At 36.7% G+C, this 72,089-nt stretch overlaps 1 protein-coding gene across 2 annotated transcripts; it reads right to left on the bottom strand.

Moving 5' to 3' along the window:
• Positions 1-37,076: 37,076 nt before the first annotated feature.
• Positions 37,077-71,855, bottom strand: LOC123564367 (phosphatidylinositol N-acetylglucosaminyltransferase subunit Q-like). Of its 2 annotated transcripts, none has more exons than XM_045357889.2 (10): positions 71,802-71,855; positions 64,101-64,686; positions 61,097-61,231; positions 58,936-59,056; positions 58,117-58,243; positions 57,400-57,553; positions 48,752-48,944; positions 47,162-47,276; positions 46,159-46,229; positions 37,077-37,637 (listed from the first exon to the last, which is right to left on the bottom strand). In XM_045357889.2, exons 2-10 carry the CDS (start codon positions 64,679-64,681, stop codon positions 37,491-37,493), a joined length of 1,644 nt encoding a protein of 547 aa, XP_045213824.2. In that variant the 5' UTR covers positions 64,682-64,686; positions 71,802-71,855; the 3' UTR covers positions 37,077-37,490. The 2 variants fall into 2 exon arrangements, with proteins under 2 accessions (XP_045213824.2, XP_045213822.2); XM_045357887.2 differs by having other exon boundaries at positions 71,806-71,852.
• Positions 71,856-72,089: the final 234 nt, after the last annotated feature.

Genomic DNA, 72,089 nt, shown 5'->3' with positions numbered 1-72,089 from the left:
AGTGACCCCAAAAATTAATAGGGGTCATCTCCTTTGCATGACCAATCATCCTATGAAGTTTCAACATTCTGGGTCAAGTGGTTCTCAAGTTACTGACCAGAAACGGTTTTCCATGTTCAGGCCCCTGTGACCTTGACCTTTAACAGAGTGACCCCAAAATTGATAGGGGTCATCTCCTCTGCATGTCCAATCATCCTATGAAGTTTCAACATTCTGGGTCAAGTGGTTCTCAAGCTACTGAATGGAAATTGTTTTCCATGTTCAGGCCCATGTGACCTCGACCTTTGATCAAGTGACCCCAAAATCTAGAGGGGTCTAGTCTGCATGTCCAATCATCCTATGAAGTTTCAACATTCTGGGTCAAGTGGTTCTCAAGTTATTGATCGGAAATGGTTTTCCATGTTCAGGCCCCTGTGACCTTGACCTTTAATAGAGTGACCCTTAAATCGATAGGGGTCATCTCCTCTGCATGACTAATTATCCTATGAAGTTTCAACATTCTGGGTCAGGTGGTTCTCAAGTTACTGACTGGAAACGGTTTTCCATGTTCAGGCCCCTGTGACCTTGACCTTAAACCGAGTGACCCCAAAATCGATAGGGGTCATCTCCTCTGCATGACCAATCATCTTATGAAGTTTCAACATTCTGGGTCAAGTGGTTCTCAAGTTACTGATCGGAAATGGTTTTCCATGTTCAGGCCCCTGTGACCTTGACCTTTAATAGAGTGACCCTTAAATCGATAGGGGTCATCTCCTCTGCATGACTAATTATCCTATGAAGTTTCAACATTCTGGGTCAGGTGGTTCTCAAGTTACTGACTGGAAACGGTTTTCCATGTTCAGGCCCCTGTGACCTTGACCTTAAACGGAGTGACCCCAAAATTGATTAGGGGTCATCTCCTCTGCATGACCAATCATCTTATGAAGTTTCAACATTCTGGGTCAAGTGGTTCTCAAGTTACTGACTGGAAATTTTTTCATTGTTCAGGCCCCTGTGACCTTGACCTTTAATGCAGTGACCCCAAAATCAATAGGGGTCATCTACTCTGCATGATCAATCATCCTATGAAGTTTCAACATTCTAGGTCAAGTGGTTCTCAAGTTACTGACCGGAAATTTTTTCATTGTTCAGGCCCCTGTGACTTTGACCTTTAATGCAGTGACCCCAAAATCAATAGGGGTCATCTACTCTGCATGATCAATCATCCTATGAAGTTTCAACATTCTGGGTCAAGTAGTTCTCAAGTTATTGATCGGAAATGGTTTTCCATGTGCAGGCTCCTGTGACCTTGACCTTTGATGGAGTGACCCAAAAGGCAATAGGGGTTGTCTACTCCATAAGCCCTGTCACCCTATGAAGATTCCTGGTCAAGTGGTTCTCCAGTTATTGATCTGAAATGAAGTGTGATGTACAGACTGATGGACAGGGCAAAAACCATAGTTGGGGGAGACATAATTAGCTCTAGCAGACCCATAATGGCGCCAAATGCTTCCATTTGAACAAACTTTGGAGAAGACCTTTTAATGATGCTACAGACCAAGTTTGATGAAGATCCATCAAGTAATTCATGAAAAGTTGTTTAAAGGTATTTTCATGTTTAGCTCTTGCGTGGGAATTTAGTGCCCCTGTAATGAAGTATTTCGACCCCCATAGAATAACAACCCCCCGGTCATTATTCTATAGAAAATGTGACTCCTTTCCTGTAAAATATTGACACCCCTTATAAAAAACTGACTCCCTTTGAAAACTCTATAGAATAACGACCCCCCGGTCATTATTCTATAGAAAAACTGACCCCTCCAAGTAAAATACTGACTCCCTAAAGATGACTCCCTTCGAATCTCATAGAATAACGACCCCGGTTATTATTCTATAGAAAAAGTGACTCCTTCCATGTAAAATACTCACTGCCGAAATTACTACATTCGAACTCTCATACAATATCGATTCCCGGACATTATTCTATTTAAAAATGTTACTCTTTCCGTGTAAAACACCAGCTCCTAAAAAGACTTTCGACAATAATATCTATTAAAAAGTGATCCCCACCAAACCTAACGGACAATTTTACTAGATCTACAACTCTAATACCCTCCATTGCCAATAGTTAACATTTTGATTGTACTACTTCTACTGGTGCCGCAACTTCTATTGCTATTACTACATGTACTTCTTCTTCTTCTACTACTACTACTACTACTACAACTGATACTACTATACCTGCTTCCACTAATACGTCTTATACATCTACTTCTTCTTCTCCTGCTGCTGTTGTTGCTGTCACTTATTCCCCTGCTGCTGCTGCTGCTGCTGCTGCTGCTGCTGCTGCTACTGCAACTGCCACTACCACTGCCACTACTACTACTACTACTACTACTACTACTTTCTATTGTTGCCGCTACCGTACTTTACTGCCACTGCTAAGTATTGTAACTTCTATTAATACTAAGTTCTATGCTAGCAGTTTCTTGTGCAGTTTTCTTCTGAAGAATTACTTCATACCGAAGTTTGCAGGGATTATTGACACTGGTGTGTTTTATGAACGTATTGTGAATTGTTATTTTCCTGAAAAAAATGTATACACCAAGATACAGCATCTAGAAATAGAATCCCTTTTCCCGTTGCGGAATGCTCTGATTTCTGTGTCAAGTGACGGTATCTGGGGCTAATGGTCAAATGGAAGGACGGACGGACGGAAGGACAAGGGCAAATCTATATGCCCCCCTCCCCCGAGTGGGGGCATAAAATGCAGCAATTAGGCCTTAGATACATGAGTTATCACTAAATTTGACCAAATGACCAGGGGTCGTTTTTTTTATGGGAGTCAATATTCTTCGTGAGGTTCAGTTTACTTCACGTCGGGGAGTCATAGTACTATGATCTGGAGGTCATAATACTATGACCGGGGGGTCACTTCTTCTATAGAATAATGACCGGGGGGTCATTACTCTATGGGGGTCGAAATACTTCATTACACCCCCATTTGATAATAAAAGGGTCATTGACCCTAAAGCTCTTGCCAGTGTAAAAGCTAGGCTTCAAGTGTGTTTGTAAACATAATGGTACAAGTACAGACTTAGGTTTGTATAAATATCAAGGCTCTAGCTGTTATGGATTCAGAGAAGAAGATATTCAATTTTTCTTTTATATAAGCCCATATTATATACATGTCACACACATGGGCATGGCTATTTTTGAAATCTGGACAATAATTTGAACAATTACAGTAGACAGTCAAACCCTGATGCAACAACATGTAGCTAGTATGGATTCAGAGAAAAAGCTTTTCAAACTTTCTTACATATGGGCCTATAGTAAGAACATGTCACACACAGGGGCATGGCCATTTTTGACCCAAGGGCAATAATCTGAACAAATAAGGTAGAGTCAAACCCTTATATCACATCTCTAGCTATTATGGCATAAGGGAAGAAGGTTTTCAAACTTTCTTATATATAAGCATACAGTACATACATGTCACACTCGAGGGCGTGGACTTTCTTGTCCCTAGGGGAATAATTTTGACATCAATGTAGAAAGTCAAAGCCTGATATCACCACATGCTATTAAGGCTCTAGCTATTATGGATTCAGAGATGAAAATTATTAAAGTTTGACAACAGAACAATTTGAACAATCTTGTGTGAAATCATTTTAAAATCGAGCAAGCAGTTTCACACAAAATGATTTATATACATATAGAGAAAAGTGACCATGTCCCCTGGTGATCATGTTTTTTGACAAATCAAAATAATTTGAACAATCTTGGTAGAAGGTCACACAAGGACCATTTGTGTGAAATTTTTTCAGAATTGGACCTGCTGTTTAGGTTGTTTGAAGAAAATTGTTGACGGCGAATGGATGCATGCACAATGTACACAGTGTGATCATAAAAACTTCAAGCTCAGTATAGCTAAAAATTGGAAGAGGACCTTATAACAATGCTACAGACCAAATTTGATGAAGATCTATCTAGCCGTTTATGAGAAGAAGTTGTTTAGTTTAAAGGTTTTTTCTTCTTCTATTTTTAGCTCTGGGCCCACAGTAAATAACTCATAGTTTTATTATGACTATGTGGCATAAATTAAAACAAACATGTTTTTCATTTTCTATTTATTTTAGTTTTATTCAGACATATCTAAATTTATGATGATAACAACTGTTCCTTTAACAAATACAGTCCGAATGATGTAGGCAGTGGAACTAAAACTACCTGTTTTTAAACAAGAGCTGTCCGTAAGACAGCCAAGCTCGACTATTCGAAATATTGTCACAGAAGCAGGAAATTATTACCCAAAATGTTAAATATCAAAAGAGTTTTAAGTTCGAAAGGGGGACATAATTTGAACAAAATAGATATCAGAGTTATGGGACTTGATGTTATCAACTAGTTTTATAACCCCGAAGAAACATGTTAAGTTTCAATTCAATATCTGCATTAGTTTTGGGGATAGTAACTTGCATGTAAAACTTTAACCAGAATTTTCTAAGTCCAAAAGGGGACATAATTTGCTCAAAATACATGTTAAGAGCTATGGAACTTGACCAAGTGAGGCTGGTAATTGACCTAGAAAAAGAATAAATAAGTTTCAAAGCTATATGCCTTTTGGTAATAGCTGTATGTACTTGCACGCAAAACTTTAACCAGGATTTTCTAAGTCCATAAGGGGGCATAATTTGCCCAAAATACATGTCAGAGTTATGGGACTTGGTGCTATCAACTAGTTCTATAACCCCGAAGACACATGTGAAGTTTCAATTTAATATCTGTAGTAGTTTTGAGATAGTTACTTGCATGTAAAACTTTAACCAGGATTTTCTAAGTCCAAAAGGGGGCATAATTTGCCAAAAATACATGTCAGAGTTATGGGACTTGACCCAGTGAGGTAGGTAATTGATCTAGAAAAAGAAAAAATAAGTTTCAAATCTATATGCCTTCTAGTAATAGCTGTATGTACTTGCACGCAAAACTTTAACCAGAATTTTCTAAGTCCAAAAGGGGGCATAATTTGGCCAAAATACATGTCAGAGTTATGGGACTTGACCCAGTGAGGTAGGTAATTGATCTAGAAAAAGAAAAAATAAGTTTCAAATCTATATGCCTTTTAGTAATAGCTGTATGTACTTGCACGCAAAACTTTAACCAGAATTATCTAAGTCCAAAAGGGGGCATAATTTGCCCAAAATGAAGGTCAGAGTTATGGGACTTGGTGCTATCAACTAGTTTTATAACCCCGAAGACACATGTGAAGTTTCAATTCAATATCTGCATTAGTTTTGGAGATAGTAACTTGCATGTAAAACTTTAACCAGAATTTTCTAAGTCCAAAAGGGGGCATAATTTGCTCAAAATACATGTTAGAGTTATGGAACTTGACCCAGTGAGGTTGGTAATTGACCTAGAAAAAGAATAAATAAGTTTCAAAGCTATATGCCTTTAAATGATAGCTGTATGTACTTGCATGCAAAAACTTAACCAAAGTGTGACGCCGACGCCGACGCCGACGCCGACGCCAGGGTGAGTAGAATAGCTAGACTATTCTTCGAATAGTCGAGCTAATAAATGTGTAGTTAACTGAATTCAAGAACAAAGTCTGAAAAAAATCTGAAAAGTTCTTTGAGCTGAATTTATTTATTTATTTATTTATTTGGGTTTAACGGCGCACCAACACAGTATAGGTTATATGGCGCCAAACAGGACTACAAACTTTGGTTCCACATCTCATTTACATCGAAATAAAAACATGAGGTATGGAATCAAAATTTGCATACCTGCTGGCATCACAGAGTTACTGCAAAACCCAAGTGTTAAGACCCTATTAGTTGCCTCTTATGATCATGCAAGGGTAAGGCAGTGGTTCCAATTCTTTTCATACATAGATCGTCCCAGAACCACATGGGGCTCTTTGAGCTGAAAAAATAATCTGAGGTAAAATATTCTTAATAAATGGACATAACTCCTCTAAGACTTTATTGTCGGCTTAGATGACTATTTACCTTGTATCTCATGCAAACCATGCATTTTTTACCTCTAGGTATGAAAAAGCATGCATAATTACTACAACATTAGCAGTTTAAAAAAAAAATATGTAAAGATCAAATCAGTTAGTGACATGTGGATTGTTTTGGTGAAATTGTCAATAAACAGGTGATTTTTATGCAAAAAGTAAAACACAACAGAATTTCACAAGGTAGAATCTGTTCCTGAAAATGAACTACCTATATATATATGCATCAAAGTTCCAGAAATACAATAAAATTAAACAACTTCAGGACTGTTAGATGCATGACTGAGTTATACTGTAAAGCAGGTAACATATAGATAGACAACTCTGAATTGCACAGATATAACATGTACAGGATTAGGATTGACAAACAATGGTCACTCAGCAATTTCACTTTATAAACAGATTATTTCCCATGTGTAAAGAGGGCTTAGGGTAAGTATCTATATGATGGCTTGTCAGAGGCAACTATGTTTCCCCCCCCCATTTGTAATAAAAGGGTCAAAACCTAAAGTCTTCCATGAAAAGTAGGCTTCAAGTGTGTTTGTAAAAAAAGGTACAAGTACAGATTATTTTGTAAAAAATCAAGCTTAGATGTTTATGGATCAAGAAGAAGAATTCAATTTTTCTTTTATTGCCCATATTTTACGTCACACACATGGGAAAATGGCTTTTTTAAATTGGACAAAAATTTTGAACTTTTCAGAGACGTAAAACCCCGATAAACATTGAAATTAAAGGCGCTAGCTATATGGTTCAGAAAAAAAGCTTTTAAAATTTTCTTAATGGGGGCCCTATAGAAAGAAATTCACACACAGGGGCAGGGCCCATTTTTGCCCTTTTGGGGCAATAATTTGAACAAATAAGGTAGATAAAAAACCCTTTACCATCTCTTGCATTGGGCGTCAGGAAGGTTTTAAAATTTTCTTATACTAATCCCCAATGAAAAGTGATTCCCCAAATGGAGGACGATCTAATTTTGATAATGATGAAAAACCTTTCATAATGCTTGCACATTATTTGACAAGCAAATTTTAGTTTTTCTTTCTTTTCAAATATCCAAAAATATATGGCAACATACTCAGTTGGGAAAAAAGCAGACAAAAATGGATATTAAAAATTTTTTTGTGGGCGAATCCTCATGCGTTTTTTTTTCAAGACTTTTTTTTTGTTTTCCTATTCGTTTCATTTTTTTGCTTCTGTTTTTTGTTTGTTTCTTTGAGGGTTTTTTGTCGGCCTCTTGTGGTGGTCGATAAGCCCCCCTTTTTTGGTGATTGCGTGCGTCCGCTTTTTTTGTCTGGCCCATAATTTTTGACGCATAGACCAACTTGTTAAGTTTGGTCGGGGGGGCTCGTTTTTCTGCCCGTGGGATACTGTATTTGTATATATTCTTTATATAACACAATAGTATGTTTCATTTTTTTGCAGCCTAAGTGCATGCATTTAATAAATAAAATTTTGTTTTAAAATAAACTTTCTGTTTGCCAACTGCATTCAGATACCTCTCTGCGTGTTTATAGACTCTAAAGGGATTTTAATTTTTTATGCAAAAGTGAAAAAAAAATTTAAATGTCATGCCAGTTTAAAACCCCCGGGAAAAAGATCTTTGAAAGCAGTAGCTTTCCCCAGACTAATTGTACCTAGTACAAAACTTAAAAAATTTTAGATTGTAAAATTTAGAAAAATTTGAATACCCTAGTCCATTTTAATTTTTGTTTGTAAACATCAATTATCGGGGGAAATAGTTAAGCATACGTACATACATGCCCAAACTCAAGGCGGGACTTTTTTTCCCCTTGGAGAAATATTTTGACAAAATGTAGAAAGAAACCCATATCACCACATGATTAAGGCTCTAGCTATTATGGTTCAGAGAAAAAATTAAAAATTTTGAAACGGGACAATTAAACAATCTTTATTTGATGGTCCACAAAAAATTTTGTGTGAAATCATTTTAAAAATCAGAAGCAGTTTCACACAAAATGATTTATATACATTTTTGGGAAAAGGGGACCATGCCCCCTGGTGATCTTTTTTTTTGACAATTCAAAATTTTTGAATAATTTTGGGTAAAGGTACCAAAAGGACCTTTTTGTGTAAATTTTTTTTCAAAAATGGCCCTCTTTTTGGGAGTTTTGTTTGAAGAAAATTGTTGTGGCGAGGTGCTGCCAGTCACAGTGGATCTAAAATTTCAGCTATTAACTAAAAATTGGAAGAGGCCTTAAACAATGCTCGACCAAATTTGAGAAGATCTATCTAGCCTTATGAGAAAAGTTGTTTATTTTAAAAAGTTTTTTCTCTTCTATTTTTACTCTGGGCCCACAGAAAAATAATCAATTTTATTTTGACTATGGGGCCCATAAATTAAAACAAACAGTTTTTCATTTTTTATTTATTTTGTTTTTTCAAACAACTAAATTTATGATGATAACAACTTTTCCCTTTTAACAAATCACCCCAAAATGAGTGGGCAGTGGAACTAAAAACCTTTTTTTAAATTTTGGTTAACTAATTCAAGAACAAAGGGGTCTGAAAAAAAATTGAAAGGGAAATTTGAATTTATTTATTTATTTATTTTTTTGGGTTTTAAAAGGCGCCCCAACACAGTATAGGTTATATGGCCCAAACGACTAAAAATTTTTGGGTTTCCACATCTCATTTCTTAAAATAAAAACATAGGTAGGGAATAAAAATTTTTGAATCCCTGCTGGAAACACAGAGTTACTGCAAAACAAGTGTTAAGCCCCTATTATCCCTTTTTCGTCATGCAAGAGAAAGGCAGGGTTTCCAATTCTTTTCATACTAGATGTCCCAAACCCACACGGGGTCTTTGACTGAAAAAAAAATTTGAGGAAAAATTTTCTTAAAAAAGGGGACATAACTCCTCTAAGTTTTTATTGTGGGCTTAGATGATTTTTTACCTTGTATTCATGCAAACCTTTGCATTTTTTCCCTCTGGGTATGAAAAGCATGCATAATTATACAACTTTAGCATTTTAAAAAAAAAAATGTAAAGATCAAATAGTTATGCAGTGTTTGTTTTGGTGAAATTGTAAATAAACATGATTTTTATGCAAAAAGAAAAAACCAACAGAATTCAAAAGGTAAAATATGTTCCTGAAAAGAACTACCTATATATTATAGCATCAAAGTTCCAAAAATTTAAAATAAAATTAAACAACTTCAGGATGTTTGATGCATGCAGTTTACTGTAAAGCGGGAAAATAATAAAAATTTGTTTTTCGCTTTAAAAAACATGACGGTTAGGATTGACAAACAAGGTCCCAGAAAATTCACTTTAAAACAATTATTTCCCAGTGTAAGGGGGTTTAGGTAATATCTATATATGGTTGTCAAGGCAACTATTTTTGAAAGTTCATTTACTGTTACCATGATCTTTGATCAAATAATCTCAAAAAGCAACAGCGGCTTTCTGACTGCAGATCATCAAAAGAATTTAAAGGGCTATGGCCCATGTTTCCCCCGGTAACATACAAATATTTAAATTTCCAGGTCAAATGACTGTTAGTAACTTCCCCCTGGGTAAAATTACTGACCATAAAAACAATAGAGTATCCTGCCCAACGGGAATCTTCTATAAAAATTTTGACAGCCTAAGCCTTAAAAGGCTCCATATAGTTCAAAAAAGCTGTCAGGCCAGCAACGTCGATTTTTAACAGCCTTTCGCTTGAATAAATAAGAAAGTCAAAAAAGGGCAAAATTTTAGAAAAAAAAGTAAAATGGGTTATGGACCTGCTAGTGCTTATAGCTCTGACTTGAACTGTGGTGAAGTTTCAATCCTTCCCTTAGTGGATACTGGATCCCACTTACATACAAAATTTAACCCAAAAAAATTTCTATTTGAAAAAGGGGCAAAATTTTGAAAAAAAAGAAAATAAAGTTATGGACCTTTTTTGGGCAGGTCAGATCATGACAGTGAACAAGTGTGTGAAGTTTCAACCTTTCCCCTTTATGAGTATGAATCCCAGCTTACATAAAAAACCCCTTAAACCCAAAAAAATTCTAAGTCGAAAAGGGGGGCATAATTTTGTAAAAAAGCAAATAGATTTAGGGAAAACCTGGAAATGTAAGTCATTTATCACGTAAATAAGTGTGTGAATTTTCAATCCTTTCCCCCAAAAGGGGTTATGAATACCATTTACATAAAAAAATTTAACCAAAAATTTCTAAGTCAAAAAGGGGCAAAATTTTTTGTAAAAAAAGAAAAACAGATTTTGGGAAACCTGTGAAATGTAAGTCATTTATCACAGTGAATAAGTGTGTGAAGTTTCAACCCTTTTTCCCAAAAGTGGTTGTGAGATCCAGCTTACATACAAAAATTTTACCAAATCGGGACGCGGCGCGGACGCATGGGGAGCCCAAAGCCCTCATTCTATGTTTTCAGTAAAAACATTTTCATTTTTAATGGTCCCTTTGAACTTGACCTTTGACCTACTGACTCGAAAATAGGCAATTATTCTATGACTTTAAAAGCAGTCTTTAATTATTGAGAGGAGGAAATATTTTAGCCCCAAAGGGAAAATTTGACCTACGACCCTTTAAAAACTTTTGGTTTCATCAAATACCTACTAAGTTTGTTGGAAGAATGCTTTTTTTAGCAAAAAATTTTCCAGCTAAAGATCCTTGACCTTGCCCTTTTTAATTTACTAACCCAAAATTTACGGATTATCAACTGTTACAGAAATAACCTAATAAATCTGATGACTGTAGACCAAAGCAGTCTTTGGTTTTTGAGTGGTTATTGAGTGGGAACCACTTTTAGTTTTTGGGGCACTGCCCCCAAAAACCCTTTGGGGTCATGAAAATACCCAGTAATCATCCTAGAAGTTTAATCCTATTGCCCCGGGGGATTCTTAGTTATCACGGGAATAAAAATTGTTACTGACCTATAGCCAACATAACAACAAGTTAACTTTTTTTAACAAACCAAAATGAATACACGAATTTCAGAGACATCTCCTAAATGTTAAATGTCTAGTATCTGTAGTTGACATGGGTTTATTAATTTTTCTTGCCAGGGAAATAATAAAAAATGTTTTGAATATGCCTTAAAGGGAAAATGAAGCGGGAAAATCCCTCTTTCTTAGCTGCAACATTTTGACGGGAAAATAAAGATACAATTAATATTACCTACACATAATTTTTGACATTTCAAGGGAAATGTGATTAATTTAAAATTAAACTTATTTTAAAAGGGGGCGACAAATTTACCAATCAAAAATTTAAAGCTATGATATAATATATCTCAAACAAGTAAAAGTAACAATAAAATCTACTGAAACAAATGTAAAATTTCCACTATCATTTTATGATAATGGTTTAAATGAGCAAATCTATAGAATATGTGTTGTTGGATGTAACGGTAGGGGAAGGGTTTTCACTTTACACGATTGTTACCCCCTTTTGAAAAATTTTGACGCCTTTTGAACGTTGAAAAACGTAACTTTGATCCTGCTAAAAAATTTGAAAGATTTAGCGAAAATTTTTTGATTTTTTGGGGGAAAAAGGGGGCACAGGTAATTATTTATTTTCCTAATGGTAATCATTGATTTAGGGTATATTTATTTGAAAACGTTTTGAAGTTTTTTAATGAAAAGTAACATAATCGCAAAAATAAAATTTATTACAGTGATTGCAGTTTCCATAGTAAAGGTTTTATTGAACATTTAAGGTCAAAGTTTGATCTTGATAAAATTTGGGTTCATTTTAATTTTTTTTTCAGATTTTCGGAGATAAGGGAGAATTATACGGAAAAAAAACGGATCAAATTAAAAAAGGTCTCCTGTTGAAATCCCTGCTTTTATTTACGGATCCCCATTGAACAGTGGCAATAAAATAATGGATGCCATTTATACAACATTCTGGGTCAAGTGGTTCTCAAGTTACTGACCAGAAATGGTTTTCAATGTTCAGGCCCCTGTGACCTTGCCTTTTTAAAAAGGATTGACCCCAAAATTATGGGGGTCATCTACTGTGCAGTCAAAAACCTTTAAGTTTCAACATTCTGGTCAAGTGGTTCTCATTTTTGAAGGAAATTTTTTTCAATGTTTAAGGCCCCTGTGCCCTTGACCTTTGACGGGGGGACCCAAATCGTTTGGGGCATCTACTTTGCATGTAAAATCATCCTTTGAAGTTTCAACTTCGGGGTCAAGTGGTTTCTAGTTTTTGACGGAAAGGTTTTCAATGTTTGGGCCCCCTGTGACCTTGCCCTTTGAGGGAGTACCCTAAAATCACTTTTCGTGATCAATATCATGAATTTCAACTTTTCGGGGTCAAGTGGTTCTCTAGTTATTGATGGGAAATGGTTTTCAATTTTTAGACCCCTGTGACCTTGCCTTTGACGGAGTGCCCCAAAATAAATAGGGGTCATCTACTTTCTGCCCAAATATCTTCGGGTCAAGTGTTCTCAGTTATTGAAAAAAGGGTTTTCAAGTTGGGGCCCCTGTGCCCTTGCCTTTGACGGAGTGACCCTAAAATACTCTTCGGATCAATATCCTAGAAGTTTTCCTTTCGGGGTCAAGTGGTTCTTGTTTTGACGAAAGGGTTTTCAATTTTGACCCCTGTGCCCTTGGATTTTTGACGGAGGCCCCCCAAAATCGAAGGGGTCATCACTTTGCATGTACAATCACCCTATGAATTTCAAAATTGGTTCAAGGGTTCTCTAGTTATTGATCGGAAATGGTTTTAAATGTTCGGCCCCTGGACCTTGATTTGACGGAGTGACCCTAAAATCACTTTAAGATAAATTCCTATGAAGTTTCAACATTCGGGGTCAAGTGGTTCTCTAGTTATTGTCGGAAAATGTTTTTAAATTTTCACCCCTTGACCTTAAACCTTTGAGGGAATGACCCCCAAAAAACAATAGGGTCGTCTCTTCCCAGCACCCTACAACCCCTATGAAGTCTAGGTCAAATGGTTTCTCCAGTTATTGCTTCGGAAATAAAGGGGCATACGGACAACAGGCAAAAAAATATGTGAATTGTCCTCCAGAGGGGGGGGGGGGGGGGGGGAAGTATAATAAAAAGAATAGATTTTGGGTAATCAAAAGGACAGTGCCATCAGCCGGTGGAGAAATCCTTGGAGGCTATGCTCCTGTACAGCGGTATTTAGGGGCTTTTAATCATATTGGGCATGCTGGTTTTGAGTTGACATGCAGTTAAAACGGGACACAAAAACGCTTCAACTAAACGATTTCAATGGAATGTTTCCCAAAAAAAAAAAAAATTCCATTAAGCCTGTAAAATGAAATCAGTACCGAAAAAAAAGGCCCTACAAAAACAAGAGGACCATATGGCCTGAAATCGGCCCCCCTGTCCCCACGACCCGTTTTGAACTGAGTATGACGTCGTTTTTTTCTATTGTTTGAAAAAATGACCTATTTTTGAGCTCTGGACCCATTTTGAATTTCCCGATACACAAAATAAAAATTTTTGACCAATTTATGAAGACCATTTAAAAAAATGGCCTCTAGGAGGTCAAAGGTTTTTCTATTATTTGACCTAAGACCTACTTTTTTTTAAGCACATGAACCCTTTCTGACTTGACCAGATTCACCAAGGTGAAAAGTCCTCACCAATTTTTTTATGAAGTTTCCTGAAAAAAGGCCCAAGGTTTTTTTTATCATTTGTCCTAAAGACCTAGTTTTTGACTGACTGACCGTTTCGAAATTTTCCTAGATATAAAAAGGTAACAATTTTGACCTATTTTCATGAAAGATCCATTGAAAAATATGGGCCCAAAAAGGGCAAAAGGTTTTTTTTTTTATTTCTAGATTACTGACCTATTTTTTTGACCCATTGACCCGTTTTGACCTAGAATACAAGATGAACTTTTGACCAACTTTTATACAGATCCCATGAAAAATATGGCCTCAAAAAAAGTCACAAGGTTTTTTTAAAATTTTTGACCTACGACCCAAATTTTTTTAAAAGGGATGGACCCAGTTTCGAAATTGACCCAGATATCTCAAGTTGAAACTTCTGACCCAATTTTTTGAAGATCCACAAAGTATGGCCTTTGAGGGTCAAAAAGTTTTTTTATTTTTTAAACCTACTGACCTAGTTTTCGACTGCACATGACCCAGTTTCGAACCTGACCTAGATATCACAAGATGGACATTTTGACCAACTTTCATACAAATCCCCTGTAAAATTTGGCCCCAAAAAAGGGGCACAAAGGGTTTTTTTATCATTTGACCTTCTACCCCATTTTGAAGGATTACCCATTTCAAACTTTCCTAGATATCCCAAGAAAAACATTTTACTAACTTTTCATAAATCCTTTAAAATTTTGGCCTCTATAAGGCCAAGGGTTTTCTATTTTTTTAAAAACCTCCCGACCCAGTTTTTTACCCCGTGACCCGTTTCGAACTTTACCTTGAATCAGCAAGATGAAATTCAGCCAACTTTCATACAGATCCCCCTAAAAAATGGGGTCTAGGAGGTCACAAGGTTTTTTTTATTATTTGACCTACTGACCGTTTTTGATGGCACGTGACCCAGTTTCGAATTTTTACTTAATACATCAAGTTTAACATTTTTACTAACTTTTTGAAAATCCCTTGAAAAAAATTTTGGGCCCCTAGAGAGGACACAAGGTTTTTTATTTAATTTTTTACCTACTTCCAGTTTTTTGACGCACCGATCCGATTTTACACTTGACCTAGATTTCATCAAGGGGAACACTCTGACAAATTTCAGAAGTTTCATTAAAAATATGGCCCCCAGAGGGTCACAAAAGGGTTTTTTTATTTTTAGACCTATGACCTAGTTTTTGACCGCAATGCCCAGTTTTTAAACCTACCTAGTACATTAAGATAAACATTTGGGCAAAAAATTTTTTAAAGATCCCGAAAAATGTGACCTCCCAATGGGCACAACAAAAATTTACGCAGCACGGACGAAAAAAAAAATCTAACACCGAAGAATGCATTTTAAAAACCGCTTTGAAAACATAAATAATAAGGAAAAACCGGATGTATGGGGGGGAACGACTATTTAACCCGTGAAAATGAATGCCCAAAATTTTGCGCGTACTATTTCAGGAAAAGCGACGATTTCTTTCCCTAAGCTAGACATTCCCCCCCTTTACTGAAGAGGGAATGCTGAAGCTGCAAAAAGACCTGTTTAAGTGATGAAACGAAATGAAAGAAACATTTTTAGGGAAATCAGCTAACGCTGAAAAGTGCACAAATGTCATAATGCCCCCAAAGGGAAAATCATCTTTCCCCAAAAATGGATTTTCGCAAAGAAAAGGGAGGATAACCCAAGTATTTTCCCAAAAAGGGTTCACCTGAAAAAGACCAAAGCTACCCGACTTCTCTGTAAAGACGTTATGGCCAGAAGATGTTAATTGACAAGGCCATGAAACATTGTCTTTAAAACCCAATGCGAAACATCATACACCCAACAAATGAAAAAAACGCTAAAAGTAAAAGGCTAGGGGACTCTGGACTTTACAAACGGGAACAACAATCCTTTTATTGGCGCAATGCTGATTTGGAGGTAGAGTGCCGTGTTGTGGGAAAAAGGGCTATGTGAAAAACAAGTGCCCCAAAACATAAAGACACTAATTTCCCCCTGACCAAAATCGCCCTCCTATCAAAGAAAAACAATGAAATTTATTTAAAAAAGAACATCCATACTATTTTCAATTTAAGGGGCAAATGGGAAAATTTGGTAGGAAAACTGTGATTTTATTTTTTTTTACATTTCATGGACCTATTATGAAATCATTTTTTTCAGCATTTTGGGAGCACTGAAAAAAAAACTTGTGTGGTTCGCGAAAAAAAAGTGTTGAAAGAACTTTGAAAAAAACATCAAAAAAGAGCAGCTTCATGATTGTCGCCCCCCAAAACCCGAAAACCCAAAAAAGTTGCCAGCGGGGCCCCGTTTTCCCGAGGGGGCAATGTCAAAACCTGGACCCCATTTTGCAAAAACCCCTTTCCAAAAAAAGCCCCCAAACCCCCCCAAAAAAAAAAAAGCCAAATTTTTTTATGCGATCTTTGGTATCGAGTGCAGTGAAACCCTCAAAACGAAGGCGAACAGTCGGTTTCCCTTGTGACATGTCAGTGTCTGGGTACTTTTCTTTGCCAGGTCAATGTTAACATTGTTGAAAATGAAGGAATGGGTTTGTGCAAATGTTGTTTATTGAATAGAAAACATTAGGTTGAAAAAAATTTGGGTCAGAGTAAAAACAGTATTAAAGAGCAAATGAATTTAAGCTAAATTTCCAGTGATTTTAAACAAATTTTTTACCTAGGAAAAACCCATTTGTAGGTCTTTCAATAACAATTAAATTTAAAATTAATTTCCAAAACTTTTTTTGCATGTGCCCAAAACAGTAAGGGCATTTTTTCTTTAGAAAAAAATGTTTTTTAGAGAATGGTAGGGGTGTTTGTTGCCCAAAATTTTTTGTCAATGGGTTTAGTGTGCATCTAAATTTCAGCTAATTTTCACATATTTTTACTGAGTGACCAACACAGTAAATGTATTATCTATAACTTTAACCAAGACAATGTATTACTTAAATTCGTCGGTCAGTATTACGGTCAGTTCTTTCATAGGTTAGCTACATTATAATTTTTTTTTTAAAATGGGAAAATTTTTTAAATGCTTGCTAACACAGAGGTACTCTCCAGTAAATTGTTGAAATGATGAAAAATGAGTTTTTCTGTCATTATTTAAAGGGCAGTAGTATTCGTAAAAACCATTTTTGTATTTTTGCAAATTTTCACTGCGTGACCAACACAGTAGATGTTTTATCTGTAACTTTAAACAAGGCAATGTATTTCTTAAATTCATCAGTCAATATTATGGTCAGTACTTTCATAGGTTAGCTACATTATAATTTTTTTCGTTGTTCAAAAATTTTATGCGCAGCCAACACGTGGGACTCTCCCGTAAATTTTTTTAATGATAAAGTACATTTGCGTCTTATTTTTGTCATAGTATTCAGACACACTTTTTTTGCTACTTCCTTTTAAAAAAAAAAAAACTGTGTGACCCAAAACCCGTAAAAGGGTATTTTGCTTGTAAATATTTAGTGTATTCTAAAAAATTTTAGTTAATGGAATCATTGTATTAAAGTCCAAGAAGTGAACAAAGCAAAGAAAAACTTTAATTTTGTATTGTAGATAAAAACATTTTTTTAGTCCCCACTTGGAAAAAACCCGTTTCTGCTATAGGAAGCGCTTTTTCCGTCATTCCGTCCTTTTTCCGCTTTCGTGTCCTTTCCCCTAACTCTTTTATCCCGAAGGGTTTTTATTTTACTTGGGGACAAATGTTCCCCATGAGAACACATGTCATGTGCAAAACCCAGACCCTACTTAAAGGTCCAGGCACAATTGGGGGACAAAAGGGCAACAGGGCTTTTTTCCCCCGTCCGGGGTCCTTTAAATCCCCATCCAGAAGGGTTACAATTACTTCAAAAATTGTACCTCATAATAAGATGGTCATGCAACTTTTTAGACCCCTAGCCAAAGGGCAAAGGGCCCAAATTAGCATCAAAAGTTAAATGGCATGAAAAGGTAAGGTCACAATTGGGGGCAAAGGGAAAAGGGCTTTTTTCCTTTCGGGGCCAAACTCTTTCATCATAAAAGGTTTTTAAAATTTTCTTTACCAAATGTTCCCCTGGTGGGGAAAGAAGTGTCTCCCCAAAAAAACCGCACCCTAACTCAAAGGGGAAATCCAATTGGGGCAAAAAGCACTATGTTGGTTTCTTTTTCGGCTCTTTTTTTAAACTTTTTTCATATTGAAATTTCTTTTTTCAGCACAGTCTTTCACACAAACACCCCTTGTTGTACACCTTTTAAAATTGATGAAAGATCCAAGAGAGTTTTGCCATTCAAAATACAGTCTTTATTTGGTCCCTGAAAGCAAGAGGGAAAAGGGGTTTTATTATTTTTTTTGCAATTTTTAAAAAACAAGTAATTTTTTTTGTTATCACGTACCCCCTTTTAAAATTTTGTGAAGTGTAGACAAAATAGAAAATTTTTGGCTTTAAAACCCAACACAACAATTAATTTTAACAATGTTTTAAAAAATAATCATTTCCGGGTCTCTTTCGGAGTTGGGGTTTTAAATTTTTTTAAAAAAAAAATATAAACCCTTCTTTCTTTTAAAAAACCTTTTGGTTTCTATCATTTTGACCACCAAAACCCTACAGCTCCATGGTTTAGGAACCCTTCTGGGATTCAACGCGGGTATTTTGTTGGGTTGTGATGACACATTGCTTTCGAAGGAAAATTCTGATTGTCATCAATGTTTTGAAATTTTAACAACAACTTTCTTTTTAAATCATCTATTTTCATTCTTAAATTACATAAATTTTTCAGCAAAAACCCAAAAACTGATTACAAAATTTAATTTCCCAAATTTTTTGCTGGAAAGGAAAAATTTGGAAATTTTTTTTTTTTTTTAGTAAACCCAAATTTAAATTTCAACATTTTTTTTTTTTTTTTTTTTTTTTTTGATTTAATGTGCATCTCACATATAGTTTTATGGGACTTTCCAGCTTTTTAAAGGGGAGGAGGGGCCCCCCGTTCCCTCGTGATTTTTTCATCCACAGCGGCACCTGGGTAGAACCACCCGACCTTCCTTAAGCCAGTATGGCTTTTTCACCAAAAAAATTCAACGCCCCCGAGTAGGCCGAACCCACATCAATAGGGGCAAGTGATTTTTAATCACGACCTTAATCCTCGGCCACGAGGCCCCAGGGAACGTTTAGTCCTAAAAACCTCATGCCATGTAAATGAAATTGTAACATTCCCTAAGCCTCCCGAAGAAATCAAAATATTTTTATTTTTACAATATTCGTGCATGCTTACTTTAAATACCAAAATTTTTATTAGGGGGGAGGCGTTCCACCAGACTTCAGGGGAAATTGCGTCTATAGAAGGGTTTTTGGAAAGCCCCACGATGCACTAACACCACATGAAATCAAAAGGGGACAAGAGACTCCCCGAAAATTTCCCTTTTCTTGCGGGACGCTGTCCACTGCCATCTGCCCGACGGTAACAAAGTACATTTTTGAAAACAGATTTCCTTAATTTTCTTAATTTAATGGGTTTAGAGTCTTAAAAATTCCAATCTATTTCGATTAAAATTTACATTTTTGTTTGGGTTAAAGATTATAAAATTTTTTGGCTTGAAAATGGCACAAAAAATTTTTACAAGGACAATATATGTTAATATAAAATATTAGAATTGAAGCATACGACAAACACTATATTTTTTCTAGATGAAAATTACATCAATATTATTTTTTGACCTAACATTTTCTGTCCGCAACCGTGCTCAAAGGATTTCGAGCTGATTGGGGTGGTTGCGACCAATTCAGGCAAACAACAGCAGACGGCCCAAAACAATAATCTTCGCAGTTTTTATTATTCAAAATTGTTTTCCATGTCGTCCTGTTTGGTATATACCATTCCAAAATTCTAGTTCCTTTTTACATTTACATTACCTTATAATTTCTAATATCAACTTCAGGTCATTACAAATACACATATGCTAAAAAATTTAATTTTTTTTAAATGCACATGCCTAAAGTTTTTTTGTTTCAAAAGTTTTCTGATTAAATTTTTATCAAATTTCAATTTCCACCTCTAAATTTTTGGGTTTTTTTGTATGAAATATTGGGAAAACCTACAGTCCGTGGAAAGTTTTCCCTAGAGTGTCCTAGTAACCCGATAAGATTTAAGGAAAAATTTCTCGGGGCCAAATCGACCAACCACGGTTTTGGTACTAGTCGCGACAGTCTTTCGGGATGGCGTGTCCTTTCCCCACTCCCCCTATTATTCACTGGGGACGGGCAAAAATTCTCTGTACTGGCAGGGGTGGGTAGGATGGAGGGTGGAAACCCTTCCATTTTAAAATGTAAGCCTACCCAAGAAGTTTGGGGGAATCCTTTAACAGATAGTAAAGAATTAATTTCTGTACCCGAAAACTGCTGAGGGGAGTGTTCTTTAAATTGCGTAGGATGCAATGAAGGGGAAGAAATGTGATTAGGGGAAACCGTTTGTCATTTTTGTAAGGGGGCCCGATTTTTTTAATAGGGTTTCGGGAGCCCGGGGCCTAATTTTTTCCCAAAAAACCCCAAAAAAAAATAAAATCAAATTGCATTTTTTTTTTTTTTCCCCGACGCTTTACTACTTTCCGTATGGAAAAATAAAACAGTGTCTTTAAACCCACAATAAATTCCCGCGTTTTTAATTTTAACGGTGGGGGGAAGTGGATGGTGCAAGTTTTTTTCGTTTTTTATAGTCCGGTAGGCTTTAGTTTTGTAAAGGAAACCCCTTCAGGGTTTCGCAGACAACAACAAGAAAATGGCGCAATCGGGCTTTTTTTTTAAAGTATCGGAAAAGTTTTAAGTGTGATTTGAAAAAAAAATTTTTCCCCTGAAAACAAGCATACAATTGGGGAGGATTTCATTCTTCCCCCGAAGAAGGGATGCGGGGATGATTGTTAGTCAGCTTTATTGAAGCAGGAGGGATCGGGGTTTTGATGTGATTTGGACACCCGGCCAGGTTTTAAAAGAGTTGGGGGTTTGCTTAATCATTTTTTTCATACCTATAAAAAGTTTTTGCATGGGAAAAAAGACCCTCTGGAGAAAATTTTGCGCCTAGACTCATGGACCGTACTCGAAACCCCGCAAAACCCCTGAGCTACCGGGAAAATCGACAAATGCACTTTTCTCCCCTTATAGTTTTAAATTTTGTTTTAACTATACTTCAAATACTGTTGACCTGGTACTCAAATTTTATTTGGAATAATAGTTTTGACAGCAAGTGACACATGTTTTCAGAGCACACTATTACATACTTTTTAAAATATAACAAGAGCCATGTTAGACATGGCCAATCCCCCCGCCGGGCATATTATAACTGAAGGCTAAAGTTCCTGGCAAGTTAGTGTCTGAAAGTATTAATTTTGGGGAAAGCTTTGAAGAACCATTTAGTTGTGGTCCGCATCAGGGGTTTTAAAGATGTGGAAGAAAGAATAAGTCAGTGGTGAGGTGGTTTACTGCTAAATTTTATTAATTTTCATGAACAGTATAGCTATGATGTTTTTCTATATGGCTACTGTAAAAAGAAGGAATGGAAAGCTAACAGGGAACACAAGTGCCAGAATGTCACAATATATGCCCGTCACAGCAAATTTCTTTACTCTTGCAGCTGTATTTGCAAAAGGAATTTTAATTTTGTGGTTGTTTAGTAATCATTGTAAGTCTTTTGTTTTTCTAAGTCCACAAAAAACTCCTTACCAGGTAGAGATATCTTAAAATACACGTAAAATTGGAAAGTAACATCCATGTTGTACCACAGAAAAGTGGTCTTGTTTTTTCCCTATGGTCAATTATAAAAATGTTACAATATAAGTTATTTATAGTAACAACTAAAGGAAGTTAATCTTAAAAAAAAAAAAAAAAAAAAAATTGCAAGTCCACAAAAGAATCTTTACCAGGCAGAGATTGGTCAAAATACACCTCAACATTGGATGTAGCATGCATGCTGTACTACAGAAAAGTGGTCTTGATTTTTCCCTAGGACTAGTAATGAAAAAGTTACATTAAAAACTGTTTAAAGTAACAACAAAGGGAAGTAATTCTAAAGAAGGGAACTGCGCATGACACTTCGTCTCATGATGGTGTGTAATTGTGCCAAGTTACATCAAAATCCCTCCATGCATGAAGAAGAAATGCTTCGGACAATGTCATTCTTGTATCTGACCTTTGGCCTCTAAGTGTGACCTTGACCTTAGACCTAGGGACCTGGATCTTGCGCATGACATTCTGTCTCGTGGTGGTGAACATTTGTGCCAAGTTATATCAAAATCCCTCTATGCATGAAGATGAAATGCTCCGGACAATTTTTTTAAGAAAATATGAGAAATGGGAATAACTCAAAAAAATAGGCAAGGCAGAGTTATTGTTCTTGCACACTGCACTTCCTCCCAATGTGTTCTATCAGTGTATGACGTTTGAAGAAAATCCCTCCAGTACTTTTGGAGTTATGCTCCGGACAAAATTTTTTAAGAAAATAAGATAAAGGGGAATAACTCAAAAAATAGGCAAGGTAGAGTTATTGTTCTTGCACACTGCACTTCCTCCCAATGTGTTCTATCAGTGTATGAAGTCTGAAGAAAATCCCTCCAGTACTTTTGGAGTTATGCTCTGGACAAAATTTTTTAAGAAAATAAGATAAAGGGGAATAACTCAAAAAATAGGCAAGGTAGAGTTATTGTTCTTGCACACTGCACTTCCTATCAATGTGTTCTATCAGTGTATGAAGTTTGAAGAAAATCCCTCCAGTACTTCTGGAGTTATGCTCCGGACAAAGATCGTTGCGGACGCACGCACGCACGGAGAGCATTTCTAATATCCCCTTCGCCTTTGGCGGGGGGATAAACAAGGTGAGAAAAATGTGCAATGACAATAGATATCGAACCTACGTCCTGTTGCGGACAGCCATATCCGGCTTAGAAGCCTGATTTAGCTTGAATTTAACAATTTTAAGAAGTTTTAAAGAGATCCTTGCATTACCTGAATGTTCTATTCTCGATTCCCTTTGGGCCTGCTCTTCCAGATCGCAATAAAAACTGTGTTCTTTTGGTTTTAAGGACAAAAAAATGTATGTCCATTGTGGGGAAGTAAAACTCCTACTACTTTGATTATTTTATATTGTCGGTATTTTACATAGTATTATTAAAAAGATTATTTTAAGGTCCAGATAAGGATTCGAACCTGTACTGTAGGGCGACATGAGTATGAACGCCTTAGACTACTCTGCCACCGTAACAACCCGAAAATGGTTTTGCAATTTGCCAAATAACCGATATCTATTAATAATCTACCCCAAGACGACTATATGCATTTGGAGACTTTCAACAGTCGTTACATTGCACCTTCGAATGATAAATGGTATTGCCCAAATTGAATGATGGACCTGTCAATTTTAGAAACTTAGCGTGCTAAGGGTTAAAAGGTCAGAAACACAATGTGCATAGGATGTGACAACAATACTACACTACACTATATATAATCACACCACCACCAGAAACAGAATACAATGCCAGGCGTGTTTAGTCTCTATTTATTAGCAAGCTATATATATGTTTAAAGCCTGCAAGCAACATGCAAAAAATTTCAAGTATTTAATAGTTTCTACAACATAATATTATAACATACAACATGGAGGCTTTAATAAAGAAAGTGGGAATAAAATGCTTCAAATTGGGAAAATAACTTGTCTGATTTATCTAGACTGTGTTGTGAATCTACATTTGCCTGAAACAACAATTTTTTTTAACCCAGTGGTACTTTTTACAAAATAAAATTTTTTGTGTTTTTTTTTTTCATTTTTTTTTTTCCCCCCCGATGCTAAGATTTTCCTACTTTATTTTTATTCTCTCCTCCTAATGCTCATTTTTGGAAAATCTCCCGTAACCCAAGTTATTAAAAAACTCTGGCCTAAATGCAGCGCTTGCATTTGTTGTAATGTATGTTGGGATATTTGTCAGTGTGGGGGGAAAAGTGGATGTGAAGATTAGAATTTTGGAACTGTAAAACACTCTTGAAACTTTAACTGTGTATCGGCATCCACTGTGTCTACATTCTCTCTCTCTTTTTTTTTAATGTATATATCTTTTCTATATACATAATATTATGTATTAATAAAGAACGCTATACACATCATATTTTATGTTCATTTCTTTTAAGTTCATATCGTAAGAAGAGGGCCTGTGTCGCTCACCTGAGTACTATTGCTCAAAATGATATGATCGTTTCAAACCAATTTCATTAGAAGCTGCTAAGGTGTATTCATTTAGATAAATAATAAAGGAGGTAATCTTCAATAAATTCAGTCAATATGTATCTTCACTGATTGTCCAAGTTCATCTGTTGACATAAACGAAATTTCAGATCAGTATCTTCATTAGTTATGGAGATATACCTCTTTTAATTTGAAATAAAGGGAGGTAATTTGACATAAAATCAGTCCATAGTTATCAGCACTGATTGTCTTAGTCCAACTAATGACAATAATGAAATTTCAAATAAGTCCTCTAAGTACTTACTGATATCAATCCATTTTGATTACAATCAGGGGAGGTAATAAGATATAAAATAACTCTGAAACCTACTATTGGATCTGACAGGTTTGTCATGGAATCCAAGATTTATTGCTGTTGAAGATATTTTGGAAGTTTGTATCAAATCAAACCGTAAATGAAGTCTCTATATGGCTGCAAAAGCCAAAATAGCCAATTTTGGACATTTAAGGGGCTGTAACTCTGGAACCCATGTTGGAATCTGGCCAGTTCAGAAAAGGAACAAAGATCTTCTGGTGATAAAAGTTGTGTGCAAGTCTGGTTAAAATCAACTCATAAATAAAGCTGCTATTATGCAGACACGGTCAAAATAGCTAATTTTGGCCCTTTCAGGGGCCATAACTCTGGAACCCATAATGGGATCTGGCCAGTTCAAGAAAGGAACCAAGATCTTATGGTGACACAAGTTTTGTGCAAGTTTGATTAAATTCAAATCATAAATGAAGCTGCTATTGTGCAGACAAGGTCAAAATAGCTCATTCTGGCCCTTTCAGGGGCCATAACTCTGGAACCCATGATGGAATCTGGCCAGTTCAAGAAAGGAACCAAGATCTTACAGTGATACAAGTTGTGTGCAAGTTTGGTTAAAATCAAATCATAAATAAAGCTGCTATTGTGCAGACAATGTCAAAATAGCTAATTTTGGCCCTTTCAGGGGCCTTAACTCTGGAATAATAGGATCTGGCCAGTTCAAGAAAGGAACCGAGATCTTATGGTGATACAAGTTGTGTGCAAGTTTGGTTAAAATAAAATCATAAATGAAACCACTATCAAGCAGACAAGAAATTGTTGACGGACACACGCACGGACGCACGCACAGACGACGGACGAAGGATGATCACAAAAGCTCACCTTGTCACTATGTGACAGGTGAGCTAAACAAGGAAAATTCAGAGTACAGGTTTCCCCAGATTATCCAATAACTGAAATGTAAAGTGCGCGTATTCTGATTGGTCGATGAGGATCAAAACAACGCATCATAAAATATCATGGCTGAAAAACAAGGTCAATACTGCGAGGTAGTTGGGGATTTATGGTCGGTTTAAGGTAATGCTTTGTATTTCAAGAATATCATTGGTGCAGATCGCGAGAAAAAGGTTCTTTCTTCGTGGACATGCTATATATTTCATGGTGTTTAACAATTTTCATTCATCAGTTTGAGCAAAATTTGCTCGCAACAGATCCCAAGTTTTTGACATACTTTGGCCTGTCGCGGTGGCTGCACAAGTCAGAAATTAAAAAAACAGCCACTCAGCAACAGTAAGCTTGTCTAGGGTTGTGGGCTGATTCTGTGCGAGTATAAATAGGCTTCCACAGTTTCAGTCGTGGTCTCCAACTTCAAAATTCCCACTTTCCTACCGTTTTGGCTGTTATTATAATTTTACGAAATTTTGGCTTTATTTAGGAATAAATAATAATTTTGCTCAGTAACAAGACTTTGACTTGGGAAACTTATAATTTTAGTTGCTTCACTACTGTTCATCTCTACAAAAGTTCGGAATAATGTTTTTATGAAATATTTTCTTTTACTTACATCAGATACTGTTAAGATTTTAGTAAATAAACTAGATTAAAATTTTTAGTACTCGTTTGTGGTGTTTTAAATGTTAAGCATTTCCCAAGGGTAATTTTAGAAACTTTAATTGTTGGAGTTCCAAAAAGAGACCAGTATCCCGTCACAGCAGCCAGTGTTCCAGTCACGTCGACCAGCCAAGCTGGTTATAAAGTTTCAGCCACGCTGAGCAGCTTACAGTGAAAAGCCTACAGAGTTGCAGTAACGGTTTAGAAGTCTTGCAGAGTTCCAGTCAAGGCGAGCAGTTCACAGTGTTCCAGTTATGAAGAGCGGTCTCCAGTCTTCCAGTCGAGGCGAGCAGTCTACAGTGTTCCAGGCACGGAGAGCAGTCTACAGTGTTCCAGTCACGGAGAGCGACCTTACTGAGTTCCAGTCTCGGTTAGCAGCCTACAGCAGTCTACAATAGTTCCAGTTTTAAGAGTTTCAGTTTATAGAGTTCCAGTCATAGTTGCAACCTATAGAGTGCCAGTCACGCTGACCATTATATTCAGTTTCAGTCTACCTTGAGCAAACTGTTGAGTGTCCACTCACCTTTACTGTACTTTAATAAATCTTGAGGCCAAGTAATTAATAGTGCCAACACTATCAATATACAATACTTGATACAGGACCCACAGTACAGTCCAGTCCAGTTCAGTCCAGTTCAGTCCTAGATTACACCCAAGGGCTACATTCTGTCAGCCTTTATTGGCATATGTGTTAGGCAGCGACTGAGCACTGTCCTACCATATAGGCCGTATAATAATATTCAATCACTGAAGCGTCAAGCAAGGGCAGAAGCGTAACACTATTGTCAAAAACCTACCAACCAACGCTTAAAAAATGTCGGGACGACATAGCAGGAGCTTTTTAAGGAGCCAAGCTCCAAAACGAGCACGACATTCGACGGAAAGTGCAAGTAATTCCTCTGGAATCATAGGGGACAAAGGCCGAAGCAGGTAGCCGCGCCATTCATCAAACCTGGATGAAACAATTCCGGCAAACTTGATGACAACGAAACTGAAGGCAGAACTAAAGAAGAAAGGTATTGTGTTACCAGATGCTGTTCCTCATAAAGTGTTATTACAGTTATACGAGCAATAATATGTGCTCAAAACAGCAACCAAAACAGCGAGATTGAAAATCCCCAAGACTACACAGAAATTGATGACGTCATAAACCAAGATGGCGGCACCCATGTTTCTGGCTAAAATCAGTCAGAAGCACTATGTTTTGAACGATTATCGATGGAGATGCGTACAATGCAAGCGAATCTCGCGGAAATGGCGCAGAAAATAAATAACCCTGGTCAGGAGTTAGCCAATCTGTAATTGGAACAAGAACAATTAGAGACCGAGAGTTTTCCCCAGATTCCGAGACGTTGACCGATCAATGAGTTGCCTCCCATTAATTTAGTTCCGCAAAAAGTGCGTAATGACATTTTGACGCATAAATACATGAACTTAGCAATGCTTCTCATCCCGGGTATGGATCCTAACAGCGAAACACAAATACTGAATCAGAATGGAGAGCAAGCAGTGATCAGAGCTGGTGATCACCGGAAGCTAAATATTAACGAACTTCCGGCAGCTTTTGCAAAGTTCCGGAATGTCATATATAAGTCGAACCATACAGGTGAAAGGAGTTAGATACCTATGCGGAAATGATTGATGGAATGTACCTCCAGTATGACTGTTATGTAGAGGTTGTCTGCAAAAGACAACAAACGAAAACGTCGTCTTCCAAAGCAGTTCCAAGAAAATACAGCAGCAACAGTCCCGAATACAGACCAGTTGGAGTTGTCCAGGGCAAGTGAATCTCAGAGTGACAGTGATAGCGACAGTGATTCTCTATTCCATACAATCACACAGCATACGTCTATGCTGGCATAGTTTTCCCCAGATTCCTAGACGTTGACCGATCAATGAGTTGCCTCCCATTAATTTAGTTCCGCAAAAAGTGCGTAATGACATTTTGACGCATAAATACATGAACTTAGCAATGCTTCTCATCCCGGGTATGGATCCTAACAGCGAACCACAAATACTGAATCAGAATGGAGAGCAAGCAGTGATCAGAGCTGGTGATGCATGTCTTCACCGGAAGCTAAATATTAACAAACTTCGGACAGCTTTTGCAAAGTTCCGGAATGTCATATATAAGTCGAACCATACAGGCGAAAGGAGTTAGATACGTATGCGGAAATGATTGATGGAATGTACCTCCAGTATGACTGTTATGTAGAGGTTGTCTGCAAAAGACAACAAACGAAAACGTCGTCTTCCAAAGCAGTTTCAAGAAAATACAGCAGCAACAGTCTCGAATACAGACCAGTCGGAGTTGTCCAGTGCAAGTGAATCTCAGAGCGACAGTGATTCTCTATTCCATACAATCACACAGCATATGTCTATGCTGGCAGGTAATGGAGGTTTTGGCAACAGTTTCCAAACACCAGTCTCCACTCTCATTTCATCCCAAATATCGAAAAAAAATTAGAAAAAAACAAACAGATATGGGTTGATAAGTTTATAAGTATGGACCAGTACAAGAGTTTTACTACATGTTTCTCTTCTTTGGACATCCGAAGTGGTAATGAAGTTAACCAGTCTGATTTCGACAATGTTACAGATACTGATTATTTGAAGGCAGATAAATACTATATGATTAAAGATAAACCTTACCAGTACTGTGAACATGATGACTTGGACACAGTTGTGTTAACAGAGAAAGCACGTGTATTTAGTCAGTTTAAGGAACAAACAAAGAGTATTGATAGCAAGAGATTTATTTGCAACAGAAACAGTGACTTGGTTAGATTTGTTAGTCTGTATGATGAAGATTTTGTCAAGTTGAAAGTAGCTGTTACTGTATGTAAGGACTTGTATGTGTCTATTCAAGTTCATAATAAATTGCTACCACTGTGTAATGAAATATAGACAGAGGTACCAAAAGTTTGCTACACTATAGAAGTACTAGCAAAGGTACTTAATCTTGTTGGATCTTATAGTTATATGTCCATAAAATCCTGATCCTGGACTACAAGAGCTTATTCAAGTTGGAGCTCTTATGGATTCCAAACAACTGCCTAGAGACAGTTATAGAGACTGTTACACTGGCAAATCAACAATACTATAAACTTCTTGCCAGTAACTGAACAAAGGTTCAAGATGTATGTGTTGTTGAGTTTACAGGTGGACACTAAGAGTATTTCTTGCCAGAAAAGAGAAGAGAGACATTGTGAAAACCCCCAATAAAAACAGGCTTCATTCTCATATCCCAAACAATCAGCTGTCAAAAAAAACATACGTTTCAAAAATTAAAACAATGCAAAGCAATACACAGCAAAGGTGTTGTTCTTATGGGAGTCTGACAATAGCGACGTAAGTGAAAAAAGTTACAAACAGCTGTTCCGGGAACAGCAGCTGCAGTACAATCAACTGAAAGACAAGAGACAAATGCATTGGCACGCCATGGTAATTACGTGGTGCATTTTACTCAGGAGTAAGTCCAGCAGCTCTTACTATGTGCTGCACAAGTCAGGGTTTGTTAGTTTAGCGAGTGAAAAGTTGTTGTATGACTATTCCCATCTTATACAGAGTGAAACAGGATACCAAACAGGAACAAGTGAAATGTTGTACAGGGAATTATATAAAGACAATGACCCAAATGAAAGTTCTAAGAAAAAAGTAAGTATTCTACATGATGAAATTAGAATCAAAAGAGATTTAATTTACGACAAACACAGTGGCAGACTGATAGGTTTTCTAGATATGGACAGTACTGGGAATGATATAACAAGGCTTATTGCTTGATGCTATAATGCCAGTTTATTTCAGCAGAGCTGAGTGCTTCAAGGGAGGAAACCATTGCTACCATTAATTATTAGTTAAGGCATGGTTTTCTCCCTTTGTAATTTTATAAACAGGAAGTACCTCAAAAGTTATCTCCCTTTCAAAACTGTCTGCAAAACAAACAAGGTCGAAATTTTTAAAAAAAATTAAAAATCAACGTAATCCTGTGTAAAGAAGATGCCAGGCAGAGGGAAACCCAAGTCTAGAAAGAGACAGAACACTGTCAGTGTGATAGAAGCTGGAAGTTTGTCTTCAATGGAGCAGGAGCCTGAAAGATTGAACATTTTGGGCAGCTCAACTCAGAGGAATATCTGGATAGTGGGGGATTCCCTTGTGAGATGGGTAGGGCGTCAGTTTTCCCAAAGGCAAAGGCCGGGTTTCTGTAACAATATCTCATGGGATGGAACTAGTGGATTGAAGCTAGACAGTCTACATGCCAAGTTGCAGTATGGGCTAATCCAAGGCAAGGACCCTAAAATTATTTTTGTACATGTTGGGGGAAACAATATAACCAATACCAATCAATGTAAAATTGTAAGAAAACTTAAAACTGAATTCGAATACTTATTTTCTAATTTCCCCAGATCACTTATTGTCTGGACTTTCATACTACCTCGTTTATCCTGGTCATACAATAATCAATCAGCTGTATATAATCGTAACATGAATAAGAAACGTTTATCCATTAATAGACAAATGTCAAATTTTACCCTTAATGGCTGTTAACATGAAATCTATAGAAACTTAAACTCGGGGTTTCTATCATACTGATAAGGTCCATCTATCAAATGTTGGAAATGAAATGTACATTCTTGCTATTGGTGAGGCAATTACACAATTTCTTAGTTCTTCTGGTACAACATTCCTTGAACATTAGGCCTGAATTTTGGCCGACAAATTGTCTTTCTGCGTCAATTTGTTGTGGCGGAAAATTCTAGGCTGCTGGGGATTAGATGGTGTCATTATTAAACTTGTCTCTATCTGCATACATGATTCATAAAATTTATTGTACATTTTAACTTTATATAAATAAGCATTATTATATTGCGTTGGCTACTTCCCTTCATATGGCACAATGGGTACATTGTTGATGACCAATGCGGGACAGATGCTAATGTTGTATATTTTGTTTCACATTGCTGGGTCAGCTCGGAACAGGCAGGCTCAGCTGCATTTAAGGAGATGTAATAATAAAATGGAGATCTTATTTTACTCTGAGCAGTATCAGTAGAGCGGAGATATATTATCAGTAGAGCGGAGATATATTTGGCTCAGAGTATAGACCATATTTTGTTTAGAGCTGAGACTATCTATTATTGAAATTTTACAGTGGAAAATTATCTGTACAATTATTAGGGTTGAATAACCACGACCGATAAATATTAAGCACAATGACACTGTCTGATCCTCAGCGGTCTTGAAGTTTTCCAAACTTCCTTATGACATTCACTGGTAACTGATGATCAAAGGTATTTACCTTATGATCAGGGGAAGTTTTTACACACTTATTTGTCATTGCGGTCGAAATATGCCATTGTTTAAATCTTTAATTATAAAAATGCCAATTGATATGTTTGTGATGTGGGTGAAACCTTATAATGTGAAAAGATTATCAAAATGCAATTTACTTCAGTTGTTCTTATTATTCACGTTCCAAGTTCATAGTGCTAAAGGATTACATCGCAGCTTCTATCTTGAAATAAACAGTATAGAAGAACGTATGAAGAATGAAGAATGACAGCTGGTGAAACATGTTCTTGTTATTATAGTCTGCAGTGTTTCATCACCATCTAAATTCCTAACAGCACATTTTGCAACTTCTGGTGTAACATCGGATCAACTATTTCCAATATGTCGGAAAGCAGTAGAGATCTAAGAGAGGCAGATCTGAAACTTGTAACTATACTCATAACTAGTGATGCTGCTTCTCATACAGACATTTCACACAATTACACAGAGCTTATAACCAACATGGAGCAGTGAGAAAAAAAAAATTGTGGAATCTCAGATGCATATTGTAGATTTATTTAAAGATCATTGCACTGGTGTATACTGTTTCTCACTTACGAGAGAACATATTGATATTTCTTCTTTTGGATACATGAAAGTAAGTTACGCAACACCGGTGCTAAAAGAGACAGTTGCTAGTGCGTTTGAAATCTTGTATGGAGAACATACATCAGAAACTTCCACATTTATACATCACATGAATAATTAATTTTACTTTTAAATACAAGAAATGAATATGAGGGAAATATAACAAGAAATCCCAATCTGCAGCCTTTATGTACTGAAGATGACGAAAGGCCAAATTACTTAACCTTTAGCCTGCTGGTGGCATGTGATTTTTGCCTCTGCGACCAGTGCAGACCAAGATCCACCTGCACATCCGTGAAGTCTAAACATGGTCTGCACTGTTCGCTATGCTGTCAGGATCTTTATAGTTAACACTCCTATTAACAGTTAATTGTACTGTCCAAATTGAAAGATGAACTAGTCCATTTTAGAAATTTAGCAGGGTAAGGGTTAATGACTGAGTTTTCACAGTTCTTTGAATATTGGCATGTGAAAGTGGAAAACAGACCTGGAAACTTCTCAAAGTCAAAGCAGAACTCTATGATGTTCAGACTCTTGAAGGTATCGAGATGACAGTTACTGGTAGCAGAATGTGTGAATTCTTTTTTTTTAAACAATGGTGTTGATTATGTGTTAACTGAAAAATTTAACAAAGACCCTATAGAACAACATTTTGGCATTCAACATAGTAGCGGTGGTTGTAAAAACAATCCCACTCTTCAGCTATTATCAAATTCAATGGTGAGGGTGCAGACAGTTGTTGGGCAAGCACTGGCTCCTATTAAAGGAAACACAAGATGGACAGGGATTTTTTCAAGTCATACTTTCTTTTTTTCCTTGCAGATTCTAAAACTCTTTTAAAGAAAAATAGACAGATGAAAAGCATTTTTTGAAAGGCCCCGAAAGCATTTTTTGAGCGACCTGCTTTTTCGTGATACTAATATCCTGTGAGAAGTTACCAAAACTTAACATTCATGTTACCATCGGTACCGTGTGAATCATGTACCAAATTTTCAGAGATCTGTTAAGATTTATTATCTACATGCATGATAACGAGACAGGTTAAACTGTAGAGACTTGCATTTATATAGCACAGTTCCGGACTCTTCTATTTTTAAAAGAATTAGACAATAGGCTCCACAACAAAGCTTGAATATCTATTGTTTGTTTTTTACTGAAATTTAACATAAATAGGTCTTTTACTGCACATCCCCCAGGACAAAGTATAGTTATCATGTTACATGACAGCTCTGCAAAGAAATTAGTCGCTACTAATTCAGTGACACAAACATCAACCCTTACCCTGCTGATCAATGGGAACATTTCAGTGAATCATTAGTACTTGTCCCTTTTGTTAAAAACGGTTATCATTCATCTTTCTGCATGACAAGCAATATGTCAAACATGCGTCTCACTAAGATTCTGAATAGTGACACATTCATCAGAATTAAGCTAAACTATGAAAACTTGCCTACAGGATGAAACAATTCTACATGTGAGGCAACAGATAAAACATGATCCAAGTATATCATACAGTGCTACTATAGTCTGTGTTTGTATACTGTCCTTAGCCTGATGAATCTACCTGGTACAAATACTGGAACACTTTCCACACCTTTCATATACAACTACTCCTGGAGGTGAATGGAGGTGAATATAAGCATACCTTGCCAATTTACATCTTGAAACAAGAGGACCATGATGGTCCTGAATCGCTCACCTCTTCCCACATGACCCAGTTTTGAGTATGACGTCGTTTTTTCTATTATTTGACATAGTGACCTAGTTTTTGAGCTCATGTGACCCAGTTTTGAACTTGACCTAGATATTATCAAGATAAAAATTCTGACCAATTTTCATGAAGATCCATTGAAAAATATGGTCTCTAGAGAAGTCACAAGGTTTTTCTATTATTTGACCTATTGACCTAGTTTTCGAAGGTACGTGACCCTGTTTTGAAATTTACCTAGATATCATCAAGGAGAACATTCTCACTAATTTTCATGAAGATCTCATGAAAAATATGGCCTCTACAGAGGTCACAAGGTTTTTCTATTTTTATACCTACTGGCCTAGTTTTTGACCACACGTGACCCAGTTTCGAAACTAACCTAGATATCATCAAGGTGAACAATCAGATCAATTTTCATGAAGATCCATTGAAAAATATGGCCTCTAGAGAGGTCAAAAAATTTTAATAATTTTAGACCTACTGACCTAGTTTTTGACCGCATTTGACCCAGTTTCTAACTTGACCTAGATATCATCAGATGAACATTCAGACAACTTTCATACAGATCCATGAAAAGTATGGCCTCTAGAGAGGTCACAAGGTTTTTTTATTATTTGCCCTACTGACCTAGTTTTTTATGGCACGTGACCCAGTTTCAAACTTGACCTAGATATCATCAAGGTGAACATTCTGACCAATTTTTATGGAGATCCATTCACAAGTATGGCCTCTAGAGAGGTCACAAGGTTTTTCTATTTTTAGACTACTGACCTAGCTTTTGACCGCACATGACCCTGTTTCGAACTTGACCTAGATATCATCAAGATGAACATTCAGACCAACTTTCATACAGATCCATGAAAAATATGGCCTTTAGAGAGGTCACAAGGTTTTTCTATTATTTGACCTACTGACTAGTTTTTGATGGCACGTGACCCACTTTCAAACTTGACCTAGATATCATCAAGATGAACATTCAGACCAACTTTCATACAGATCCCATGAAAAATATGGCCTCTAGAGAGGTCACAAGGTTTCTCTATTATTTGACCTACTGACCTAGTTTTTGAGGGCACGTGACCCACTTTCGAACTTGCCTAGATATCATCAAGGTGAACATTCTGACCAATTTTCATGAAGATCCATTGAAAAATATGGCCTCTAGAGAGGTCACAAGGTTTTTCTATTTTAGACCTACTGACCTAGTTTTTGACCGCACGTGACCCAGTTTCGAACTTGACCTAGATATCATCAAGATGAACATTCAGACCAACTTTCATACAGATCCCATGAAAAATATGGCCTTTAGAGAGGTCAAAAGGTTTTTCCATTATTTGACCTACTGACCTAGATTTTGACAGCACGTGACCCAGTTTCGAACTTGACCTAGATATCATCAAGGTGAACGTTCTGACCAATTTTCATGAAGATCTTGTGAAATATATGGCCTCTAGAGAGGTCACAAGGTTTTTCTATTTTTAGACCTACTGACCTAGTTTTTGATGGCACGTGACCCAGTTTCGAACTTGACCTAGATATCATCAAGGTGAACATTCTGACCAATTTTCATGAAGATCTTTTGAAATATATGGCCTCTAGAGAGGTCACAAGGTTTTTCTATTTTTAGACCTACTGACCTAGTTTTTGACCGCACGTGACCCAGTTTCGAACTTGACCTAGATATCATCAAGATGAACATTCAGACCAATTTTCATACAGATCCCATGAAAAATATGGCCTTTAGAGAGGTCAAAAGGTTTTTCCATTATTTGACCTACTGACCTAGATTTTGACAGCACGTGACCCAGTTTCAAACTTGACCTAGATATCATCAAGGTGAACATTCTGACCAATTTTTATGGAGATCCATTCACAAGTATGGCCTCTAGAGAGGTCACAAGGTTTTTCTATTTTTAGACCTACTGACCTAGCTTTTGACCGCACATGACCCTGTTTCGAACTTGACCTAGATATCATCAAGATGAACATTCAGACCAACTTTCATACAGATCCCATGAAAAATATGGCCTTTAGAGAGGTCACAAGGTTTTTCTATTATTTGACCTACTGACCTAGTTTTTGATGGCACGTGACCCACTTTCAAACTTGACCTAGATATCATCAAGATGAACATTCAGACCAACTTTCATACAGATCCCATGAAAAATATGGCCTCTAGAGAGGTCACAAGGTTTCTCTATTATTTGACCTACTGACCTAGTTTTTGAGGGCACGTGACCCACTTTCGAACTCGCCCTAGATATCATCAAGGTGAACATTCTGACCAATTTTCATGAAGATCCATTGAAAATATGGCCTCTAGAGAGGTCACAAGGTTTTTCTATTTTTAGACCTACTGACCTAGTTTTTGACCGCACGTGACCCAGTTTCGAACTTGACCTAGATATCATCAAGATGAACATTCAGACCAACTTTCATACAGATCCCATGAAAAATATGGCCTTTAGAGAGGTCAAAAGGTTTTTCCATTATTTGACCTACTGACCTAGATTTTGACAGCACGTGACCCAGTTTCGAACTTGACCTAGATATCATCAAGGTGAACGTTCTGACCAATTTTCATGAAGATCTTGTGAAATATATGGCCTCTAGAGAGGTCACAAGGTTTTTCTATTTTTAGACCTACTGACCTAGTTTTTGACGGCACGTGACCCAGTTTCGAACTTGACCTAGATATCATCAAGGTGAACATTCTGACCAATTTTCATGAAGATCTTTTGAAATATATGGCCTCTAGAGAGGTCACAAGGTTTTTCTATTTTTAGACCTACTGACCTAGTTTTTGACGGCACGTGACCCAGTTTCGAACTTGACCTAGATATCATCAAGATGAACATTCTGACCAACTTTCATAAAGATCCCATGAAAAATGTGACCTCTAGAGTGGTCACAAGCAAAAGTTTACGGACGCACGCACGCACGGACGCACGAACGGACGGACGGACGACGGACGACGGACACCGCGCGATCACAAAAGCTCACCTTGTCACTTTGTGACAGGTGAGCTAAAAACAGAAAATAGCATAAAATGTAAAAACTCCTAGAATAGCTGGAAATGGTTATTTTTAAAAGACAGTGTGGCCGCAGAACCTCAACTATAAACTTTCATGACTGGAGATTTCCCCTCACAACTTCTTACATATATATTTAAAACTAACACATAACTTCTGTTCAGTTTAGATCTAACTTACAATCTGTTTATGTTTCATACAATTACTGAAGAAAAATGGTTAGATACTTATCATGCACTAACAGATTGTTTAACAACATGCTCATTTCATGTTCAGTATAAAGAAATGAAGTTTTTCATATAATCGTAGGAGGCAAAAATGTCGTGTTTTTATCCAAATCTTTGGAAAATTGCCTTTGTCCAAGTTCCCACATTTTCCCCAACATGAAATTCTTATTTCACTCCCCCCCCCCCCCACTGTTAACCATAGTCTGTTGCCACCCTGAATGAATACAAATAAAACAAAACAGAGTGGTGGAACTAGTGCTTGGTGTATCTTCATGCTGAATGCACTTAACTTATACAGAACTTTCCTTTGATACGTGTATTTATAACACATCCTTTACACATCACAACATGGGAGATATTACAAAAATAAATCATGTTTAACAGTTTTCTGGAAACAATCATGTTTGAAACATGTGAGTTTGTTGCTTACCTAGTGCTTGCCATAATGAAAATAAATGACAAACTGTCAAACACATTTCTGCTTTTGATGCTTATGCTATAAAACATCAAATTAATGATATATTTCCTTTTAGATATCTCAATTTTTTGGACAAAACATATGCAAGACTGAACTTCAAAACATGTTATTCCTATAATATTTGATGAAAATGTAGACAAAAAATGTTGAGCACTAGAACAGGCTGAGCACTGATTCCATTGCCCCTATGAAAATAAGATCAAGTGTACAGGATACTTGACATCCATAAGGAATAACTCATTACATCTACTTCCAAAGAACACATAACTTTTTTATGTTGTTAAAACTTGTCCTGAAGTAGAGCCTGCAATAATAACTGGCTACCTCAAACTCAAGATGTCATCTGGATACAAAGAAACGTTTAATCTTTCATTTTATCACCACAAACCGTGGAATGTATTTTTCAGTCATGTTGATTTCTTCTTCTCAATCCATGGATAGATGAGATGTCCAAGAAACAGATTTTTCACAATAGTTCCCCATGAATAGGCTGAGGTAGTCACAGTTGACTTGTTCATAAGACATAGCAGCTCTGAAAAACTCGGTCGAGTTGCCTGAAAAAAATCCATTTTCTTTAATTAGTGTTAATCCTAACATGACTGACTTGGAAAATAAGCAATTGATTCACAATCTAAAGATTTCTGTTATTTTATTGTAAATGATAATTTAACAATTAGCAACTTTTTCAAGAGCTGTCAGAAGACAGCAATGCTAGACTATTCAACAGTCTTGTCAATTGAATAAAGTTGAAAATGGGGAATTATTTTGTAAAAATGCAAATCAGAGTTATGGAACTTGTACAATGCATATCCAGTCATCACAGTGGACAAGTATGTGAAGTTTACATTCATTCCCAATTAGTGGGTACTGATGTGGGTCTACAGCCTATGAACAAAAACTTAACCAAAAATTGCCAAGTCGAAAAAGGGGCAAAATATATTATAATAAAAGCATAAAGGAGTTATGGAACCTGTGCAGAGTGAGTCAGTTTATCCCAGTGAATAAGTGTGTGAAGTTTCATTCTATTCCAACAGGTGGTTAGTGAGATACCAGCTTACATACAAAAACTTAACCAAAGCAGGACACCCATGGGGATGCCGATGCACGGGTGAATCCAATAGCTCTATCTACTCTTTGAATAGTCGAGCTAAAACCTGTCAATTAAGAAATCTGATATTTTCTAAGTCCAAAAGGGGCCATAAGTCTTGCAAAAAGCAGGTTGGAGTGATGATTCTTCCTGTACAGAGTCAGCTATTGATGGTGAACAAGTGTTGCAAGTTTTAAAGCAATAGCTTTGATAGTTCTGGAGAAAAGCTGACCTAAACATAAAACTTAACCAGGCAACGCCGACGCCGATCAAGTGATGACAGTAACTCATCATTTTTTCCCAAAAAAATCAGATGAGCTAAAAAGGGCAACAATTTCAAGCTGCGGAACTTTCTCCTCCTGTGATGCTCAATGAAAAAACAGATCACACTTAAAAATTGCTGCCCTGAAAAAGGGCCACAACTTTGTGAACAAGAGGACCATGATGGTCCTGAATCGCTCACCTGCCCCCACATGAACTGTGTATGACGTCGTTTTTTCTATTATTTGACATAGTGACCTAGTTTTTGAGCTCATGTGAACTACTTCTGAAATTGACCTAGATATCATCAAGATAAAAATTCTGACCAATTTTCATGAAGATCCATTGAAAAATATGGCCTCTAGAGAGGTCAAAAGGTCTTTCTATGTTGAGACCTAGTGACCTAGTTTTTGACCGCAGCTGACCCGGTTTCAAACTTGACCTAGATATCATCAAGATGAACATTCAGACCAACTTTCATACAGATCCCATGAAAACTATGGCCTCTAGAGTGGTCACAAGGTTTTTCTATTATTTGACCTACTGACCTAATTTTTGACCGCATATGACCCAGTTTCAAAATTGACCTAGATATTATCAAGATGAACATTCTGACCAATTTTCATGCAGATCCCATGAAAAATATGGCCTCTACAGAGGTCACAAGGTTTTTTTATTATTTGACTTACTGACCTAGTTTTTGACCGCACGTGACCCAGTTTCGAACTTGACCTACATATCATCAAGATGAACATTCTGACCAATTTTCATACAGATCCAATGAAAAATATGACCTCCAGACAGGTCACAAGGTTTTTCTATTATTTGACCTAATGACCTAGTTTTGGACCGCACATGACCCAGTTTCAAAACGGACTTAGATATCATCAAGGTGAACATTCTGACCAAATTTCATGAAGATCCCATGAAAAATATGGCCTCTAGGGAGGTAACAAGAATTTTCTATTTTAAGACCTACTGACCTAGTTTTGGAACGCAGTTGACCCAATTTCGAACTTGACCTAGATATCATCAAGATGAACATTTTGACCATTTTTCATGCAGATCCAATGAAAAATATGGCCTCTACAAAGGTCACAAGGTTTTTCTATTATTTGACCTAATGACCTAGTTTTGGATCGGACGTGACCCAATTTCGAACATGGCCTACATATCATCAAGATGAACATTCTGACCAATTTTCATGCAGATCCCATGAAAAATATGACCTCTAAAGAGGTCACAAGGATTTTCTATTATTTGACCTACTGCCCTAGTTCTTGACCGCAGTTGACCCGGTTTCAAACTTGAATTTGATATCATCAAGATGAACTTTCTGATCAATTTTCATGCAGATCCAATGAAAAATACGGCCTCTACAGAGGTCACAAGGTTTTTCTATTATTTGACCTACTGACCTAGTTTTGGACCGGTCGTGACCCAGTTTCGAACTTGACCTAGATATCATCAAGATGAACATTCTGACCAATTTTCATGCAGATCCCATGAAAAATATGACCTCCAGAGAGGTCATAAGGATTTTCTATTATTTAACCTACTGACCTAGTTTTTGAAGGCACGTGATCCAGTTTCGAACTTGACCTAGACATCATCAAGGTGAACATTCAGACCAGCTTTCATGAAGATCTTGTGAAAAATATGGCCTCTAGAGAGGTCAGAAGGTTTTTCTATTTTTAGACCTACTGACCTAGATTTTGAAGGCACGTGACCCAGTTTCGAACTTGACCTAGATATCATCAAGGTGAACATTCTGACCAACTTTCATAAAGATCCCATTAAAAATGTGACCTCTAGAGTGGTCACAAGCAAAAGTTTACGGACGCATGGGATCCCCGGCCGCGTCATACCAAAGACATAAAAAATGGAACTAGTAGCTTCCTCGCTTGGCGCTCAGCATTAAGAGGATAGTGCTAGGACTGGTCACCCCGGTGTCAGTATAATGTGACTGGTTGGGGTATCATGCTACGTGTCTACGGCGTGATATTCCAGTGAGGCAGCACTATAAAGTTGGGCATTGTGCTCACTGCTACAAGTAGACACCGTCGTTTATATGACTGAAAAACTGTTGAAAAGACGTTAAACCCGAACACACACACACGGACGGACGATGGACGATCACAAAAGCTCACCTTGTCACTTTGTGACAGGTGAGCTAAAAAGCTAAACAAGGCAGTCTAAAAGACAGCTAAATCCCCCGCCACTGCTATGGATAGTGAAAGGGTAAAACCTTTGATTTTAGCTGTGACCTTGACCTTGAACTGACATGGCTGACTCATGAATTCTGCACAACGTCTTGATGAGGTGATCATTTGACCAAAGTTTCATGAAAATCCTTCAAGGGGTTTAGGAGATACAGAGCTGAAACCTTCGACCTTCAGCTGTGACCTTGACCTTGAGTTGACATGGCTGACTCATGAGTTCTTGATGAGGTGATCATTTGACCCAAGTTTGATGAAAATCCTTCAAGGGGTTAAGGAGATACAGAGTGGACACCAAATGGAAGGCTCAAACCTTCGACCCTTAGTTGTGACCTTGACCTTGAGCTGGCATGGCTGACTCATAATTTCTGCACATGGTTCTGATGAGGTAATCCTTTGACCCAAGTTTTATAAAATTCCTTCAAGGGGTTTAGGAGATATAGAGCGGACACGAAATGGAAGGCTCAAATCTTTGACCTTCAGTTGTGACCTTGACCTTGAGCCGACATGGCTGACTCTTAAGTTCTGCACATCGCCTTGATGAGGTGATCGTTTGACCCAAGTTTGATGAAAATCCTTCAAGGGGTTTAGGAGATATAGAGCGGACACAAAATGGAAGGTTCAAACCTTTGACCCTAAGTTGTGACCTTGACCTTGAGCCGGCATGACTGACTCATGGGTTCTGCACATCGTCTTGATGAGGTGATCATTTGACCCAAGTTTTATAATATTCCTTCAAAGGGTTTAAGAAATATAGAGCGGACACAAAATGGAAGGCTCAAACCTTTGACCTTGAGTTGTGACCTTGACCTTGAGCCGGCATGGCTTACTCATGGGTTCTGCACATCGTCTTGATGAGGTGATCATTTGACCCAAGTTTTATAAAATTCCTTCAAAGGGTTTAGGAGATATAGAGTGGACACAAAATAGCAGGCTCAAACCTTTGACCTTGATTTGTGACCTTGACCTTGAACCGACAAGGCTGACTCATGGGTTCTGCACATCGTCTTGATGAGGTGATCATTTGACCCAAGTTTCATGAAAATCCTTCAAGGGGTTTAGGAGATATGGACTGGACACAATTTTGTTATGGACGGAAGGATGGAAAGACGGAAGGAAGCAGACCATTCCTATAATCCCTCCGCCACGGCGGGGGATTAAAAAGAATTAGGAGACCTATGCACTGTGCGTTATTCATTACAGTGAACAAGAGTCTTAAATTTTACTCGAATCCGACAAGTGGCTACTGAGATACCAGCATATAATACAATAAGAGGGCCATAGTTGCACTAAGTCACTCTCATTGATTGTTTGACCTTGAAAATATGTATGACAGACTGTATAATAAATGGTGACAGCTGTGTTTAGTATAAACTAAGGGACCCTAAAAGGGACAAAATGCCATTTACTGGATAAATGTGGGACAGAATCTTACAATGACGCTACAGACCAAGTTTCATAAAGATCCTACAAGCAGTTCATTAGAAGTCATTTAAAGCTTTTTTTCTCTACTATCAGCTCTAGTGACCCCTAGAAGAGGCTAGTGTTATTTCTAGAGATCAGGGTGCTGCCAAAAAGGGGCAGGGTGCTGTCCGAAAGGGGCAGGGTGCCCTTTTATACGTGAAACTTACCATAGCAGTAGTTGCATTTCTAGATGTCTATAGTTAATATGTATTCTATTTATCTTTATTGCACACTTAAAAGAAATGTCACAGAATAAAGTGGTAAATCTTCCCAAAACCAGTAAAAAAGTTTACAAAGGCTTTTTACTTACTTTATAGTTTAGGTTAAACCATTCAAGCCTTTCTCTTAAAAAATGTCACAAAGAATGTCAACTTATTCATATGAATATGAAATAGTGGAGGGCCTTAATATAAGCTTAATCTTGAAACCAAATCATGTTGTAAACAACATAGTTAAAGGCCTGTTTCAGGACACATTGTAAACTAATAATTATCAAAAGTCATGTTGTATTGACCAGGTCTTTCGTCAATATTTCATTAACAGAAAAGAGCTATTACAATCAGGTTAAAGTTTATTAAAACGCATATCCAAAATATACTACCCGGATACTGGTACACTTTCGGAATGTTGTCTAAAAGTAGTTTTTACTCAGTTTTCATGACAAACTAGGGTAAACCAGAGATAGTTCCTCAAATTTTGATGTTTCTCATCATAAAAAATACCCTGTCAGCTTTTTTGAAGGAAATATGGAAAAATTGCATACGACATCGGGAGTAATAAGACTCGTGAACGGACCTTCTAAACTTACTTTTACTTTCGATATTCATTAAAATTTGTGCATTTTCTAGTTTAAATTACAGTAGAATCAAACTGCATTGACATTATACTTGTTATTGTACTAAACAACGGTCTTATTTAAATTTTGCACAAAGAAATCTAGGGCACTTTTCACCTGCTCGGTAATCAGATGGCCGCTTACGCACGCCTTTTTGACATTTCACAGGATCCATACTCTTTATCAATTAGTTTTAACACTTCATTGATTCTCATTATGTGTGTGCACTCACCGTGACGTAATTTGCTGATCAAAAAACGTCGAGGCATGTCAACAGGGAAATTGGCGGGATTTAACAGAAGATCAAAGGCAAGAGGGCACGTTTTAAGGGCAGCGTGGTGGCAGTAAAAAAGGGCAGGGCGGGGCGCCTTTCTGCGTCGCTCTAGAAATAACACTAAGAGGCCAAGGGCTCCATCTGAACAAACTTGGGGAAGAATCTTATAACGATACTGCAGACCAAGCTTGATAAAAAAATCTATTAAACGCATCAGGGAAAGAAGTTGTTTCAAGAAAACTCTATTTTCAACTCTCACATCCCCAAAAAGTGGTCGAACACCCCCATTTGAACGAAACTGAGAGGACTTTATAATGATGCTAAAGACCAAGCTTGATGAAGATCCATAAAGTGGTTCAAGAGAAGAAGTCATTTAAAAGTTTTTAATATCAAGCTCTGGTGGCACCTAAAACAGGCCAAACTGAACCATTTGATAGGAGTACATGCCAGGATGCTACTGAACAAATTGGATGAAAATCAGTGAATCAGTACATGAAAAGTTATTTAAAGGTATTTCTATTTTTAGCAGCAACTAAAAGGGATCAACTGAAACCATTTGAAAAAAATTGAGAGAGGACCTTGTGAGGATGCTACCGACAAAACTGACAAGTAGTTTCAAAGGAGAAGATGTTATGTAAATTGTGTACAAGGAAAGACTGACGATGGATGCCAGACCATCAACCTACACTAATAGCTCACCAAGAACCTGCTGTTCAGATGAGCTAAGAACATAACCAAAATTTGCAAAGAAGAAAAAGGGGCATAACTTTGTCATAACAAGAGCTGTCGGAGGACAGCAACGCTCGACTATTCAACAGCCTTGTCAATTGAATGAATACAAAAGTTGAAAAAGGGGCATAATTTTGTAAAATGCAAAGTAGAGGTATTGAACCTCTGTACTGCATGTCATATCATGACAGTGAACAAGTGTGTGAAGTTTCAATCCTTTCCAATTTGTGGATACTGAGATACCAGCTTACATACAAAAACTTAACAAAAAACTGCTAAGTCAAAGGGGCATAATTTTGTAAAAATGCCAAGTAGAGTTATGGGACCTTCACAGTGCATGTTAGATCATGACAGTGAACAAGTGTGTGAAGTTTCAATCCATTCCAATTAGTGGATACTGAGATATCAGATTACATACAAAAATTTAACCAAAAACTGCTAAGTCGAAAAAGGGGCATAATTTTGAAAAAAAAGAGAGTAGATTTATGGGACTTGCTTAGTGCATGTCAGATCATGATAGTGAACAAGTATGTGAAGTTTCAATCCATTCCCATTAGTAAGTACTGAGATACCAGCTTACATACAAAACCTTAACCAAAAATTTCTAAGTCGAAAAAGGGGCATAATTTTGTAAATAAGCAAAATAGAGTTATGGAACCTGTGCAATGTAGATCAGTTCATCACAGTGAATAAGTGTGTGAAGTTTCAATCCATTCCCACAAGTGGTTACTGAGTTACCAGCTTACATACAAAACCTTAACCAAAAATTTCTAAGTCGAAAAAGGGGCATAATTTTGTAAAAAAGCAAAATAGAGTTATGGAACCTGTGCAATGTAAATCAGTTTGTCACAGTGAATAAGTGTGTGAAGTTTCAATCCATTCCCACAAGTGGTTACTGAGATACCAGCTTACATACAAAACCTTAACCAAATCGGGACGCGGACGCGGATGCGGACGCCGATGCGGACGCCGACGCATGGGCGAGTGCAATAGCTCACTATTCTATGAATAGTCGAGCTAAAAATTCTAAGTCGAAAAAGGGGCATAATTTTGTAAAAAAGCAAAATAGAGTTATGGAACCTGTGCAATGTAAGTCAGTTTATCACAGTAAATAAGTGTGTGAAGTTTCAATCCATTCCCACAAGTGGTTACTGAGATACAAGCTTACATACAAAACCTTAACCAAAAATTTCTAAGTCAAAAAAGGGGCATAATTTTGTAAAAAAGCAAAACAGAGTTATGGAACCTGTGCAATGTAAGTCAGTTTATCACAGTGAATAAGTGTGTGAAGTTTCAATCCATTCCCACAAGTGGTTGCTGAGATACCAGCTTACATACAAAAACTTAACCAAATCGGGACGCGGACGCCGACGCATGGGCGAGTCCAATAGCTCTACTATTCTATGAATAGTCGAGCTAAAAATGCAAAACAGAGTTATGGACCTTGTGCAGTGCATGTCAGATCATAACAGTGAATAAGTGTGTGAAGCTTCAATCCATTCCCATATGAGCAAATACTGATATTACATATCAAACTTAACAAAAAAATTGTTGTGTCAAAAAAGGTGCATAACTTTGTAAAAAAATGCTAAAGATTTATTGAACCTCTGCACTACATACGGGATCACCAGTGTACATGCATCAAGGTTCAAACCATTCCTATTAGTGGATACTGAGATGCCAGCTTACATGTAAAAATTTACCAAACTGGTATGAGTGCATGAGTGAATAAAATAGCTCTACCTATTCCTCGATTACCAGGCTGAAAAGGGGCATAATTTTGACAAAATAAAAGCTACAGCTCTGTCATTTGTGTAACTTGTCCTGTAAGGTCATCTCGTGATGCAAAGGAAATGTATATAGGTTTAAAACCAACTAACCTGGTTGTTTAATTTCGAACAGTCAAGCTAAAAACATTCCTTTCCGATGCATACTGTGAAATCATTAATATTCGTGGGGGACTAATTTTCGTGGATTTCGTGGTTTAGTCAATCCACAAAATTTAATCCCAACGAACAAGTAAAATTCCCATTCATTTTGTGTTCAAAAGTTGAAATCCATGAATTCATATCCACACCAAATTACCGTTTTGACCAAAACCACGAAATTTCATGCCCACGAAATTAAATGATTTCACAGTAATATATTTACCTTTTACCCAAAAATGAGAAAAAGACTTCCCAAACAAGTAGTTTATTTCTCTTACCTGCATACTGAGCACAAGGGTTGAAGCTGATGGTCTTTCATTATAGGATACAAACTGGAATACAGCACCATCTGAAATAGACATAGGATTTTGACAATGCTGCATCCCTTAAATCTGCAGTGCTGAGAATTGAAGGATAAAAATTTACAACCTTTACAACTTGGTGACAGAAGTAAGCCAACATTTGCCTTACATTTCAAACTAGAGATGTGTCCATTGGACATTAGTGCCCACACTTCCTGTCATTGCACAGGCATAAATGCAAGACAAGTCATTCGGTAAATTTCATATCACCTTGGGTTGCAATGTGAGTCATCGTGATAATGAGGTATGGATATTATTTTGGGGTGGGGAAGAGTATATTGCTATTAAAAACCAAAGGTGTAATACTACACTTGCTGAACAACATTCCTACTAAGTGTCATGACCCCAAGTTTGAGATACCCGCAACACAAGTTTTTAGGCCATTTATGCATATTTTTGACAAGGGCTATAACTCTGTTCATGCTGAGAGAAATCCCAAACAACCCAGGTGCAAAAATTCTAAATAATAATCTTGTATGGCTTTATGATTCTAGGTCAAATACCTTGCGATATATATGCATTAGATAATTTTTTAGGCCCTTTATGCATATTTTTGACTATCAAGAGCCTGATCGTACCAAGTGAAATCCCAAACAAAGCCCTAGGTGAATAATGTCACATGCTGAATAATAATCCATTGATGTTTGATGACTCTAGGTCACATACTTTTTGAGATATGCTTATAGCAAATTTGGACATAATGACTTCTCGAAAAGGGTAAATCTAAATGCCCCACAAATATACATCATTTGAGATCACAAAGATTAAGAAGGTAATTTGCTAGACTCCTCAGAAAATAATACGTACCGGTAATACTGAAAATAATCTGTCCAAAATTTTTACATTTCTTGCTATTGCTTCCAAGATACTATTTAACATTTCAATTATTCTCATCTTACACATGATAAGTAACACAAACCTGTGAGTGAGGTAGATTTTGCCAACCAAAGCAGTATATACCAACATGGTAAATGGTTCAACAGCTGTCTCAATCTGGATACCACACCCTGTACAGTCAATACCATCACTCTTAACTGAAACAGAAATACAGAAATGAAAACAAAGCCTTATTTTAGGCTTCACAATTCTGTTTTAATGAATAATTAAGGTACATTCTTTCAGGCATAACAATCGTCAACAGCAACAAAGGCTAAACAATACAAGTATGCCCACGGGCAGAATGTCGAGTTCGCCAGCTGTCAAGTGTGACCTTGACCACAGACATAGGGACCTGGTTCTTGCATATGACACTCTGTCTCATAATGGTGAATATTCATGCCAAGTTACATTAAAATCCCACCAAGCATGAAGAAGAAATGCTGCAAACTTCAATTGACATTTGACCTCTGTGACCTTTGAGATAGGAACATGGTGTTTGCGCATGACAAGCCTTCTCATTGAGGTTAACATTCATGCCAAATATAAACAAGATTGGTCCATGCATGCCAAAGTTAAGGTCCGAACAAATCAGACGGACGGACGCATATACATCGAACCGCCAAAAGTGGCGACTAAGCCGAGCTCACCACAAGCAGGCTCGACAATAAAACAGGCTTACTTCTGGGATCCGAGTAACAACAACATGTAACTGAATACCTATATAACTGAATAATGGCGCTCTATTGCTCACTAAAGTAGTTTCAAAGCTTAAACAGGTATAAAAGAAGAAATATTTCTGCAGAATTACTTTGAAAACTGGGCCTACAGATTCATAGGAGAAGTTTTTCAGTTTTCTATACAGACTTACAGGTTAAACTAGACCTTTCTGTGAAAGCTTTTCTTCTTGTAACTCCAAATGCCTTTTATTATTGTAAGTAGAATGTCATCCAAGGAAAATTTGCTTGAAATAATTTCAAAATCAGACCAGCAATTTAAGACAAGACATTTTTAAGAGATTATTTAGCTCTGGCAGTCATGTTTTGGAAAAAAGTTTGAGCCTGTCTATGGGGGGAATGGGTGGGGGACCTAGGTCACTAACCTGACCTTGACTTTTTGACCTTAAATATTATGTTTGACACACTGAATCATGTATGGTAACATTTTTATTAGTATAAAACATTGCTTACACAATATTGTTGAAAAAGGGATAATAACTTCAACAAAATTAAAGCAAGGCTTAAGAAATCTATATAATTTGGTTGGTATTATCATGGGGAACTGAGTAATAATTGAGATATGAACTTGAAGGTATCTATACACCATGCTGATGCCAGGAGGAATAACAATAGCACTGGTGATTTACATCACAGTATGCTAAAATGCATTAAACTAATAGTTTAACTGGATTTCTTACCAGTATGTGTAAATAATGATAACTTTCATATGTCAAATCTTTAAGAATTGTTTTCAATGTGTTATTTCAGGCAAGAGAGCCTCTGAACATTGTTTCCAACAGAGAATCAGTATCCTGACTTGACGGAGATATACACCAGCTGTTCATTTCACTAGTTTTTCCTTTTACCGCTTAACTGCTATATGAAACACCAATAAATTCAAACAGTTACCCTACCAGTGTGAATACAATGTAGTACAGCCCTGTTGTTGGTAGGAGAAACAGTAGCACTGTAAACAGTAAGGTCCCCACAAACAACTGGTCAGCATCATAGACTGCAGAGTCCACTCTCTGTCGTAATACATTCCATTTCTTTCCTCGGAACAGTCGCCATAGTGATGCCATTGCATACATCTGTAACCTATATAACCTGCAAAATAAACAAGAGCTGTAGGAGGACAGCAACGCTTGACTATTCAACAGCCTTGTCAATTGAATGAATACAAAAGTCGAAAAAGGGGCATAATTTTGTAAAAATGGGAAACAGGGTTATGGAACCTGCATAGTGTTTATCAGCTCATGACAGTGGACAAGTGCGTGAAGTTTCATTCCATTCTCATTAGTGGATACTAAGATACCAGCTTACATACAAAAACTTAATCAAAAACTGCTAAGTCAAAAAAGGGGCATAATTTTGAAACAAGAGGACCATGATGGTCCTGAATCGCTCACCTCTTCCCACATGACCCAGTTTTGAGTATGACATCGTTTTTATTATTTGACATAGTGACCTAGTTTTTGAGCTCATGTGACCCAGTTTTGAACTTGACCTAGATATTATCAAGATAAAAATTCTGACCAATTTTCATGAAGATCCATTGAAAAATATGGTCTCTAGAGAGGTCAAAAGATTTTAATAATTTTAGACCTACTGACCTAGTTTTTGACTGCAGTTGACCCAGTTTCAAACTTGACCTAGATATCATCAAGATGAACATTCAGACCAACTTTCATACAGATCCCATGAAAAGTATGGCCTCTAGAGAGGTCGCAAGGTTTTTTTTATTATTTGACCTACTGACCTAGTTATTTATGGCACGTGACCCAGTTTCAAACTTTACCTAGATATGATCAAGGTGAACATTCTGACCAATTTTTATGGAGATCCATTCATAAGTATGGTCTAAAATAAGGTCACAAGGTTTTTCTATTTTTAGACCTAATGACCTAGTTTTTTGACTGCACATGACCCTGTTTCAAACTTGACCTAGATATTATCAAGATAAAAATTCTGACCAATTTTCATGAAGATCCATTGAAAAATATGGTCTCTAGAGAGGTCAAAAGATTTTAATAATTTTAGACCTACTGACCTAGTTTTTGACTGCAGTTGACCCAGTTTCAAACTTGACCTAGATATCATCAAGATGAACATTCAGACCAACTTTCATACAGATCCCATGAAAAGTATGGCCTCTAGAGAGGTCACAAGGTTTTTTTATTATTTGACCTACTGACCTAGTTATTTATGGCATGACCCAGTTTCAAACTTGACCTAGATATCATCAAGGTGAACATTCTGACCAATTTTTATGGAGATCCATTCATAAGTATGGTCTCTAGATAGGTCACAAGGTTTTTCTATTTTTAGACCTAATGACCTAGTTTTTGACCGCACATGACCCTGTTTCAAACTTGACCTAGATATCATCAAGATGAACATTCAGACTAATTTTCATACAGATCCCATGAAAAATATGGCCTTTAGAGAGGTCACAAGGTTTTTCTATTATTTGACCTACTGACCTAGTTTTTGATGGCACGTGACCCACTTTCAAACCTGACCTAGATATCATCAAGATGAACATTCAGACCAATTTTCATACAGATCCCATGAAAAATATGGCCTCTAGAGAGGTCGCAAGGTTTTCTATTATTTGACCTACTGACCTAGTTTTTGATCGCACGTGACCCACTTTCGAACTTGACCTAGATATCATCAAGGTGAACATTCTGACCAATTTTCATGAAGATCTCATGAAATATATGGCCTCTAGAGAGGTCACAAGGTTTTTCTATTTTTAGACCTACTGACCTAGATTTTGACCGCACATGACCCAGTTTCGAACCTGACCTAGATATCATCAAGATGAACATTCAGACCAATTTTCATACAGATCCCATGAAAAATATGGCCTCTAGAGAGGTCACAAGGTTTTTCTATTTTTAGACCTACTGACCTAGTTTTTGAAGGCACATGACCCAGGTTCGAACTTGACCTAGATATCATCAAGGTAAACATTCTGACCAAGTTTCATGAAGATCTTTGGAAATATATGGCCTCTAGAGAGGTCACAAGGTTTTTCTATTTTTAGACCTACTGACCTAGTTTTTGATGGCATGTGACCCAGTTTCAAACTTGACCTACATATCATCAACATGAACATTCTGACCAAATTTCATAAAGATCCCATGAAAAATGTGACCTCTAGAGTGGTCACAAGCAAAAGTTTACGGACGGACGGACGCACGCACGGACGGACGACGGACACCGCGCGATCACAAAAGCTCACCTTGTCACTTTGTGACAGGTGAGCTAAAAATGCAAAGTAGAGTTATGGGACCTGCACAGTGCATGTCAGACGATGACAGTGAACAAGTGTGTGAAGTTTCAATCCATTCCCATTAGTGGGTACTGAGATATCAGCTTACATACAAAACCTTAACCAAAAACTTCTAAGTCGAAAAAGGGGCATAATTTTGTAAAAAAGCAAAATAGAGTTATGAAACCTATGCAATGTAATATTATCACAGTGAATAAGTGAGTGAAGTTTCAATCCATTCCCGCAAGTGGTTACTGAGATACCAGCTTACATACAAAAACTTAACCAAATTGAGACGCCGACTCGAGCTAAAAACTGCTAAGTTTGTTTGATCTGATGTCATATGGATAGTTCATATCATTTGGCAACTTTCAGCTTGACTGTCGTAGAAAGATGCAAGATGGCCGTTGGACATTATTACTGTCAAAGACAAATTACTTGGGAGGCCAGCAAACTGTAACGAGGGCAAACAACTGGAATCAGCAACTTGTTACAAATGTAACTTTCATCTAATGTTAAAGAAAGTCTTACTTCACACAAACATGATTCTTAACAAGCAAACAGCTTTTAAGTAAACTATTCTTGTTAAAAATCTAAAAAAATTATCAATTAAAAAACTCCTTGCAAATTTATATAAATCAAACTAACCCTTATGTTTTTAAAACGTCCACTACATTTCTCATTTACATTAATTTGTTCACTTTCCCTTTTCTGACAATTTATAATGTGATGTTATATTTGCTTAACACAAATAGGACAACTCTGACATTTAAATGGCACTGATACAAAAACTGCAGGCTTGTGTCCGAAACACTATCATGTTAAATCAGTAACAAAGGATATAGTAGAGATGACTTTAAAATAATTCAAGATTAGAAAATGCTTTTGTAAAAAAGTGCATGTCTCCCCCAATGCAAAGTCCTATAGGCAAGAAGTCAATAGGGGTCAGGAGCGTAAGTCAAAGAAACACTGATGGTTGGCTGCAATAGGGATCATCTACTTGGCATGTCCAGTCATCCCGCTAAATTTCAACACTTGTGGCCTGGTGGTTCTCAAGTCACTGTTCAGGCTCCTGTGACCTTGACCTTTGATCAAGTGACCTCAAAATAAATAGGGGTCATCTACTCTGCATGTCCAATCATCCTATTAAGTTTCAACATTGTAGGTCTAGTGGTTCTCAAGTTATTTCCAAAAAATGATTTTACATGAACAGGCCACTGTGACCTTGACCTTTAATAGATTGACCCCAAAATCAATAGGGGTCATCTACTCTGCATGTTCAATCATCCTATGAAGTTTCAACATTCTCAAAGTTCTCAAATTATTGATCGGAACTGGTAATCAATGTTCAGGCCTCTGTGACCTTGACCTTTAACTGAGTGACCCCAAAAACAATAAGGGTCATTTACTCTGCATGAACAATCATCCTATGAAGTTTCAACATTCTGGGTCGAGAGGTTCTCAAGTTATTGACTGGAAATGGTTTTCCATGTTCAGGCCCCTGTGGCCTTGACCTTTAACAGAGTGACCCTAAAATCGTTAGGGTTCATCTACTCTGCATGACCAATCATCCTACGAAGTTTCATCATTCTGGGTCAAGTGGTTCTCAAGTTACTGACCGGAAATGGTTTTCAATGTTCAGGCCCCTGTGACCTTGACCTTTAATGGAGTGACCCCAAAATCGATAGGGGTCATCTACTTTGCATGTACAATAATCCTATGAAGTTTCAACATTCTGGGTCAAGTGGTTCCCTAGTTATTGATCAGAAATGATTTTCAATGTTCAGGCCCCTGTGACCTTGACCTTTGACGGAGTGATCCCATAATCAATAAGGGTCATCTACTCTTTATAACCAATCATCCTATCAAGTTTCAACATTCTGGGTCAGGTGGTTCTCTAGTTATTGATTGGAAATGGTTTTCAATGTTCAGGCCCCTGTGACATTGACCTTTGATGGAGTGAACCCAAAATCAATAGGGGTCACCTACTCTTCATGATCAATCATCCTACGAAGTTTCAACATTCTGGGTCAAGTGGTTCTCAAGTTATTGATTGGAAATGGTTTTCAATGTTCAGGCCCCTGTGGCCTTGACCTTTAACAGAGTGACCCTAAAATCAATAGGGGTCATCTACTCTTCATGACCAATCATCCTATGAAGTTTCAACATTCTGGGTCAAGTGGTTCTCTAGTTATTGATCGGAAATGGTTTTCAATGTTCAGGCCCCTGTGACCTTGACCTTTGATGGAGTGACCTCAAAAACAATAGGGGTCGTCTACTCCAGCAGCCCTACAACCCTATGAAGTTTAAAGGTTCTAGGTCAAATGGTTCTCCAGTTATTGCTCGGAAATGAAGTGTGACGTACGGACGAACGGAAGGAAGGACGGACGGACGGACGGGGCAAAAACAATATGTCTCCTGGGGGAGACATAATTATACTTTCATGAGGGGCAAGTGATTTGAAGTCAGCGACCTTAACCACTCGGCCACGGAGGCCCCCATCAATAATGCAGAAAGAATTAGTGTAATTCTAATGTCAATCACTGAAAGGGCTAATGCAATACTACCAGTATCGTTGAAAGACCTAATGCAATACCATGATATTGTTGAAAGGGTTAATGCAAAACTCATGATATTGCAGAAATTGTTAATACAATAGTAATGATATTGTTGAAAGGGTTTATGCAATAGTAATGATATTGCTGAAAGGGTAAATGCAATAGTAATGATATTATTGAAAGGGTTAATGCAATAGTAATGATATTACTGAAAGGGTAAATGCAATAGTAATGATATTATTGAAAGGGTTAATGCAATAGTAATGATACTGCTAAAAGGGTTAATGCAATAGTAATGATATTGTTGAAAGGGTTAATGCAATAGTAAGGATATTGCTGAAAGGGTAAATGCAATAGTAATGATATTGCTGAAAGGGTTAATGCAATAGTAATGATATTGTTGAAAGGGTTAATCCAATAGTAATGATATTACTGAAAGGGTAAATGCACTAGAAATGATATTGTTGAAAGGGTTAATGCACTAGTAATGATATTGCTGAAAGGGTAATTGCACTAGAAATGATATTGTTGAAAGGGTTAATGCAATAGTAATGATATTGCTGAAAGGGTAAATGCAATACTAATGATAATACCGAAAGGGTTAATGCAATAGTAATGATACTGTTGAAAGGGTTAATGCAATAGTAATGATATTGCTGAAAGGGTAATTGCACTAGAAATGATATTGTTGAAAGGGTTAATGCAATAGTAATGATATTGCTGAAAGGGTAAATGCACTAGAAATGATATTGTTGAAAGGGTTAATGCAATAGTAATGATACTGCTGAAAGGGTAAATGCAATACTAATGATAATACCGAAAGGGTTAATGCAATAGTAATGATACTGTTGAAAGAATTAATGCAATAGTAATGATATTGCTGAAAGGGTAAATGCAATACTAATGATAATACCGAATGGGTTAATGCAATAGTAATAATATTGCTGAAAGGGTAAATGCAATACTAATGATAATACCGAAAGGGTAAATGCAATAGTAATGATATTGTTGAAAGGGTTGGTGCAATAGTAATGATATTGCTGAAAGGGTAAATGCACTAGAAATGATATTGTTGAAAGGGTTAATGCAATAGTAATGATATTGCTGAAAGGGTAAATGCACTAGAAATGATATTGTTGAAAGGGTTAATGCAATAGTAATGATATTGCTGAAAGGGTAAATGCAATACTAATGACAATACCGAAAGGGTAAATGCACTAGAAATGATATTGTTGAAAGGGTTAATGCAATAGTAATGATACTGCTGAAAGGGTAAATGCACTAGAAATGATATTGTTGAAAGGGTTAATGCAATAGTAATGATATTGCTGAAAGGGTAAATGCAATACTAATGATAATACCGAAAGAGTTAATGATATTGCTAAAACTACTAAAGCAATATTATTTATACTCCAGAAAGGGCAAAATGCAATACTAATAATACTGCTGAATGGGTTATTGCAATACTTATGATATTGCTGAAAGGGCTGATGCAGTGTTTATGATATGGCTGAAATGCAGTATTAGCGATATTGCTGAAAGGACTACTGCAATACTTGTAATATCGTGAAAAAATTAAAGGGTCATAATGGCTTTGTTTGTAATTTGGCTGCCACATTATTTAATTATGAACATAAAATACATTAATTTCTCCATATTTTCTAGTTTCAGTAATTATTATCTCAGATATATGTCATAGGTTTGAATATTTTATCAACATCAAAGTATAACTGAATCCATTGTTTTTGATTACCCACCTTTTTCGCTCAGACTGTGCAAGTTCATGTGCAATATTAAAATTAGGACTTTTCTATCCATGTAATTACACATAATTTCTTTTTGACAGTTTCACCTGTTATTAAAATAAAAACAAGAGGGTCATGATGACCCTGGATCGCTCACCAGAGTAATATGTTTCAAATGTCAAACTGATGATTTTCAGAAATTTTTTGGAAAATTTTCCAATGTACAATCAAGTAACCCCTGGGGCGGGGCCAATTTTACCCCGGGGGTCATGATTTGAATAAAGTTTGTAGAAGTCGACTAGGCAATATTACACATCGAATATCTAAGATCTAGGCCTTCTGGTTTATTTTAAGCAAATTTATGAAGATTTCCCAATGTACAATAAAGTAAACCCTGGGGCTGGGTCAATTTGACCCTGGGGGGTCAAGATTTGAACAAATTTTGTAGAGGTCCACTAGGCAATGCTACATGTCGAATATCTAAGCTCTAGGCCTTCTGGTTTATTTTTAGAAAATATTGAAGATTTTGTTATGTACAATCAAGTAACCCCATGGGGCGGGGCCAATTTGACCCTGGGGGTCATGATTTGAAGAAATTTTGTAGAGGTCCACTAGGCAATGCTACATGTCAAATATCTAAGACCTAGGCCTTTTGGTTTATTTTTAGAAATTTTTTTGAAGATTTTCCTATGTAAAATCAAGTGACCCCTGGGGCGGGGTCAATTTTGACCCTGGGGTCATGATTTGAATAAATGTTGTAGAGGTCCACTAGGCAATGCTACATGTGAAATATCTAAGCTCTAGGCCTTCTGGTTTATTTTAAGAAAATTTTTGAAGATTTTCATATGTAAAATCAAGCGACCCCTAGGGCGGGTCAATTTTGACCCCGGGGGTCATGATTTGAACAACTTTAGTAGAGGTCCACTAGGCAATGCTACATGTCAAATATCTAAGCTCTTGGGCTTCTGCTTTTTGAGAAGAAGATTTTTTAAGGTTTTCCTATGTAAAATCAAGTGACCCCTGGGGCGGGGTCAATTTTGACCCCGGGGGTCTGATCTGAACAAATTTTGTAGAGGTCCACTAGGCAATGCTACATGTGAAATATCTAAGACCTAGGCCTTCTGCTTTATTTTTAGAAATTTTTTGAAGATTTTCCTATGTAAAATCAAGTGACCCCTGGGGCGGGGTCAATTTTGACCCCGGGGTCATGATTTGAACAACTTTAGTAGAGGTCCATTAGGCAATGCTACATGTCAAATATCTAAGGTCTAGGGCTTCTGGTTTTCGAGAAGAAGATTTTTTAAGATTTTTCTATGTAAAATCAAGTGACCCCTGGGGCGGGGTCAATTTTGACCCCGGGGTCATGATTTGAACAAACTTGGTAGAGGTCCACTAGGCAATGCTTCACACCAAATATCTAAGCTCTAGGGCTTCTGGTTTTTGAGAAGAAGATTTTTAAAGTTTTTCCTTTCGGTTGCCATGGCAACCAGAGTTCTGCATGGAATTCAATTCTTTGAACAATTTTTAGAGAAGACCATCCAAGGAACATCCCTGTGAAGTTTCATCAAAATTGGCCTGTTGGTTTAGGAGGAGATGTTGTTTAAAGGAAAGTGTGGACGGACGGACGGACGACGGACGGACGGACGACGGACGGACGGACGGACGGACGGCGGACGGTGAGCGATCACAATAGCTCACCCTGAGCACTTTGTGCTCTGGTGAGCTAATAAAAGCATTATGGAACCATATTGCAATACCAATGATACTGTCGAAAGGACTTTTGCAATACTAATACCACTGTTTGCTCTGTTTGGTTTTAAGACTGGCACCTGGGAAGAACCGCCAATAGCTAGATGGTTTCCTTACATGATAACTCAAACCAAAATGGATGATAGTTATTTGATCTTAACTTTTATCATCAACTGATCATTACAATCTACTTATACAATGTATTTTGATCTATTGTAACACCTGTATACCTGGCAGCATATACATAGAAGCAGTAGATATGGATGGTCATAGTTGAGAGAATGTCCTGAAACAATGCCAGCTGGACAGACAGACCCCATACACCAGCTATAGAACCATAGTACACTAACTGTCCTAGCACCGGCTTCAATACATACAGGTAACCTGGAAAAATAACAAAAATCATCATGTAAACAGGGATATAAGCTAGCTATTTTTATTTAGGGGCCCAGACTGTCAAAAATAAATGTTTAACATTAGGTATATGGGCATTTTCTTTAACAATTTAGGGGCCCAGCCCAAAATCTAGGGGCCGTGGGCTACTGGGCCCCTGCTAATTTATATCCCTGGTAAATAGAATTTTGCTTAAAGACATATACATTAAAACACTCATAGACTGAGGAAACAAAGGGATTACCAAATGCATGTCACAGTTATTGTCTGGACATAATCTTATGGATACACTTCCACACACAGATGAAAGTGCCATTTTGACAACCATGTTGAGCTCAATGCAAGCACACTTGACAACAACTGTCAACTCCTCTGACATAAACCTATTTTATTTACTTGGCTACATTTTGTATGAGTAGTAATGGAACAGGCATGATACTGAATCAGATTAAAATCTATTGCCATATGTTTTCTGATTTCTGTCTGTAATATACTGTATATACTAGTGAAATACAAGCTGTATGTTTAATAGAATATTTACAGGTTTATCATACCTGACCACAGGTATATGTGGTACTGGAAGAATTTGCCCAGGATATGGGTAAGTTGACTGTTGAGTTTCAAACCTGCTGGAGCCCCCATCAACCAGTCTAGCAGAACTTTCAGTTCCCCAGCAACTTTCTGAAAACAGATCCATGCCACAAATTACGAACAAGTTTTATATGTGTGAACATCTAAATTTATAAAAAAGTGCACAAAAACTGTTCCCAGGTTCATGCTGCCTGCTGCTGTGTAAGTCCATGCCTTTTTTTTCCATCTATTTGGGAATGCCACCAACACCAATTGAATTGGGAAAATGTCAATAAATTGGGAAAAATTTGAACTAACTTTAGTCTATATAAATGTTGTTTTGGATAACTGTGGAATGGTAGTTTTTAATAACTGTTCAGTAGTAACTGTTGTTTACTTAATCTAAATACATATGAAAACATACAAAGCAGCAAAACAACTGTAAAACAGCAAAGACCCTAAAGCTAACAATCACTTGGGAATTTTTAGTTCAGAATTGAGGAAAAAAAAACAAAACTTTTTTTGCTTTGGGAATGCCTCCTTTTACTGAGGTAGCTTTTGAGATACCAAGGCCTGCAATACATTTGTATTATGGGGCATTACAATTGTAAATGCTAGATAGATACTGTCAAGAATCCGCTTAAACTTGGACCATACTTATCCAAGAGAAAGCAAAATGTTGGCTAGACATTTGAAAATTTTGTCTGATTTTGCCCATACTTACATCTCCTTTATAAAGGCAAAAGTACACTAGATATTGGGCCATATAGGCTGCATTAAACGCTTACTATGCATGTACTTACATCTCCATAGGAAAGACAAATATTGGCTAGATATTGGGCCATGTTATCTGACATTAAGAAATACATCAGCGTCACTCCTAGTAATGTATCTATCAGCTGCTGCAAACATGTGTTCACCGATCTGTGTATATAGATAAAACATAAAATGATATCAATATTTGAATAGAAAGTAGATCATTCGCAATTCAAACTGATCTGAAGGATGAAAGTGTTTACCATCTGTCAGTCAATACATGGTGAAAACAACAATGGTCAATGATAGCTCAGGTAAATGTTTTATATTAGAAAAGTAAGTTAGTAAATTATATACATGTGGACAGCATTGAAATTAAATATATTCTGTAGTGTTTCACTGTGATCACTGAACTTACCAACATGCTGTACAACACATCATTGCTGTTTTATGTAAAACATAAATAAGATAGCAATGAAAGGCAAGATTTTACGGGCCAGCTATTGCACATGCATAAGTCCCCCTTGTTACATACAGCAAAAATTAAAATTTACTTTTTCTGCCAATGTAAATGAAATTAAAACACAGCATGGAAAATATGTTCATAAATGGAAATGATGAAGTTTTAAAGGCTCAGAACAGCACAAAGTTCTGGTTAGGTTTTAATTTTCCGCAAAATAACTTATTTTGAATCCAGAAATATATTATTAAGGAACAAAGTAAAGCTATAAAAGTCATTTATTTTCAAACTGTTTTACACAAAAATTAAAATTATAATGCCAATCTATTAGCCTAATACAGCTTGGAATTTATTGCAAAGAAGACTGATTCTATAACAGGCCAGTGGCCTTTAAAATTGGATAATTTTAATGCTTTTACCACAGTTCTGCAATGGTGAGAAAATTCAATTTGTGCATAACATAATTGTAGTACAAATGTAATATAACTACTGCCTGAATCATTTCTAGGGTGGGGCAATTTCAAAATTTTGAAACCGGTTAATCATTTGTATGAAATCGAATCGAACCAGTTAATTGGCCGCCATATTGAAAATACTGTATCAAGGTACTTCTAGCAGCTGACTTCATTAGGAACATATGGACTTTATGATTTGCAAGCAGTGTGATAATTAATAAGTCATATTTTGGTGTATTTTATCTTAAATATATCACGACAGGCAAATCTGAGGCTACTGATTATGTTGATGTGTTTTAGCGGAAATATACTGTGGGTCTATGTGCTGGTCAAAGACATGTATAAAGATAAAGTACAATTCAAGATGTTTATTGTTTGAGAGCGATTAGCAGTTTTGCAAAATTGAAACTGGTTAATCACCTAGTAATTGATTCGGATCTGATTTACCTATTAATCGTCGCAAGTCCTAATCATTTCACGGGATAAATACAAAACCATGACAGAATGTCTGAGGATCCCAACAGTATAAGATATTACAGAGATAACGATTTCTGGTAAGTTGTAACATTAGAGCTGACCAAGTATTTAAGCTTTTGTTGTACAGTTCTAGACTGCAATTGTATGTCACAAGATGTTTTGCTGTGTCTCCAACTTACTCAACATTGTATGTTCACATACCCAAATTTAAGTGTGTCTGAAACACTATTCAGTTTTCTGAATTTGCTGACATTTGCTATATAATGATAAATCAATTTATGACCTTCATGTATTTAAATTGCAAAGCCTTCTTCTTACTGGCTACATTATAGGCTATTGCTAATCTTTTTTATTTCATATAATAAAATAGATTTGTTCATTCCTGCCAAAAGTTTTAAGTCTTTAAAAATGTCAGTTCAAAAGCTTAATATGGATCTGAACCCATAAACAGCCTCATATACAAGTTTCTGTGATCTAATATTTTCCCCCTCAGAGTATTTCACAAAAACTGCTTTGCATGAAAACTAAAGTACACTTTGACAGATTATGTGAATATGACAACAACTTTCAGACTGGTCTGCATATCGTTTTAAATACCACGAATAACTCATTTTAATGCTACTGGATCAGTCTAAAATCACACACATGCACTTAAACATTTGCATTCTCTAAGTTATGCCTCCAAAATTATCTTCTGGTAGTGCCCAGGCTAATAACCTGGGACTTCCGAACACCTGAAATACAGCTTATTGGAAACTGTCGCTATGAGAGAGAGAACATTTTGTCTACCATAATAACAGGCAAGGTACAGCTTACCTTAGTCTACAAAATGGCTTAAGTTCATCACCAGACTTTGTATGGCAAAGTTGTTTACTCCTTGCAGCCAACTGTGAGAATGTAGATGAAACACCCATTACTTTCTGTAGTGGGTCACCTGTACCTGTACCATTCCTGAAGATAACCATTATCTAGCTTGTTGAAATATAATCTAAGAATTACATTTAATATCACAGTAAAATAGATCTGAAATACTGTTGAAAAACAGCGTTAAACCCAAAACAAACAAGAGCACCGCCAAGCGGGGCAATATACGCGTCGCCCGAAGGCTTACATCATAGGATGGGAGCATAATTTTAAGAACTTGACTGTTGTAGCCATAAAGGACTGGAACAACAAAAGGAAAACTTCAAAAAACAAATCTAAGTCCACAAAAAAAAAATTCAATATCTACAAAAAAATCCTTATCAGGTAAAGGTATGTAAAAATACACCTTAAAATTGGAAGTACCATCCATGTTGTACCACAGAAAAGTGGTCTCGGTTTTACCCTAAGGCCAATAATAAAAAAGTTTCAAAATAAGCTATTTATAGTTATATAAAAGGGAAGTAATTCAAAAAAAAATTATTGTAAGTACAAAAAAGAGATCTGCCAAATAAAAACAAGCGCACTGCAATGCAGAGCAATATACACAAAGCAAAGTCATATATGACCTTTGACCCTTAAGTGTGACCTTGACCTTGAAGTGAGTCATCAGGAACATGCGCTCTGCACATCGTTACAATGTGGTGAACATTTCTGCCAAGTTTCTTTGAAATCCTTCCAGCAGTTCAAGAGTTACAGAGCAGACATAAAACAAACTGATATGACTTTGGCCCCTAAGTGTGACCTTGACCTTGAAGCAAGTCATCCGGAACATGCGCTCTGCACGTCGTCTTGGTGTGGTGAACATTTGTGTCAAGTTTCTTTGAAATCCTTCAAGGGGTTCAAGAGTTACAGAGCGGACATGAAACAAACTGATATGACCTTTGACTCCTGTGACCTTGACCTTGAAGTGAGACATCCAAAACATGCGATCTGCACATCGTCTCGGTGTAGTGAACATTTGTGTAAAGTTTCCTTGAAATCCTTCAAGGGGTTCAAGAGTTACAGAGCGGACACGAAATTGCTAACGGACAGACGGACACCAGCGTCATAACAAACAAACTGAAAAGTTGTTTTTCAAATAAGTTAAGCTATACATGTTTCTATTTGCTTAATCTTGCGTGGTATGCTTAGATGATCAAAATTTAATATTGATGAAGAAATTAAAAAAACCACACATCCAATTAAAAAGCTGATGTATAATCATGTTCGACCTGCAGTGATTTTTTATGAACTTTTCAAAACAATCTGTGGCTTTTTAAGGCGAAAATATAGCATGATACACCCCATAAAGGGGAAAATCCAAATGATTCGATTTTCATGATAATAGACACAGTATCAATTTGCAAAAAGTGATGCCAATGTCCTTATGAATTTGGCATCTGATGATAAGTAAACACTGTGCAAGTTCTAAATTTGAAGCAACATGGGGTAATTCGAGTTGAAAAATATATTATTAAATTTAACACCGAATTTCACAAAATTATTCCCTATGCATATTCTGGAACATTTCTTTAAATTCCAAGGGGAAAATATAACAATTTAAGGGGAAAATATAGCTATTTTTGGCTAGGGGAAACAGCCTGTATTCGGCCGTACGAAATAGCAACAAGAGCACCACCCTGCGGGTGCTGACGCTCATCTGATTTTTTTTGTATAATAGAAATATTGTTCTACCCATGATTTTCTGAGTCTAAAAAGGGCCATCACTCTTGCAAAAAGCAGAATAGAGTTATGTTTCTTGATGTACAGTGTTCACTTATGATGGTGAAAAACTGTTGCAAGTTTTAAAGCAATAGCTTTGATAGTTTATGAGAAAAGTTGACTTAAACATAATATTCAACCAAGAAAATGATTTTTCTAAGTTCAAAAGGGGCAATAATTATTGCAAAAAGCAGGATGGAGTTATGTTGCTTGCTGTACAGGGTCAGCTTATGATGGTGAGCAAGAGTTGCAAGTTTTAAAGCAATAGCTTTGATAGTTTAAGAGAAAAAGTTGACCTAAACATAAAACTTAACCAAGAAATCTGATATTTTCTAAGTCCAAAAGGGGCCATAAATCTTGCAAAAAGCAGGATGGAGTTATGTTTCTTGCTGTACAGGGTCAGCTTATGATGGTGAACAAGTGTTGCAAGTTTTAAAGGAATAGCTTTGATAGTTTAGGATAAAAGCTGACCTAAACATAAAACTTAACCAAGAAAACTGATTTTCTAAGTCCAAAAGGGGCAATAATTCTTGCAAAAAGCAAGATGGAGTTATGTTTCTTGATGTACAGGGTCTGCTTATGATGGTGAACAAGTATTCCAAGTTTCAAAGCAATGGCTTTGATAGTTTAGGAGAAAAATTGACCTAAACATAAAACTTAACCAAGAAATCTGATATTTTTTAAGTACAAAAGGGGCCATAAATCTTGCAAAAAGCAAGATGGAGTTATTTTTCTTGCTATACAGGGTCAGGTTATCATGGTGAACAAGTATTCCAAGTTTCAAAGCAATAGCTTTGATAGTTTAGGAGAAAAGCTGACCTAAACATAAAACTGAACCAGGCAACGCTGACTCCGACGCCGACAACCGCTCAAGTGATGACAATAACTCATCATTTTTTTTCAAAAAATCAGACGAGCTAAAAAAGAACTTGACAGAATTTTATTATATCACCGCTTTTTTTGTCTACAATCATGGTATTATTCCAACTACCGGTAACATAGTTACTGAAGACAACACAATGTATATGACATACACGCTCCCCCACCCTACGTTCCTGCATGTAAATTGGAAGATTGTCGAATCGTGGTATATCAATTTGGAAATTTCATACCGAGATAAGCATCTTTCTATAGCCAAATCATACATCAGTGATATCACACACACCTATAGAAAATATTATACTGTTAGTGTTACCTTTGAATTGAGTAGGAACATATCCTGAATGGCAGGTATATAAAATTCACCATAAACATTAGGAACCAGACCACCAGTTGATTGATGCCATGTCTTTTAGATGCAGATGTATACACAGTTATCCCCTCTGTTACCTCAAGGTCACACAGGTTAGAGTTAGTAGCATGAAGTATTCTAACTAGTGATGTAATATTATCATTCTGTTCACAAGCGTCAACATTTTTTTGTTTTAATATTTCTGACTTGAATACATCTGAAGGATTATATATAAGAAGTGTGCATTGAAAGGTCTCAGCATCATTAATAACTTCACAATGAATGTCTGCATTCTCATCCTTCCAAACACTAATCCACTGCTCTAGCTTTACAGGAGATCTTCTCTTGGAAATTCTATTTTTAAATCTGGACCAATAGCCAATAAGCTGCATGTCTGGAAGTTGATTGGCTGCAGAGACATCATGTGATGAGGCTGTGATGTAAATTGATTGGCTGTCTGTTGTCACATGACCAATGAGGTAAGCTTCTGGTTGGCTGAAGACGTCATAAGGAGCAAATACTTTCCAAATATGGTTGCTGGTCATTGTATCTACAAAGAAATTGAAATTTATTTAATTTGCTTTTAAATTTTGATTTTTATAATAATTTATTTAAACTATGAAGTGCTGCTTTAAAAAGAAATGACAATTACCTTTCTGGTGGTATTGCTGACAACATTTCCTGCATAACAGTGCTATATGTTAAAATCTTACCACCTTGAAGAAAACAATCTGTGCCTCAGTTTTGCACTTCATTCGTTATTGTAGTTGTTGAAAACATAGCCTTAGGTACCATCTCTTAAAACTTGCGACAGAGAAAAACTAGAAAATGCTTTTGTATACAAGCGCATGTCTCCCCCAATGCAAAATCCTATAGGCAAGAAGTCAATACGGGTCATGAGCGAAAGTCAAAGAGACACTGATGGTTGGCTGCAATAGGGATCATCTACTTGGCATGTCCAGTCATCCCGCTAAATTTCAACACTCTTGGCCTAGTGGTTCTCAAGTCACTGTTCAGGCTCCTGTGACCTTGACCTTTGATCAAGTGACCTCAAAATAAATAGGGGTCATCTACTCTGCATGTCCAATCATCCTATTAAGTTTCAACATTGTAGGTCAAGTGGTTCTCAAGTTATTTCCAAAAAATGATTTTACATGAACAGGCCACTGTGACCTTGACCTTTAATAGACTGACCCCAAAATCAATAGGGGTCATCTACTCTACATGTTCAATCATCCTATGAAGTTTCAACACTCTGGGTCAAGTGGTTCTCAAGTTATTGATTGGAACTGGTTATCAATGTTCAGGCCCCTGTGACCTTGACCTTTAATGGAGTGACCCCAAAAAAAATAAGGGTCATTTACTCTTCATGAACAATCATCCTATGAAGTTTCAACATTCTGGGTCCAGAGGTTCTCAAGTTATTGATTGGAAATGGTTTTCTATGTTCAGGCCCCTGTGGCCTTGACCTTTAACAGAGTGACCCTAAAATCGTTAGGGGTCATCTACTCTGCATGACCAATCATCCTATGAAGTTTCATCATTCTGGGTCAAGTGGTTCTCAAGTTACTGACCGGAAACAGTTTTCAATGTTCAGGCCCCTGTGACCTTGAACTTTCACAGAGTGACCCCAAAATCGTTAGGGGTCATCTACTCTGCATGACCAATCATCCTATTAAGTTTCAACATTCTGGGTCAAGTGGTTCTCAAGTTACTGACCGGAAATGGTTTTCAATCTTCAGGCCCCTGTGACCTTGACCTTTAACGGAGTGACCCCAAAATCGATAGGGGTCATCTATTTTGCATGTACAATCATCCTATTAAGTTTCAACATTCTAGGTCAAGTGGTTCTCTAGTTATTGATCGGAAATGGTTTTCCATGTTCGGGCCCCTGTGACCTTGACCTTTGATGGAGTGACCCCAAAATCAATAGGGGTCATCTACTCTTTATGACCAATCATCTTATGAAGTTTCAACATTCTGGGTCAAGTGGTTCTCTAGTTATTGATCGGAAATGGTTTTCAATGTTCAGGCCCCTGTGACCTTGACCTTTGACGGAGTGACCCCAAAAACAATAGGGCTAGTCTACTCCAGCAGCCCTACAACCCTATGAAGTTTGAAGGTTCTAGGTCAAATGGTTCTCCAGTTATTGCTCAGAAATGAAGTGTGACGTACGTACAGACGGACGGACGGACAGGGCAAAAACAATATGTCTCCTGGGGGAGACATAATGACAGTAAGTACGAGTACACAGTTTTTACTACCGGTATCTAAATTTTTGCTTTCTTTAATTACATTTTTTCTCTCCTAATTTAAATACAATGATGTAATACTTTGATATCTACTTTGATCTACAGAAAAACTAAGTATTGAAAATGAACATAATTGCCAAAGGGTATTTATATTAAATCTAAATGTCTTAGGTAAATTATCAAATATATTTATTGTTGTTTTCTATTCAGCACTTTGAATGTAAACTTGCAAGGAAATTTTGATTTACAAAGAAAATATAGCACAGGAGTTAAACTGTAATACACAATAACAAGTTATTCAGAGGATTATAAAATATGAAGCTGAAACAACTCTGTTCTTATTTTCGACGAAAAACTGTTGAGTGCACACAATATGCAGGTTTATATTTTTAAAAGAAACTATAATTCTTACTGAGTTTTATTTTGTTTACAAATTTCAGTTAAGATTTATTCAAACACCAAACGTAAAGAGTTGTGAATTGAACCAACATTAGTTACTGTAACAATAGGTTCTAGTAACTGCAAACAGAAGCTAAATGTAATAACTGTATAATACAATTGACTACATATAACTTGTACACCTGCAATACCATTCTCTCCAAGGAAATACCAGAATTCTGTCAAAGTCCAATGATGCATAACTAGGCAATGCCTCAACTCATTCTACAAAGATATGTCAAACACATCTGCACTTCATGTTGATCACATAATAATATGAAGTTTCATTTTAATCCATTTAAGAGGAAATATGCCATAAACTTACATGCACTAATAATGCAGTACACACATTTTAAATTATGTATATCAAAGGGCACATAACTCTGCAATGCCTTATTCAGAACCTGACAAAAAGCTATGAATATGCATATTGTGCATACTGCATGGTAATCATGCACACTGACAAGAAAAAGAAATGCCTCATTCAAACTCAATGTACAATATTTTGTTAACCGTGATTCAAAATTAGAAAAGAACAATTCCATTTGCAAATCTTATGATTTAAAAGCAGACAGCATTAAATGGTCGCATCATGCTTCAAATCTTGAATTTTAATATACTGGTCAGAAAAATTACATTGACACAATCAGCAGTGCATGTGGCTACCTCTACTGGCAACTACAGCAGCAAGATGTCTCCCACAGACCGCACAAGTTACATAGCAGATAGATTTTTCAGTAATTTTTTTAGCCAGTAAGATATACTACATGTATTTGAACTGCTAATTAAATGTGCTTTTGCACGTGATTTAAGTGCCATTTCCAGTCAGTTGGACAGAAAAATCAACACTCTTTCCATTGATACGCACTTATTGGTGCACGTGCAAACGGTGAAAATACTGGACTGTTGCCACTACTTTTCAAATGCTCCTAGTATATATGAAATCTGCTGAAATTACAATTTAACTCAAAACTGCAGTTTAAAATTACACAATTTACAATTGAAGGTGATTTTTGATTTTCGGCCAATATGGATGATTTTGCCATTTTCAAAAATATAAAAATACTTAAGGTGACCAGAACTGTCAGAAATTCTCCAGTCAGTTTTATCTATGCATATATAATAAGACTTGGGTTAGCTAAAAAATTTCAGCTCAGAGATGTTTATAACTATGCTATCACCGATCTCTAATGGACGTGACTATCACAAAATAAAAACAGAGTCAGTAAAGTTATGGTAATCATTAATCAGAACTAACAATAAGCGAGACATTTCATTTTAAGCTGCGGTTTTGACAGATTTCATACATCCAGTCTGTAAATTTATAGATTGAAAAATCTTTAAAATTCATGGATTATCCACTAATTTACAGAATGTAAAACAACGAAATCCAGGAGACCTGGTTAATGGATGCGACCATCAGAAAATAAAAATTGCATCTGTTAAGTTATATAAGGTTGCCAGAACTCACACAGAACTTACACCAACCAAACTCAGCAGGGCTCAAATTTTGCCCTCGCCAACCCGCTAAATGCGAGTAGATTTCACAGAATGCAAGTAGATAAAAACGTCACACAAATTTTTTTTTGCGAGTACAAATAATAGTCGAAATTGCCGTGATTTTTGTTAATGTTTGCAGATTCCATTTTAGTTGTTTGAGGACAAGGCAGTGACAGGGTTTTCCTCATGTACGGAAGACAGAAAACACGTCATCTTTTGTTGGAGAGCCATTTTTCGTTGAATGGTGTACCATCAAGAGACGAAGAGGTCTATCCGATAATTAAATCTAGAACCAGTCTACCTTACTACTTTACACCTAAGCACGAATCGGTACTTACTTAAAATACTGGGTACGAAAATTTGCGCCGCTGTAATTTCAGTCAGTAGTTAAGTTGATGCGTTCAGTCAAAGAGTTATAAAAATAAATATATCCGCAACCTGAAAGGCATATAGAGCAAATCTCGCCAACATCACGTGGGAACTAAATGAGATCTTGTTTTACCGGTGTATGAAACAGACAGCATAACGGTAAAAAATTTGTGTTGTGAAAAAACTTTCTATTGATAAGATCGTTTGTTTATAATGATAATGGTGTTTTTAAATGTTATTAGTATTTTCTACATGGGGAAGGAATAAAATTATGATTGAAAGTCTGAGAAATCAACCGTTGTTGTTGGAAAATTGGACCCGATTTGGTGTATTACGTGCCAGCCCTATCGCCAGTGTTATACTTTAATAATCTACCTGTATTCAGGGCCGTAGTATTAGCCCAAAGCTTTAATGGCCCCTCTTGTCAAGTTCCTCATCATACAATCCTCTTCTCAAAATAAGTTTTCTTAAATTAATGTTCTCTTACTGTACTTAATAACAACTACCGGTAGGCTTGAATTTGTTAGTATTCCAGTTCTCTTCATTTAGTAGGCATTTAAACTGATTTAGAGTAATAAATGTCTGTTGGTTTGGCCACAATTGACCAAGCCGGCAAATGCTTCAATAAGATAACGTGCTGACACAAGCTTACGCGAGATTATCTCCTGTTGCTATTCTGTGTATTTTATACTTCTTTGGTTCAGAATTATTTTGCCAATATTTTTAGGGTCATTTTGAAAATCAATGTGCAGCAAAATGCACAAAATTGTGCGTCAAGGAAAACCCTGCAAACAATATTAATGTTCTAACATGATTTTTAAGGATATTGTAACATTTTTAATTGAAAGTCTAAATTTGCAAGTAGATTTTCAGATTTAGCAAGTAAAGATAAAAGCTACTATTTGCAAGTGGTCATTCAAAAAAAGTTAAATTTGAGCTCTTCTCAGATATTTGAAAGTAGATGAAAATTTTAAAAGAAAATGAATTAACAAAGGTATTATATGCTCAATTTGTTTTAAAGCCATGACATTTGACTGGGGCGGAAAAATGGTGGGTCTAATATCCCCACACAACCTATTTTCGACCACAACCTATTTTCGACCGCCTAGGACTTTGTATGATAAAAATCTTTACAAGCCAAATTTATCAGTTGTGACTGTTTCACTGTTTACAGCAGAGACATAACATGTTAGGAACCTATTCTCCTTCAGTTTTGGTACTTGGAAAATTATACAAATTCGATTTATGTAGCAGTACTATGTTTCCATGAGGTTTTTCTTATTACTAAAAAACCTACATCTTTCCTTGTCTACTGCCTATTCTTGCTAAAGCCAATATCAGTATTAATATATCTTTTGCACTAAATGTTTATTGCTTAACACATGCTTACTGTCAGAATTGTGGAGCATACTATTATTAAATTATTTTGACAATATAATCATGATGCCTGTCCTTGCAACAGTTTCCTTCATTTTCTAAGCACAGGGTTCATACAGCCAAACTGACATAAAAATTCAAGGGGTTTTCAAGGAGTTTTCAAGGACTTTTATTACGTTTTCAAGGATAAGCAAAAAATTAAACAAGCACTTATTACACACGAAATGACTGGCATACAATTGGTGAACACTTCTTATATCCAAAATGACTATCACGTGATTTAAGTTTTTCTAAAAAGTTCCAATTTGCAATTGATCAACATTTTATCACACACAAAATGACTGGCAAACAATTGATCAACACTTCTTACATCAACAGCGACTTATCATGTCATATAAGATCAAGTTTTAGGTGCCTCTAGCTGCTGGGGACAAAGGTGGAATAGTAAACACAATAAGAGTGGCCATGGGTGACTCTCGATCAGGTACATTTTTCTTGTGCTTCTCACTGACTTGACGTGCGATTTCAGCGCCGATTCATCCATTGAACTAATGTCAATAACTTTGTTACAATATTTGCACATGGCTTTCCGTTTGTTTTCGTGTTCGACCAGCCATGGATAGGATACAAGCCACTTTTTGTTGAAAATACACGACATTTTCTTCAATATCGGTAACGGAAATGGTGTCCGTAATTTTTACACGTCGTAATTTTCCTAGTCCCAGTCTGTTTAAAACCCATATCGTACGATACACATAGGTTATGTAGACATAAAACAAAGTGTCTTTTACAATCTATTTTTATTAAGCTGACCAAAATTTCTGAAGAAGGAAATTCAAGGACTTTTATCATAAAATCAAGCACTTTTCAAGCAGTTTTCAAGGCAAGAAACAAATTCAAGGAGTTTTAAGGAGGTTTTTGCAAATTCAAGCACTTTTCATCTAGCAGCTTGAAATTCAAGGAGTTTTCAAGTCTGTGCGAACCCTGAAGCAATTTGAAATATTCGGAGTGTCAAAAGCTTAGCAATTATATAATACATTGTCATCTGTGACAGCTATCAATGTAGCAGATGTGACACCCTGGTTCTCTGGAGTAATTGAGCACATGATATAGTTCTTTAGATAATGCACTAAATTTTGGCTGCCATTTACTTTACCCTACCCCCTGTAATTTAGGTGCCAATTTAGGCAAGTGTACCTACAGTATATTCAGATCTGCCATGTTGGTTTTGATGTTTGTTGCCAGACTTGAATTTTGGGTGTTCTATGTTTGCCATGTTGTAATGAAACTACAGTAAAAGTTTAGTGCTGTTTCATTTTGCTGGAAGGAAAATACCACCTGTGGTCGAATTTAGGTTGTAAATTTTCAGCATGACTTCCTACTGATGGCTTTCAAAATCATCCTGCCTGGGATTCGATCGGTAAGAAACTTGAAACTTAAATGGTATGCTTTTATAGCACTTATGCTTATAGAAAATGTTAGACAATAAACCAAAGATTTGGACTTGCATTTGTCCAAAACTGCACAGAAAACTTGTTAAGCGGTCGAAAACTGGTTGTGCCGGGATACAAGAGTGTGTTTGCTACTGGTCTATCCGAAATGATGACACTTAGGCAGTAATGGAATTTACATAATTGCTTGGGGCAAAAGCATTCTCCTCTAAAATTTTTTATCAATGTAGGTAAGTATAAAATATAGATCTAGTACAGAGCAAAAATAGAATTTATACCCACTAAAGTCGTGTTTCATGCGTGTCTGTCCTCGTTTTTTGGTCGTACTTGATTTGGCTAGCAAGACATTTCGACCCCAAGACATTTCAACCCCAAGAGACAATTCGACCCCAAGACATTTCAACCCCAACTCCTTGGACATTTCGACCCCATTCAATGATATGCCTGAAAACATCTAAAAATGCCGTCGTTATTATAATTAAGCTTTAATCTATAGATAATTGAGCAATTTCAAAATGTAATAACGCTTAATTACCAATTTAATTTAAAAGGTTAAAATACGATTA

The sequence above is a fragment of the Mercenaria mercenaria genome, chromosome 2, assembly GCF_021730395.1.
Source record: "Mercenaria mercenaria strain notata chromosome 2, MADL_Memer_1, whole genome shotgun sequence".
NCBI lineage: Eukaryota > Metazoa > Mollusca > Bivalvia > Venerida > Veneridae > Mercenaria > Mercenaria mercenaria.
This window is presented reverse-complemented; position numbering and strand designations above follow the sequence as displayed.

Excerpts from the sequence above, each read along its gene's own strand:
- LOC123564367 (XM_045357887.2), bottom strand. Across the intron at positions 59,057-61,096 it reads AAGCCATTTTGTAGACTAAG|ATCGGTGAACACATGTTTGC; the intron begins GTAAGCTGTACC and ends CTATATACACAG. Across the intron at positions 46,230-47,161 it reads AAAATCTACCTCACTCACAG|ATGGTGCTGTATTCCAGTTT; the intron begins GTTTGTGTTACT and ends TGTCTATTTCAG.